Source organism: Corapipo altera, unplaced genomic scaffold (assembly GCF_003945725.1).
Source record: "Corapipo altera isolate COAL_440 unplaced genomic scaffold, ASM394572v1 48b, whole genome shotgun sequence".
Classification (NCBI taxonomy): Eukaryota; Metazoa; Chordata; class Aves; order Passeriformes; family Pipridae; genus Corapipo; species Corapipo altera.
In genome coordinates, this window is record NW_020884884.1 from 7,634,040 (window position 1) to 7,706,128 (window position 72,089).

The window sequence follows — 72,089 nt, forward strand, 5'->3', positions numbered from 1 at the left end:
CAACAACTGACCACCTGTTGCTCTCACTGCTCACTAGGACTGTTTTCATCTGCAGGTGGGATCTTCTAGCTCTGAAAAATCTTTATCCCAGAGCATTTTGTTTTGTGAAAAGTATATGATTATATAATATTTCATTAACTCTATGAAAGAGGAAAAAAATCACTTGTACCAGGTATGTTTGAAAAATACATCTTGTGGAGAAAGTGCAACTGATAATGTTAGATTTCTTGTAGCATCTGAATTAATGGGGTGAGTAAAACATTATTTGTAAAGTAAATTAGTTATTATAAAGATATCTCAAATGACATATATTTCACTACTACTTTCATGTATTTTGTCTGTGCAGCAACAGGAAAAGAACTTAAAATAGTTCGCTCATCATGTGAAATTAGAATTCCAGTGCAGTGCTCACCGGCCTTTGAGCTACTTGATGTACAGAGGTGTTTAAGAACCAAGTGTGAGCCACGCTTCCTATAGATCTCCAAGATAAACTGTGTGCTACGTAGTGTTTGTGCACTTATTACAGTGGTGCATAGAAAGGCTAAATCTGAACTAGGAAACTCAACAGGTTCTGCTCATAACCTTGAGCATTCTCTTGCAGATACCCAATACTGTTTTAATTGTTAGCATGTTTCCTGGTGTGATTTTGATCTGTGCCAACTGACAGTCTCCTAGGAAGTCCTTGGGCAATCTCCAAAGAACAGCATAGGTTGGGCAACACCCACCAGAGAGTAAGACATGGCACATATTTAGGGTAGGGAGAAGGGTTAGCTATATGGAAGGCTAACTGTGTCCTGCCGCTTGCTCCCAATGCCTTTGATGGTCTTGAGGTTCCTTTAGTAGAATAGACAAAACACTTCAGATTTTTCACTGTAAAATCACTGTATTTAAAGCTGGATAGCTTTCAAGTATAAACTTCCCTCTCAGTTGTCCTTATCTTCTTTGAGGCCAGCTCTGTACCAGAGACATCTGCCAGCACAGCTCTGTCAGTCTGCATAAAAATAGGTATTATTCCTGACTACCACAACAGTCCCAGCTGAACTGTCCAGTGGAGACATGGTTGCTCTGTCAAATTATTCTTTAATGCTATAGCTGGTTTAGTTTTATCAAAGCCTTGAAAGCGTTCAAAGCTGTGCCAATAATGTATTTGACAATGCCACGTTCCTGTGCTGACAGAACGCTGCAGCTCAGGATGCAGCCTTAGAGCATGATCTAAAGGCTAAAGTGATAGAACTGGTGTGCAAAGTAGTTTGCATGTGAGCTCTGTTGACCACTATCCACCCCCTGGCAGATTCTAAAAGCAAGCATTCATCACCCCTGTAAGCTCTCTGTGTAGGTTTTTGCATGCTTATTTCTTCCATACAAGCAGGAGCATGTTGTATATTGACTCTATTGCTGGAGTGAAACCCTGTTTCAACTTTTTTCCAATTCAAATGTGTAAACTTTACTAACTGAAAATATAGCTCTCAGTCAAAAGGAAAAGCAACTGCAGTTAAGTATTTTTTTTATTTTATTTTATTTTTTCAATGTCATGCCAAAAAGATCTGTAAAGACCTGTGCAGGAGAGGAACTGTAAAGTTTCCCCTTTAATCATTAATAGGAACCGGGTTTTTTTGGTGGCTGGTATGCTGCTGAAAACTGGAAGAGCAAATTTATTTTTGCACTCTGCAGACCAAAGTCAATTCTGGATTAAGGAGACTGAAATTCCACTGACAATTATAGGAATGGAGTCCCTGTGTAGAAGCATTTTTATTCTAGCCACAGAAGAAATGCCCAAACCTTAGCATGAATGCAGGGATGTCTTACTTCGGAAAGTCAGTGTCTCCTTTGTTGAAGTTGATTCATCTAAGCACTCTTCTTTACCAGAGGTCATAAGTAAATCTTCCTTGTTGCCTATGAAATAAAGGACTTAGAAGGACTTAGTGCTGATTGGGTTATTGCACCATCTCACTGTGTGCACCTACTCCATTGTGCCAGACACTAGCCTGTGGATTTTTACTCATAAAAGTGGGTACTCAGACTGGGATTTAAAGCTGAATAATTAGCGACCCTGTTGTAGTCATGCCCAGGGGGTAGAAAGCTTGGAAATTGTGTATGTGATTTGATGATAAAACATGTCGAGAATGTACTGTTTGTGTAGGTCTGTGGATACGGAAGAAGGTGCTAGCTGTGATTCATAAGTTATTTATCTTTCTCTACTCCTGGAGTCTCACAATCACTAATTGCTGATTATTATTATTATAGTCTGACAAAAGACTTTTTTTTTCCCCCCTGAAACAACCTTCATAGACCAGACAGGTGCCTGAAACTGTTTTGCATCCTCACATGAACTGCTTAACTGCATCATACCTCACAGTAAAAGCATTGCATTTGTAGTTCACTGGCATTTGACAGGGAAGAAGCTGGATCTCAGAGTAGAGAAGCTTCTATCAGTGACTTCAGCTGACAGCAGGACTAGAAAGGCTTCCCTGTAAGTTGCCCTGTTTCAAACAGCAACCTTGTAGTGAAAGTATTTCTTAGCTCCCATGCTATTCTACTCTTGAGTAATGCCCTCTGTTCCCTAACCCCTATAGAAAGACACCCAGTGAAGTGAAACTACAGTAGCTCTTCACAACTAGAAGGTTTTCATATATTAGAAAAATATTCTGCTGCCTCTCTGGAGAGTTTTTAGACACCATAAAGCATCTAGAGCATGGTCTGTTGAAAGTACAAGACAGTATAGATTACAAAAAGGGTAACAGACTTTTCTTTCCTCGTGGGTTCCTTTCCTCAAATTTGCACACCCTGTCTTCCTACCTGAGGCTGGGTCTAAGGAGGTTCAGGAACCTCATGAGAGACTTCAGGAAGGGATCCACCTCATCTGAATCTGAATTGACACCCCTCCCAAGTGCTCACAGGAGAGCTGAATCAATTGTAAACACGAATAGCCTTTTCTTGGAAGGAAGTGAGTGGGGGAAGTAATATGACATGGGGTAGGATGGAGTATATTTAATTTTGATGTCCAGGACTGAGACAGGATGGGACAACAGCTGATACCTAAGCCAGTTGTTTCACTGCTAGCATTTAGTAATTTAAAAAAAAAAAAAAGAAACAAGCTGCCAGTGCTTGTCTTGTCTTGGGACTTTTGGGTGGCGATAGGAGGAGGCATATTTATAAAAACAAGGTATTCTGAGACAAGCAAGGAGAGTGTTCTAGCCCATCTCATAAACTAAGCTTGTCATAGTTTTATTTCCCCAGATTCTGGAGTATTTGGATCTAGATTATCTGTCTTGCTAAGCTTTTGTCTTTAGTATTCTGGATTTGTGAAAGGATGGTAGATAGAGTCTGGTTAAACTGCTGGGTGAAGCAGTGGCATATAATACAGTAACAAAAACGTACTAGCATTTCTTGTGAGTTTGTTTTGGAGGAAGCATCATCATGGACAAAGACTTTGCAAATGAGATTTCCCATTTTCTTAAGGCTGTCTGCCCTTTATGCATGTTTTCTTCTTTGGATGATAGCACTATTGAGGTATCTCTGGGAGTAGAGGTGACAGGATAGATTAGAAAGCTCTGGGCAATTTTAATTTTAGGATTAAGTTCCCTCCTTTTAGTATGGATAAAGAATGGTACAAAAATAAAGCAAAATATTAAGTTTTCTATATAACTTGCTCGAAGTTTCTGCTTTTGTATTCTGACTGATGAATATTTATACAGACCATAGAATCAAAGTGTAGATTGTTATACATGCTATATATATATAAAATACATGAACGTCACTCTCCTAAATGGGTTCTTTACATCTGCAGTATGGTAAAACACAATAAATGCAAATGTGAAGTATGCTTCTTGAGTCTGTGAAAGCAAACAGAGCCTAGAGAGATCTCAAAAGATGTGTGCAGATGAACTTAGACCTTACTGTACCTACTCTTTTATCGTGTTGCTTTTCTTTGACATAAGCCAAAAATAACATAACATTTCCCATGAGTCTGAAAGCATAAATTTCTGATGGAGTTATGATTCATTCATTACCATAGTTAAATGGCAGGAAAGGCTGTCTGAGCACCACATGTTGAGTTTGTTTTCCATACACACATACATATGTTCGTATATTCCCTGTATAAAGGCACATTTGTAAATGCATGTGGAGAGTGCATGCACACACATGCACCTACAGCAGCTGATGTAATGCTTGCTTTGGCAGTGGACAGAGACAGGATAATGGAATGATAATCCAAGTTTGCTTTTATTCTAAGTTTCTAGTTATTAGCATACATCTAGTAGAACTTAAGTACTCTATAAAAGCAGTATATATATATATATTATATATATATATATATTATATATATATGAAAATGTTGGGATCTGGAGGAACCAACTCAATAAATTCCTTTTGCTTCACCTTCAATTAGTAACACTAACAGGGATCCCGCCACAAGGTCCCAAGGGACAAGTGCACTGCAGGATTGCTGCTAATGGCAGCACTTATATGCAACCAATGAACATAAAGGTTATAAGGCTGGCATAAGTCAGAAATAATGATGCAAAGTTGTTTCCCGGACCAAGATCTCCAGCTGTACTCTGCACAGACTACTAAAAGTGGCCACAGGAAGAAAATATAGCTTGGGTTAGAAGAGTAATCAATATGCATAGACTTATTTTTAAACCAGTGAAGTTATTTAATCATTGTACTCACAGGTGAAAACTCATTTCACTTAGTCAGGTGAAAAATGGTTGAGATGTGTGAGGCTTGAGAGAAGGGAAAACAAGCTTGAAGACTGAAGAATGCTAACTAGAAGTCCCTTTCTGTGGCTCACTCTTCACAGCTGGACTGCATTTTCCATAACATACTATGCCCATAAGATTTTCATCGTCAGCTACTTATGATTCAGTTAAAGGGAAGACTCTGGAGGTCACTGGAGGTGAAATCTAGTATGGAGCCAGCCCATGGAGGACAAAAGAAAGACATTCAATCCATAGCTTTCTATGAATCATTATAGCATCTCAATCATGGGCAAATTACTTTTGAACTGACCCTGAATAAATTGTTGCTTCTCTACAGAAGAAATATCTTGACTCCAATTCACCTAAAGCTGCAAAAGTTGTTAAAATTTTCTATGTGGACAGTAAAAAATATAATATTTCCTGTAAATAATAGAGCCTTTAAATGAAAAACTGCCTCTTGGATACTGGTACTTTCCACCTATTCTATCTAATTCTTTCTACATGGCATATTTAAAATGCTGAATATTACTGTAGCTAATTAAAAGGATATATAAAATTGCAAAGAATCTACCAAATATGTTTAAGAGATTTTTTTCTTCTTTTAGTTGGCCATACTGTTCTAACCTTTTCTAGGTCTTTGCTGCTGTTCTCCCCAAAAGGTACTACCTGTTTGCTTGGGTGCATTTTTACCATGATAGACATGAGAATAAAGGCACAAAACCTAATATGTATGCTTATAAGAATTGCTTTTTTTCCAGATGTCTTTGCTATGCTACCTGTAGACCAAGCTAAGTATCATTTATTTACAATATTGAGCACTTATAAATAGAAATACTCAGAAAATGAAGTGAGGTTGCTCATGTGATTGACAGCCACAAAAAGAGGTAAAAATAACACTTTTAGCTATTCATTTTTTTTCTCCTTCTATCAACTGAAATATTAGTGCAAATCTTGAATGTTTTTGCTTGTTTTCATCCTTGAAGTGTGAGGTTAATTCCTTGAGCCAATGTAAGCTTTTTTTTAAAATGGTCCAATTTAATTAAGCCTTTTGTTTCTCTATTTTTAGAGAGCTTACAAAATGTGTAGCTTCTTGTAGTTTTAATATTTATTTTTTTAAAGACCACCTCTGGCATCAAATCTCTGCTTTAAAAAAGTTCAATTGTTATGGTTTGGCAAACTTCAAACAGGTCTGTTTGGAAAAAATAGGGGTTTTTTTTGTTTTGTTTTTTTTTGATAAGGAAATAAGCTGAAGTAAGATGAATATAAATAAATTTGTATATAAAAATAGAGCTATTGTTGGTCTATGTCTGGATAGTACTCTTTTGGGCATATAATCTCTCTGACCAGTTTTTAATGGCTCATACATTTGGACAACCCCAGGCTGAAAGGGAGATAGATTCCAGGTTCCCACTTCCCAGGGTAATGCTTCAACCACCAAGTTATTACGTTAAATAAGGCTTATAGTTCCAAATGTCACTTAAAAGGCTCTCCTTGAGCCTTTGAAAAACAAGGCATTCTTCAGTGAAGTGGCATACCAGGCTGATCTCAAACTGGGAAAGATAACCTTGCTTGTAGCAAAGACTGATGGGCAGAAACCATGTGAGGGGTAAATAACTGGGGCAATACCTTGCATTTAGTATTTTCTCTTGGGCAATTTCGAGTAGTTGTATGCTGAACATGCTTATGTCAGTTATGTCTCCTTGTGCAAAAGCTGCTTTAGCTTCTGTACTGAGGCTCCTAACTCTTATTAACTGTATAGAAATCTGAGACACCTCCAATCTCTGGATGCTACAGGGAGGTAGGCAATATACCATTTTATTTTAGTTGCATCTGTCTACAAATGACTTTGGAACATGCATTCATCTGATTTGTGCTCTTTGCTTTCAAGAAAATCATACCTGTGATGAAGCATTTGAAGGGTCAATCTCACAGTTTAGCAGTGAAGATATTAAACTGGAACAATTTTAACTACTGTCTTTAATTTTCAATCTTAAAATTATTTCCTTGTAAAAGTTCTCTTTTATGGAATCTGAATATACATCTGTCTTTACAAATGTATATTTACATAATGAGCAATATTTTCACATAGAAAGGAAGAGAGAGGGAAAAAAAAATATTGTCCTATTTAAAATATACCTGTCATATTAGAAACATGTACATCAAGAAACTGATATTAATTTCAGAGTCTTCAAAAAAAGGCTCAGTAGATTACATCCATTACTGCCCATGGCCCTGATTCAACTTTTATATAAGTCAATAGGTGTCCTGGCTGTTTCCTCCCATGACTGTTTGGATCAGGGCCAAGGCAAACAAGAACAGTCAGGGGGAGATTCTACAAATAGTGAAATTTAAAAGACAGGAAAAAAAAAAGAAAGAAAAAAAAAAGGCAGCATATGGTAAGTACTATTAAAAATGCCCTACATGAGTATAGCATAAACTAAACAATGTTTTTGTGCCTGCAATTTATTTAAAGGATATCAAAATTTCTGGGTTTTCAAACTGAAATTGGTAGGGTGGAGTTAAAGCTAAATGGCTCCTGCAAACCCTTTTTCTCCCTTCTCTGAGCAAGGCTTGGTAAGTGAATCCTGCCTGTCAGTGCCACAGGTATAGGGAGGGGGCTGCAGGGACTGTGCTGCCTGCTGGAATATCACCTTCCCTGGTCCCACCAAAACCCAGCTCCCTGTCAGGGAGACTGGTGAGAAGGGGGGAAGAAAAGTCAACCAGTTTCTTCAGAGGTGCTTTGTGTAAGGGCCTCTAGTCCCCACGCACAGGCTTGCACAAAAGGGCTCAGAAAGGAGGGTGACCTTCTGATCCCCAGTGATGGACAAAAAATAAATGAGAAGTAGCCCCGAGGCAGTTCCCTTGTAGGTGTGAAGCAATCCTCCCGCCTGTCCTCGCTGGGGTTTGTTTGTAGATAGCCTTATTTGTTTGTATTGTCAAGAAACAGTGATTCCTAGATTATTTCTTAAGTGTCTAGAGAAAAAAAGATCAAATGCTGCCAAGTGCACACGTGATAGATAAATGAGAGTATAACACCAGAATCCTCCTTTGTCATGGAAATTGTGTTGGTTTCCTGTTAAGTAAATGAAAAGCAGATGTTAAAAAACATAGGTTGTGTGGATACTGCTGTTCTGGGACAGCTTGGATTATAAAATAGTGAATACTTGGGGGAAGTAGGGTGGGTTTAATTTCACTTTAAAAAAAATGAAAAATAAATAGAGCTGCCATTCAGATGTTACTAGAGTGTAGCAGCTTCAGCCGGTTGCTTAGATAGGAAATTCTAATAAGGATCCTCTCTAGAAGAGAGTGCTCACAGCAATACTACAACTGCTGGGCTTTTTCTGTTGTATAAACTGCTACTTTTTGCCACAAACAAAAACTTGGGTGGGTCAGAGCTTTTTCATTTGGGTTTTGGTTGGTTGGTTGGTTGGTTTTGGGTTGCTTTTTTTTACCCCCATTGGATTCCCTCTAGCTGGCAGCCAATCTTGACTATCCCATGCCAGCTTCTTGAGAAACTAATCTGTCGTGACTTTCCTTATAATGTCATTTCAAGGTAGAAGGCAAAGAGAGGGAAGGGGTTAAAGCTTGCAAGAAGGGAAAGGCAGACTACTGCTTTCATATTGCCTCTGTCAAGGAAAGGCTCCTATCAAAGAAGAGAAACCCACTTTCTGAGCATTTCTTCTCACCCTCTGTAGGAGTGTTGTGTCTATTGAGGAGAGAGCAAAAGAGCAAAGGCAATTAAGTGATAGGGAGGGTGTTATGGAAAAAGGCAGCTAGGAAATATGTGATTGTTTATAACACTGCTTGCTTGGATAGTTTCCTGGAACATGCGTCTCTCTTCTCTGGGGGTATGAAATACATAAGATTTAGGGTATGCCAACCACAGTAGAAAAGGCCTGATTTTTTTTTTTCTCTTTATTTTTTAGATGACTCTCCTGGTTCTTGGTTAGTATGCAGTCTTTTTAATGACCTGTTGCTGCAGTGCTGCTTCCTGTTTGTGCAGTATGTTGACATATTGGAAGTTTGAAAGACTGCCCTGTCTTGCCTGTGATTGATATCAAATACATATACATATTATACAGATATATGTACGTATAGAGGCTTTTAACAGGAAATCGACAGAGTTGAGGCAGACTTCACCTTTAGCCATGGGAGCAGCCCTCTGGGTAGGTAGAAAAATTCCTCAAGAGTGTAATTCCCTCCAGGGATGCCTCCCCCACAGATGGTAAGGGTGATTTGCAGTAGCAGGGAGTGACAGCAGGATGGGCAGAAAGGAAGGTCAGTGCCTTCCTGCAGCCCACTGCTCATCAATAGCATCAGTGCTGCTCTGCTTTTGAAGCAACGCTGGATCTAGCTGTGCTGTTCCAGGTTGTACTGCGTGAATTTACCTTGGCCATCATATTGTGACTGTTCCTAGTCCACGTTACGCAAGGGAAACGAGTATCACAGCCAGTTGCTGAGGAATCCCAGGCAAGGCGTGCATCTACACTTGCTGGAGAGTTTAACTGATACTCCTTTTTAAGCAGTTAAATCTATTAGGACTGAATGTTCCTGAGATCAAGGCGGAGGATGTGAAATACAGTCATATTTCACAATAATCAACATTTTCAAGAGTTTTCAAAAGTTGAAAATACTCTTTTTTTTTTTTTTGTATGTGACAAATTCTCAGCTGTTGTTTTTGTGTATCTTCAAGTGTCCTCCAGCTTTGCCTCTGTATTTTCCCATTTGCATTTTTCTCCCTCTGTAGTTAACAATAGTTGCAGGGGTGTGTGAATGCTTATGCAAGTTTTATATATATAAAAATCTAACACTAACAATCTGGCTGCAGTCTCAGTAGGTTTTTAAGAACAAAAGTTAGGACAGCTCACTCTAACAGTTTTGCTGAAGTTGCTTCAATTCATAGGAAGATGGTATGAGTTTGGTAGATAGGTGAGAGAAAGATTTTAACACCAACTCTGCCATGAAGTTCAACGCAAACTTCATCTACCCTGGAAAATATATATTTTTTCCCTGTATGCACATGGATTAACATGTGCTTCCTTTTAATTCTGCTTCTTTTCTTTCTCATTCATCAAATGTCAGCAGGCCATGCAGTCAGGACAGGCAAGCACCAGATTCCTGTATGCAATTAAAAGGTCACATCCTTTTGCAGTTGTTGCTCTCCCTGAGGTTAGAAGTGGAACAACAAGTTATGAAATGTTCAGGACTTTATTTTTTGAATGATTATCCAGCAATATTTATCTGAATCAGCCAGTGCAAAAGTGTATTGTAAAAGAAAATATCCTTGCAGTGTGTTTCCTCATTAGTTACACTTGAAACAAAGTTACTTAATGTTTTGCATTGGGACCTTGTTGTTTCCACATCCATCACAGGTAGAAATCGGAAAACGAGATTTATGAAAATGTGTTGGCTGTTATTACTTGTGCAATCTGGTGACTGAGTGAAATGACATTGACGGTATATGGACTAAATGACCAGAGAATCCAAAATGATTCAAGGAATTAGATTATTTTTTTCATTGTAAATGGCATCAGAAGAAGCTCTTGGTGATGGTTACTTCAGAGAAGAAAGCTGGAGGGGCTCGGGAGTTGTTTTCACGTGCTGAGGACTGTCTTTTCACATCATATTTGGGACAACAAAATACTCCTCCCTATGGTAATGCCAACTCAGTGCTGTAGCTGTAACTCACCAGAGCATTCCATTTGTCATGTTTCATCACTCCAAACTTCTTCAAGAGAAGGTTTTTTTCTTTTTTAATGTCACTAGCTCATTTCACACAGACAACCACTAACCTCAGCCATGAGCCTTTGGACACAGGAAGAGAAGGTGGGTTTTCCCACAGGTTCTCATCAGTGGTGTTTTTTGGTGGGCTGAAGGATTCATGAGCAAGGAGCTTAGCCTCTCTTCCAGGGAGCTGATGGCTGTTTTGGTCTTCCCTTCACTGATTTATCAGTGCACTGAATTGCTGATTCTGAGGAGGGAAGATTATAAAACACTATATCCCCCAAATATGACATTCTACCAGACATAAATTCTATTATAGTATTTTTAACACCCACTAATACCTTGGGGTTTTTAAGTGCTGCTGTAGGAATGTTTACCTACAGAAAAATTACTTGTATTAGAGAAACATTTTGCTTCTGATTGAATAAAGTTACTGGGAAAATTTTCTTTTTTTGTTGTTGTTTTTTGTTTGTTGTTTTTTTTTTTTTTTTACCTTAAAGAAAATAACAGAAGTAAACATTTTTTTTTTTTTTTGGGGGGGGGGAGGGGGAGGGAGAGGGGTGTTGAGGATGGATTAAATCTAATTTTAAATGATTTCCCATTGGTTATGTGCTTTGCCTGCCCCCGAGGGAGCCGGGGCGGGGGCGCCCCGTTCCCCCCGGCCGGGACCGGGGGCGGTGGGTCCTGGCGGTGCAAACGGAGCCTCTCCTGCCGTACCCATCGAGAGCCCGGGCGGCCCTGACCGCTCCCGAGCCTGCTGCTGGACGCCTTGGCAAGAAGGTGGCGCTGGCAGCCCGGGATTGGGATTTCGCCGATCGCGGCGGGTGACTCCGCATCCACAGAGTTACCTTCAAACAACTTCTGCGGGCTGCATCAAGTGGAAAAACAACTTCCCTGCAGCTGTTTTATGTTGTTTGGGGTTTCGTGGTTTGCTGTGTTTTTAGTTTTTTCGTGTTCCGATTTTTTTTTTTTTTATTAATGCTTGGCACTTAGAAATCCCACTCTCCTGCAAACAGGGTCCTCTCTTCTCCCGTGAAACTTAGCCTCAACTAGTCCACCTCGTACACCACCTTCTTTGTATGCCAACGTTACCAAGCTTCGGGAAGCTCTTTGCTTACAAAGGTCTTCTTTGTAAGGAGGGTGCCTGGCGGTGGGGATGACCTCTGTGAGCAGTTTTTGTGTCCTTCACCTTCTTGTTGGGATGGAGGACACTGTGCCGTTGCGGGGGACGTCCTGCTGTCAGCATGGAGGAGGCTGTAGTTTTGTTGCCTTAAATGCTCAGAGTGTAACTGAGTTTTTTGTTTGTTGGCTTGATTTGGGGATTTGTGCCCACCTCTTTCTTGTTTGTGTTTAATTCCATGAGTTAGGTACAACTTTATCAAGGTGAGGTGTCCCCTCTTCTCCAGGCTGCCTATGAATGAGAGCTGGATTCACTTTAACCTTAAACTTCAAGACATAAAAATTCATTGTGCTTTTTTCTCACAACACCTTTGATGTTTAACCAATCATTTTGGTGAGTACATAGTGGGGCAAATGATTGCTGTTATTTTCAGCAAACTTTAGGTTTGTGGGCATCATGTATATATAAAATACATGCTCCAGTTTACAAGGTGTTCTAGTGTGCCAAGTATTTCTCCATCTAAGACCGTTTGCATACTTTGCCACATTGGCTGACTACAGTTTTTACGTATCATAAAATAAAGGTTAGGATATGAAAAGATTAAGTCTATATTATCACTGGCTGTGCAAATGGCCTGTGTGTACATAATGTTTGTGGTTTCTTTTTCTAGACAGAGTTTTTCTATTATTAATTTAACTGTGACATTAAAAATTCAAGTTCTTAACTCCGATGGGTTTTTTAATGGAGGGATTAATTTAATAATAAAGTACTATCCTGGTCACAAATTTGTCTATATTAATTTCCTTTCTACAGGAAGAGGGAGGGACAGGAGAGCAGGGAGAAGGCAGTGTGTGTGAACTCAAGGCTGCATTTGGCAATTCATCTGAGCACTTCCTGCCAGCACAACGTAAACCCCAGTATGCAATTTGTACAGAACGGGTAGATGATTTTCTTCATAAGCTTGGAGTACAAAGGGCACTTCATGATGCCATCTAATTGCTTAATCCCCAAGGAGTTCTTCAGGCATTTATTTAACACTAATTGCATGTGTAAATGTTCTTAATTTATAGCGTGTGAAAGTTGTGATGAATGCACACAACAGAGGATGTCAAAGTGACACTTCATGGAAAGATGCAGTTAAGGCAGTGCTAAGTTACTTCTAAATAGGATTAATCATTTATTAAAGTTCAAAGCTCATCAGAGCTCAGGGACAAGCGTATGATGACTTGTTATTGTTCAAAAGTAACTAGTGGAGTGGAGTCATGTCTCTCAAAATTTCTATGATATAACTTAGTACATTACAGTAAACGATGAACTTAAAGACTTAAAAAGCTAAACAGGGCAAGCGATTCAGTTCAAGGCAAAGAGCTTGGCTTGGCAACCGTTGCACAAAGCCTGCTTGGGCTGTTAATTAGTGCTTGCATTGTGATAGAGCTCTGCAGTCCCAGGCACTGTACAGAGCTGTAGGCAAGGGGTGGGGGTGCTGGGGGTGTTCCTGCCCTAGAGCTTGCATAACTTCAGCTCACAAGATGTGGGAACAAGTCAGTCCTGCAGGGCACAATACATCCATAGAGTCTCAGGACAGGTAGGTGGCATTCTCTGGAAAGGAACCTGCAGCCCTGATGCCCAGAGTACTGTTAGGTCTTTCCCAATGGCGGAGTTAAAACCTTGATCTTCCTCTTGATCTTGAATTTTACTGTAGATATACGCACAGGAACATAAACAACAGCTGGCACTTGAGTTTTTAGTAAAAACTCTTGAATGCTAGGTTCTCTCTGTGCTGGATGTCACAGGGAGGGCAAAGTAGCTCAGGAAATCATAAAATGAAGAAAATTATACTTTTTACGACACTGTTATATACTCTAGAACCATAATTGCCCGCAACCCCTACTTTGTCCTACACAGTACACAAGCACACAGAAGTGACTTTGAAAGGGGGAAAACCTGTTGTTTTACAGTATCTATTGACAGGGGTAGAGTTCACGAGACCCGGGTTCAGCCAGGCGCCCCACCCACCTCAAGCACAAACAACCCTTAGTCACATACCTTTACACTGTGAGAGATGTATGAGCCCTGGTATTTCTGTATTTCTCTCTGGTTCTTCAGTCAATGCTGATGCTTATACCTGTATCTGAGTACTTTCAGAGAGGGAGTAATTGGCACAGGGAAGTAGAGTGTTCATCTAGAAAGGTAATCCAGCTAGAATGTGTCAGAAAGAGTGGGAAAGATGAAGGTTTAGGTGTGAATTTTCTTGTCTGTCTGTGAAAGGTCTTGAGTTTTTATCAGCTACAGAAATAATAACGATTGAATTTGAGACTGGGGACTTAAAATATTCATTCACTTTTTTTCTGAAAATTAGATAAGTGTATTCATGCCCTTTGTGAACCTGTATAAATTTTGTATAGTTTCATATCTTCAAGTTCAGTCTTGATTGTCCTCAGAATTACAAGGATTAGCATGTGATCACCTCTTCTTCAGCTGTGCAGGGCTGTGAAGGTTTTATTTTCAGACATGGTAGAAAAAAAATTGAAGTATCTAATTTGTCAGACTTCCATGGTAAAGACCAGAGCTGCATAAAGAGCTAAGCATCCTGTCACATTATGTCTCAGTGTTTCCTGCATAGTAGAATCCATAATATAAAGTTCAGTGCCTTTGGCATAGACAGAATTGTATGTGTCAGAATGAGAATGACAATACCGAGGAACGGGGGGGAGAGAGTCGTCTCTGGGTCCTGGCAGGCCATGATAAAGACAGGGATGTGTTTCAAATTTAGCCCCACTTCTGTACTTAAAACTGAACACTAGAGTGTTTTTTCAGCCATCTTAAAGAAGGAGCATGTGAAAATGGAGAGAAGAAGAGTTAATCATATCTAAATGCCAAAACCAGAAGTTAACATGTATGTGAATTCTGGTCCAGGATTCAAGCCAGGTCTTTTGTTAGGTTAAATGGTTTCATCATCCCTATGTGAAACTGCTGAAGAGAGCTGGAGGAAGTTTATGCATGATGAGAAAAACCTAACTTCTCTTGCATCTATCCTAATTATGATTAGAGTCCATTGATTCAAACATATGCTTTTGGTCTCTAGGGGAAAAGTGTTCGTGATTAAAAAAACTCCTTCTCATAGTTTAATTTGCTCTGTCTTCCTCAGATGAGACCAAAAACTGAAAGGAGTGTGAATGACTCAAGCAATTTAATTTAAAATAAAACAGAATGGCCACAAATCTCTACCTTTCCCTTATACTGAGCTGCACTGGAAGGCTTTGGTACTCTGTGCAGGGTTAGTCTCCTTGCTCGTTGCTTATGTTTTGACAGGATTGGTGTGTCCTGAGCTTGCAAGTCTCCACAGCTTCCAGAGTAAGGAGACTGCAGAGGGAGAAGCCCACATCTTGCATAAAGTTCTCCACAGCCTGTGCTTCAGAAGCCCCCATATGTGTTAAATGGCAAAGGTACGAGCCTGCTCTTCCTGTGAGGTAGGACCTGCAAGTGGAAGGATGACATGGTGAATTGGTGGGGCTGGCTGTGAACAGGAGGACACAGGGTATCTTCTGGACAAACCTGCTGTTGTGGGAGAAAACTGAAAGGCCAGACAGCCCTTGGATGTCTTCAGACTAGGCCAGATAAAGAGAAACAACTCTGATCTTGCCAGCAGGCAGAGTGGTACCAGGACACATTTAAGTAATGTCTACTTGGGTGCTGTTTTAAAACTGATTAAATTGTACCTGAACCCTAACGGAGACCAGTTTCTCCCTTTCATTTCAAAAGTTCAACCATTTGAACAGACCCAGCTTGTGCTGGGCTGTCTGTTCCATTGCACAGCAGAGGTGTGCACAGCACCTTTTGCTCCTGTCTGTGTCTGCCAAGGTATGTGATCCATCAGTAAAAAACAGGGAGGTACAGTGGTATCTTTGGAGGGAGAGGCACTTTCTCTTCTGATGGGATGCTGCTGAGCACATTGAAGGGGATCATAGGGACTGGAGAGCTAGCTCTGGCTTGGAGGCAGCTGAGAGGAACAAGGAGCAGATAGGTCTTGGAGTAGATGGGAGGACCCAGAGGAGACTGGGAACTGCTGCCACTCACAGTGTAACTGGACTATGCCTAACCAAGTGCCACTGCCCTAATGTCCCACCTGCATGGACACAGCTGTTGAAGGAAGAGCTACATGTAAAATCTTCCCTCTTCTGTCCTGTCTGATCTATTTATCTGGAAGGGGTTATGCTTAAATAGTTAACATCCTAGACTTCATTATTTTATTTTATTTTTTAGTTCAGTTTTCAGTCTTTTTCAGTAAACAATCTCCAAGAGAAAGCACAGATAGAGCTAGCTTCAAAACTAGCTGGCCCAGTGTCTCACCATAAAGTACTATAAGAGCAAATGTGAGATGCCTCTTTGTACTCTCTTTAAAAACCCCTCACCCCAAACTGTGAGTTTGTGCAAAACCAAGCCTTTTGTACCCAGAAACCTATAAAAATGAAACTTACAAATAAAATAAAAATTGACTGTAAAAGTAAGATACCCTTAGTAAGGCCAAAAACATCCCTCCTCTGGAGAGTTTATAATCTGAGCATTGTGAAGAACTGAAATCTGCCATTAGCAATATAAGCAGACTGACTTTCATTTCAGTGCCTTATTAAGGACTATTCTTATTGACTGGACTAGGGTTATGCCTGAGGTAAAATATTATTCCAGATAAGAAAGAATATACAAAGTCATGCCATTAATGGTTTCTAAAATTTCATCATTACAGTGCGTATGCTTAAAGTTACCCCACCAACACCCTTTAAATGTCCCCAGTAAAATGTGATTTAAACTTTTAAGGTTCCCTAAATAAGCATCTAAATGGATCTATAATAAAGAACTTTAAAAACAAGGAGTTAAGAGAAAATGTTATTTAGCATTGATTTTACCCCCGGAGGACAAGGTTCTGAAGTGGACCTAGTTTTTACAAGACAGTTGCTGTGGATTTTCATGGAGTTTTGATAAGCTAACTTTTAAGCAGCTGGCTCTTAAAATTCCTTTGTACCGTACAGGTGTGTACGTTTATCCTGGAGGGAAGATGGACAAGAAGGACAATTACAGGATTTCTCTTTTCTCCTTTTATTTTCCCCTCCCTTGCCACTCCTGCTTTTGCCCAAGAGGAAAAAGCATCGCATTTCAGGTCCTAGGAAGTCACACTTGCCCTGTTTGTTCTCTGATATAGGCCTATAAACAGAGACATTCAGTCTGTAAACAAGTCAAGCTTACAAAGTGACTGAAAGATAACAGTCCCCCATCTAGCAGTGGGAGAGCAGGGAGGGAGCAGGGGGAGGGATGATAGAGAGGCTGCCATAAAAACAGGAAGGTCTCTGTTGGTCCTCTTGAAGTTAGTGGTTAAAAACATCAAAGTGTGGTGTGTGCTTTTTTCAACCAGACTGCTGTGTCACTTTATAATTCTTCATAAAACAGCCATCCAGTCACTAACATACTGCAACTGTTAGTGTGAGCTGTGCTTTGATTTAGAGGAACTGTATCCTGCTCCAGGCGTGTTAAGCTAAGGAATCTCTTGTAGGTTTACTTGGCGTGCTGTGTACCATTGAAGAAACTGTAACTTTTCAGAGCTGCTAATTTCAAGCTGTTCAGGATTTTTTCCTTTCATTAAAAAAAAACCAACTCATAAATAAATTGCACACCCCTTCTCTCCCGCTTCCCAAATTCAAATACTTTTCCCAGGCTCTGAAGCCTTCAGAATTTCCTACACTGAAATTTTAACTGGAAAACAAGATGGCAATGGAAAGGAAGGAAAAGCAACTATACCATATGTATCAAAGAAAAATGTACATATTCTCAGCTTGGTTCTAAGAAATATAAATTATTCAGCAGCTGCTTCAACAGAGAGATATTTTACAAATTTGAAGCCAGCAGAGTACATCAATTTTCTTAGATGGGGGAAGGTATTTTCTTCTCCAAAAATAAGAGACTCAGAAATTGTATGTAGCTCATCTGCCCTTGGATAAGCAGACAAATAATTATAGGTGAGGAGTAAAGAAAGGTGGGACCCTTTAAAGTGGGAAGAGCAGCAGCACTGGTTTGGGAGGGGAATAGTGACCTTGCCTGTAAACAGTGTTAGAAACTTCTCTGCAATGTGCTACACAGACAAGTTACTCTGGTTTACTGTTGCTCAAAAAGCTGACTTACACTGAACAGCATTTGGGTTTAGCATAGGAAGAAGAAAGGAGTAACAATTCCTTAGGTGAAGAGAGCAGTCAGACCAGAGCCAGCCTTTAGCCTGTACTGGAGCGTCCTGGTTTGAGGTTGGAGGCTAGATTTTTAATAGTTTTCCTCCAAGGGAATAGCTGCTGCAAGATTTTCCACTCCTGTAGGGATTAGTTGTGTAGGAGGTGCTGCTGCAGTTGGGAGGAGGAGTGAAGGCAAGTGTTCTAGATGGGGGAAATGATTGGTGCTGATGTACTCTGTTACCAGATATGATAGGTAAAATTTCACGTCTGAATGATGACTTAAATTTCCTCCAGCTGTGAATCAGGATTTTAGCCTTGATCCTTCACTACTGATCAAAGCTGGCAAGCACTCTCAGCAGTGGTTAAGCTGCAGTAGAGATTTTAGATGGAGGTCAGCAGTGCAGAGCTCATTCAGGGGACATATATTCCATGGGTTTCCATATACAGACGGAATTTGAACAGACTACCAGTTACCTCCTCAAACTGAGACACCTGCAAAGTTCTTTTCTCTGGCATATCTTAATGATACGCAGTCCAGTACTTAAATGGATAACTAGTGATTTCTGAAGTTATGTTCCTCCTTGTAGTTTTTAACAACAGAAAAAAATAAATAAAAGGCAATTTAAACCTACAGATCACTTCAGGTGAATCTGTATTTCTATAAGGTGCTGATGCTTGCTTCCAAAATGTATATTCATTTTATGTTATCAGCTGTTCGTATGTTATCAGCTGTACTAAAGGTGTCTGCTCCAAATAATATCACCAAGAGTAGAGCTACAGTCACAGAATCACAGAATATGCTGAGTTGGAAGGGACCCATAAGGGCCATTGAGTCCAACCCTCAGCCCTGCACGGGATCATCCCCAAAAGTCACACCATGTGCCTGAGAGTATCACCCAAACACTCCTTGAACTCTGGCAGACTTGGTGCTGTGACCGCTTCCCTGGTGTCCCTGTTCCAGCAGCCAACCACCCTCTGGGTGAAGAACCTTTTCTAATATCCAACCTAAACCTCCCCTGGCACAACTTCAGGCCATTCCCTTGTGTCCCGTCACTGGTCACTGCAGAGAAGAGATCAGCGCCTGCCCCTCCTTTTCCCCTCAAAAAGAAGTTCCTCTCCAGGCTGAACAGACCAAGCGACCTCAGCTGCTCCTTGTATGGCATCCCCTCTTCATTGCGCTCCTTTGGACACTCTCTAATAGCTCCTTGTCTTATATTGCAGTGACCAAAACTGCACACAATATTCAAGGTGTGGCTGCACTAGTGCAGAGCAGAGTGGGACAATCACCTCCCTCAACGTGAATACAGCTTTAGTCTTTAGCATAGAATAAATCAAAAGACCTGCAAAATTATTAGGTAAAATCACTTATGAGTGGTAGTATACTGAAAGAGCTGCAATCATCCTCTGTCTAAGCTTCCATTCATATCATCTTAAATTGAGACTTTTAACTGATGGGAAATGTGTCTAAGTGCTATACAGGTGCATGTGTGTGCACCCACACAGACAAACGTGTTAAAAAAAAAGGTAAGTAAATGAAGATTAAAGAGCTTTCCTTTTAGGGACCTTCGAAAGGCTTAAGTATTGGTTCTTCAAGAAAGCGGATTTAATGTCTACCTACTACACACCGTGGGTTGAATACAGTTCCCCAGAGTTCTCCCTTAGAGTCCCTTACAACTTTTGCAAGAATGTCACAGTCTTGGTTACATCCCAATTGATGTAAAGGTTGACTAGTGTAACAGAAAGAAGAACTTATCATCACTGGCTAGTCCAGTGTCAGAAACTCTTTGTGAGAGATCATGGAAACTACTTGAGTACAAGTCTAATTTTTGAACGCATACACATATTTATGTTTTAGAAACTTACTCAAGACACATCACTGCCCAAAGGAGCTAGTGGAAGATGAGAACTAAGGTTGCCTGGCAATTTAGAGATTTTATTTTGTTTTGTTTTTTTTTCCCATAGAGGTTTACTGGCAGCGTGAAAAACTGGAGTGAATAATGAAACAAAGTATTGCAAGCACCTATCAGATAAAAGTCACAGTTACTTCAAAGATATTGGTGCATCTTTCTGTTTGCTTTTCATGCACATTCATATGCATGACATTGTGTTTGGAAGACCATCCATGACAGAGAAATTCCAGAATGCTTACATGAATAAATATGAGCAAATGTTCATCAGATGTTCATACCGCAAGTGGTTTACTCAGTTCTCTTGTATGATTTTCAAAGCTTGTTGTTCATTTGGAGCAGACAAAGCACAGAATTAATTTGAGGATTTGGTTTTTGTAATAAACCTCTAGATAATGTTTGCAAGGATTCTTTTTTTGGACATACACCTTCTAAAATATATTAATGGGATACATTCATAGAAATATAAGTAGCAAATGCACTGAATTTCATTTAAGTACCTCCATGAATAAAAAAGTCTGTTTTCTACTGGTGGTTCATACCTATGTTCGACGAGAAGTAGCTCTGAATATTTAAAGCTAACTTGAGTATATTGGATGCCTCAGAAACCTGCCATATTTTAGGTAGCTGGGAGCCAAGAATCCAATTTTCTTTTTCTATATGTAAACTTGGGGGAGGATTGTTGTTTTTGTTTTGCTTTTTAAATTATTCTGAGGAAGATCAACACTTCAGAATTCAAGAAGGGTTTGGATAATGCTCTCAGGTATGTGATGTGATTCTTGGAGACTCTCCTGTGCAGGGCCAGGAGTTGAACTCAATGATTCTTGTGGGTGCCTTCCAACTCAGGATATTTTATGATTCTATGAACAGTCATGAAAGTTTTCTTCAGGAAGAACAATTAATTCTAAGCTTAGGTGGTGCTAAACTTATAGGTATTGTGTAAATCTTACCTGCTGCAGTTTCTGTAGAAATGTGGATGCCAGCAAAACTATTGAAGTTAATAGGGGCCTTTCTAGTAATTTATTGGACTGCACATATATTATTGACAGAGCACTGTTTATTTCAATGTATTATATACTCAGATTCTTGTGTCTTCTCACCTCTGAACAGGTGCATTTGCGTGCACTGCAAGTCTGCAGTGCTTTGAGACAAGGCACAGTTGCTACCAGGCTTGCACAGAAATCCACTGACTTTAACTAAGCTAAGGGAATTCCAGCACAAATTTGCATGTGTAAAACTAATCCATTCTAATTCCAGTATCTGGAAAATCTGTGGCACGTGAGTTGTTGGATAAAAGCAAGATCCCACATGTGATTATTCAGGAAAAAATATCGTGGGTGAAGGAAAAGTTTTGATACTCCAATAAACTAATTTCTTACTTAGAAACCTGCATCAGAAAGCACATTTTTCTTCATTGCTGTCATATATCGAAAATACATATGTAGGTATTTTATTGTTATTATTTTTATACTTAGCATCCAATAAATAAGAAAATTATTTATTAATTTAAGAAACTGATGGGTTAGCATGTTTTTCTTGTTTATGAGTACCGTCTGTAAGAAAGCACAAAATAATAACAACAGTGTCACTTCAGAAAGGTGAGCTGACTTCTCAGCAGGCATAGAGGAGAACAGAGAGGGCTGTATGGCTAGGCAGAACAGAGCTTTGTCTTGATAACTCAAAATGACTAGATCATGCCTGGTAGCTGGTCCTGGAAACCTGACCCTTGTCACAGGCTGACTACATCAATTTGCAATAGATTGATGATGTATAGACTGTGGTGCCCCAGGGGAGACCCAAGAAAGGTCTGAGAAACACTGTATTGTTAATCCATACCCCTCATTAGCTTCTGCTGTGCTGGATTTCAACTAGCTGGCAAGGCTAGAGAAGTTGGAGGGAGAATGTGGTGTTGCCTGGTGCTATTATTGTTAGTTGCCTTTTGAATGAAAGGATGTTTTAAAATACCTTTTCTCCAAAGTTTAATACATGAAAACTGGCAGGATTCTTTATTTTCCTCTCTACCCCTCTTGTCAAGTGCCTGGAATTCCTAGATTTTCTTTGTATATTGATTTAGTGCTCTCCCCTCAACAGCCCAAGCTTTATCTCTTCCTGATAACAGTCTCTCTCTATCCTATTCTAAGCAGTGGCAGGCAAATTATATGCACTGTAATCAATTTACATTTAACTACCATTCATCATCTCTCATGTTGCTGAAGGAGACTGTAGCCCTGCCTTCACTGTTTCTTTATGTACTTCAGGACTTGTTGCTTAACCATTTGTGCTCAGGGTAGTGCAAGGTTTTGATTTGAAGAAGGCTGTAGTTTTAAACATGGTTTCCATCAAACAGTAACATCTTTGTCAAACTTCAACAGAATTAACCTTAACTGCCAAGGAAGTTTTGACTGCCATCATAAAAATGTTTGATTAGTGTTAATAATTTATTAAATTGGTTTGTCCTGACACTGCCAGCATGTTGGAAATCTCTCAAGCATTAAAACATTAACAGAGGCTGTAATACAATGCTCCTTCTGTTCCACATTTTATTTCAAGACCACATTCTTATGAGCCTGGTTCTGTGGTGTTCCAATATGCTCTCATTAAGACTGCATTAAAAGATGAAATATGACAAATATTAAAAAGCATGGGAATATAGAGTAGAGCATGGTGGGTGTACTTTTGTGGGTAACTCTGCTGCGATTAAATTTTTGTAAAGCAAACCTGTTTTTGCAATATGGGGAAATAAAATTACCAGGCGAATATTCAACTGAAACAGACCCAATATGCTTGATTGCTTTGTCCAACCTCCTAAAATACATAAGCTTAGTTAGAATTTCTACTAAAATGGGAAAGCTGATATTGGGCCTGCTTATGCTGAAGCATACTGTTCAAGTACATAAGAAACAAAGTCCTATTTGAGAAAAGTATTAACACCTCGAGAATAGATTGATCAAATTTTTATTTGATAGTTTACATCTGCATTTAAATTGGCAGTGGTAGGAGCTCTCCTGTGTTCTACCAGAAACAGCTGTTTTGGTTCATGTGGCCTCAGGAATTGCATGTAACATATTTTGTATAAAAAGCCATTTAAACAATAACAAGAGTTTGCTTTACTTTCCAATTGGATGGAAGATAGTTGAAATGGAGGCTCAGTTTATCCTTTGCAATTTGCTGATAATATCAGTAAAATTAAGTAAGCAATTATTTTTTCCTCTATTTAGTACCCATGTAGGAGCTCCACCATTGTCTCGAATGTGTAGACTGATGTTGCACACTGCATAAGTTAAGCACAGAGATATTAACAAGTGAAGGGAAAACCTTCATTTCTGTATCCCAGTTATGAATATATATTGAGAACAGTTTCAATACCTACCTTTGAAATTTAATCCAAGGCTTTTGAACTTCAGGAGTGAACTGTTCATAACAGCTCAATTTTTCTCATTTTGGTACTTGAAAAGCTATGATGGGTACATTAATGAAAAGTGTGTTTTATTTTATGAGAGGAAGTAATCTAAGCTAGTCATACCTATATGTCCTAAACTCCATGTGTTTTCAAATGAAGAGAAAACTCTTTAGGTAAGATTTGCTAGTTTTTGTAATTTATCATTTCCAACTACTCAGCTGTGTGGAGTACAGACCTGATATAATTGACCTTCAATCAGAGGACAGTGAGTTCAATGGTAGCACAACTTGGCCCTTCTTCCAATTAGTCTCCGCTGATGTCTCCTTTCTGTTAGGTGCAGAAAAACTTTATGGAAATGATTACCATAGATCAACCTTTTTTCAGCTTTCTAAACTTAAGAATGTCATTCTTATGAAACTAAAAACATTGTAAATGCTAATTTGTTTTAGTATGTACTATGCCTTGTAAGATGTATGCACTATGCCTTGGCAAGAACTGTATAGCAACAGTACATCAAAATGTAGAAAATAATCAGTTGTTTCAACATCAGAAAGTCATAATCCATCAACTCAATAAATTCCCAAAAGATGTGTCAAATACATGTTTAAGGAACAGACTGAGTGCAAATGTTAAAATTGTGTCTCTTCAACTGTTAGGAATAGTTACATTTGCTTTTTTTTATGCTGTTGTTTGTCTTTGTTTCCTAACTATTTGCTGTGTTAATAACGAAAATTGTTGAATGTTCTGAAACCTCAACAGTTCTACATTTATTAATTACAACACGAAGATAAGCAGAGCAAGTGACTACTGTGCTATGTGAGATATTTTAATATGAAGCTTCAAATGGCTCCAGTTCTTGGCCGCAGTGGGATAAACTAAGACAAGCACTCCTAGTAAGTGCCAAGAAATTTCCATCTTATTAAGAGCATCCTCAGTTCCTCCTGACAGTATGCTTGCTAAGTGTAAATGATCTACAAGTTTTCCCAAATTTTAAACCAAAGGTTGTATATATCCTGCACAGGAAAGTGGCATCTGATGTTCATGGTTAATGCATTTTATTCATGGTTAATACATTTCCATACAAGTTTTTTTTTCCATAGTAAAAAAAGGTTGGAAAATTTTGAATTAAGTCCATAAACTAATTATTTTCCATTCCAGCATTGTTTCTTTTCTAACAGAACTCCTGACTCAGTGATTTTGTAAATGGCCTGCAGTTACATGACCCTGATTGTGGTCTAATGAGGGTTAGAGGGTGCCTCTTAGACGATGTTGGAAAATTAAAGATACTTCTTTTCCTCTAGCTTTTAAAACTAATTGTTCTCTGATTTTATATGAGAACAAACGTTATATATATGTTGAAATCCGTTTCCCTCAATGGCACTATTTTCCTGTCCACAACTTTGATGTACTGCACGTACTTAGAAAAAGGCAATGTTTGGTGAACATGGTCCTAGTTGTTTAACAGTGAATTCAAGTACGGTAGTATGAATGAACTGAAATTCAACAGAGGAGGAGAATTTCTGTTCTGTTCAAAAGAAAAAGGTGTATTTTTCATCTCCAGTTATTTGTATCCGTCTTTTACCCATGTTTCCATCATTTGAGGACAGTACAGTTATTGAATAAATGGATCACAAATATCTCTGACTCACTTCTCTGCTTATGTACTATGACTTGATACTTGAATTGATATTGCCTTTTACCTGTATATTTAGTCTTAATATATGTGTATTTGGTGACTTTGTTTACCTGTCTGTTGCACAGGGTAATTCCATGGAAGGTCTCTAAAATAATGTATAAGCAAGATTGCGTAGTTTTCTTTTTTCACTGCCTTTCACCTACAGCTACAAAATCACATTATTTTAACACTTCTGACCAGCCACAATGCTAACAAAAGGAACTGCTGGCCAAACATCTGATAGTTCAAAGCAATGTGTTAGAATATTACTTTTGTATAGTTAACTTTTCCCAACATTGACCTGGAAAATTAGAGAGGTCAGGATTCATGTTCTTCGACTAAGATATGTAATCTCCAGATCTCTGCAACAGAAAAAATCCTGATAGTAATCCTGTATGCAGCTCTGACACATTTTTGTCTAGGGGAGGGATTCTTCAGTTATTACATTAATAGCTGTGTATTGTATAGCTATTGAAAATATTTGTATGACACTGGAGTCCAAGAGCATACTGGATGAAAAAAAAAACAGCCCCCCAAAAATGCAACAAACCAACCCTTAGAAATGGAAATAGAAGATGAAATTTGACTAACTCAAAACTGTCTAAATTTTTAACTGCTATCTAGCCTCATCGAGAAACAGATAAAAGTACTAGGCAGAACAATCCAATACGCAAACCACAATCTTGCAGAAGACTAAGCAAGAGCTTGTGAAGGATAAGATGGCTCAAGACTGCTCATGAGGTGATAAATAAATGACAGTGTAGAAGAAAAAATATTGACAGGAGTAGCCTATATTTAAATAATAAATGAGTAATGAAAACCAATATTAGATATTAGTTTCAAAGATAGTTTTGAAAATCAGAACAGCGGACAACACGAAATGTGATGACATCTGAAAATAAGAAAGCCAGGCTGAAGAAATAAGATACAGGAATACACTAAGTGTAGATCTTGTTGTCTGTGACTAGGAAGTAAAAGTCGTGCTTTGTGTGTTGTGCCGCTTGTTTTGTTTCCTAGTGTATTAAGGTTAGTATTCCAACCTATTATAGGTCTGGATCCATATCTCTTCATATCTCTCTAGGTTTATGTCTTTCTAGATGTGAATTTAACTGCATGATAGGTACAAAGTCACCAGACAAGGTGGTTGCAAAGTAATAACAATGTCTGCATAAGTCATGGTTCCCAAGCCACTCAGGAGTTTAACATTTCTAAATGCAAACATTGGATGTTTTATTACTCACAGAGCCTTCAAATTGTTTGTGTCAGCCTTTTGTGGTTATGTGGCATCTTTTTTTTTTTTCTACCTGTCCTCATTAATAAGTTTTACATTAAGAGCTAGGCAGGAAAAATAGAAATGTAGCTGCTGAATATTTTCTTACCCATATCTAAGCAAATTCTCCAGAGAATTTAGTTTTTCTTTTAAACTGTGATTCAACTTTTTCTTGAAAATGGAATCAGAAAGAGCCATGGCAGAAAAGGATTCACAATTTTATCCTGTTTCTGTATAAAGAGTTGTGCCTGACAGCTGGTGTGGCACAGTCTTGTGTTACATAAGTACATAATGTGTAGAGTTCAGGAATGAAAGCTGTTCCACCGTTTAGCTACAATTATTTAAGTTGCACTGGTATTGTATGGGCATATTTATCAGGAAAAGATGAACTTTGTTCCTTTCTAGTAAAGATGTTATCTTTATTAGAAGATTCCTCAGAGCTGTGGTGCAGTTTTATATGTACCTGTGGTGTCCTTTTATATGCAGCTGCATTTGACTGGTTACAAAGCTCTGTAGCATCACCAAACAATTAATTTTGTTACTTGTTTTGATTTGGGTTTTGGTATTTGTTTGGTATTTGGTTTTGGTTTTTTTATTTATTAAAAAAAGACTGTACTACCTTTCCTTTCTCCCTTTTACTACATCTCACAACTGTGAATGACTTCCTGGTACCCCAGTTAGAGGAAATTTCTTCAGAGATATAACATCAGTTGATTTATGCATTTCTTTCTGGTATAATAAAGATAGGGAGGCTTTCAGCATAATTACTTAACTAACCAAATATTTATTTTAGATATGTTGTAGGTTCTATTGCTCTATGGCACATTAGACAAAGTATATATTGTGAGAGTGGCTGGAACCTTGCGGCTGCTTTTATCCCAGCCCCAGTCAGACTTTTATCAAAAACCACTCCATGGAGGCGAGACTTATCACTCCCATGGGAAATGACAGAAAATTTTTTTGTTATTGCTCTGGCAGGAGTCTAATGGAGGGTAGATTTTTACTGGTACAGGTGTTGACAGCACTGCATCCTGCATCCTTTCTGGAGCAGCTGATTGCACTACAGAACACTTCTTACTGGATTAACTCTGTTATGAGCCCTGGGGTGACTGATTTGCCTCACTTTTGTATTACAGCATTGTGTTACTTAAAGGAAAACAATGCTTAATAAGCAGTGAGATTGCAGCCACATCCTCTCTCCCAGTGGAGCATGAGCCCAAGGACAGGAGCAGGTCTGCAGGCTAGGCAGACCAGCCCATGGAGGAAGGTTTCTGCAGCTTCCTCTGGTTTGCCTCTTTGTAGGGTTCTGGGGGGTACACCAAATTGTGAAAAGACTTAAGAGCAATATTGTTCTCCCACACAGACACCTTTAAGTGGAAAGACGCACACTGCAAACTTTGGAGCACCATAGATATCTTAATTAACACCAATAACGTATTTGAATTGATCAATCCTTGTGTTTCAGAGCACTTTGGAAAAAATATCACATAGTATTTTCTGCCTTGGATTGAAAGGCACAAGCAGGAAAACAGACTTGCTGCAGAATTACAGGGCAAGTGGGAGAACTGGGATGAACTCTCTGTCTCCTGAGCTTTGTGGCACTTTCAGTAGTATCCCAGCACAATAAAAATGATACAGCCGTTCCCACTGGCTTTGCTTAGGTTGCTTAAAGTTATGTAAAGCAAGTACATAAATACATTTTTTTTTTGTTTAGATGTTGCCACCACAGGCATACCATTAGAATCCAGTTATTAACACTTCTGAAAAAGAAACATGATATTATTTTGCTTATGTGCAAGAGAATTTTCCTCCTCTGGCAACATGCTCAGAAGTGGGTGGGGGTGGGAAAAGGATTAACGGGGTGGGGGAGGTAAAATGTATTTTAACTGAAGAAAGCATGGAGAGTTATAGTCTCAAAGAAAGAAATAAACATTGTAATCATAAACAAATGTAACCTTGAGAACAGAAGACAGGAATTTTATTGTATTTACATAGGACACTTGAGCAACAATGAAGGATTTGTTCTCTTACGTTAGTCAGAACACACTGGCAGGAGGGCCCTTTCAGTGGCCATTGCTTCCAGATAGCGTGTGTCTAGGAATGTACAGACATGGGCAAAGAGAAGGCTTGCTTTGAGGGGAGATTGGAGAATCTCTTCACTATAAGGCCTGAGCATGAATTTTCTCAACAACACTGGAAACCAAAACAGCATTGAGGCTTGCTCTGCGTTTCAGATTTATATAAATGCTTACATTTACACTCTGCAGTTATCTGTATGAGGTATTTTGGTATACAAGCCAAAGCCACTTCTGCAGATCTATGCAAACTGATGAGATAAACTAACTGTACAGCTCGACATGAGACCATGCCCTGTTCTTGTCAGGTGTCTGCTTTCAGTGCTACCAGCTTAGATTCCTTCAGGTTCCTTACACAGATCCTATGAGACTATGTTTCTAAACTGAATCTCAGTGAGAGATGGGAAATTATGTTTCTTGTAAAAGAAGCTACCCTGGAGGGAGACTTTTATTGTGTGCTTATGGACACAATCTGAACAGCACAACAGGCGGACAGTGCTGCATAAGGATGTGGGAAAAGCCTTGGCCCTCTAAGAGTCACCAGCTGTTCAACTACGCAAAATCAACAGTATATTTGCAAGGAAGTACTTGCTCTTTTTATTTCTCTTTCTATTCATGGTATGTTAGCCATATTTTCAGGTTATTTGATAACTTGAGTGCTGATGAGTTCATACTGTAATAGGACAGAGCTACTTTCCTATGGGATTCTCAGTCCTATGTATTTAGAAAGGCAAAGAGTGGCAAAAAGGTGATGTTATTTTCCTTTTTATGGGGGAGAAGCAAGATAGAGGAAAACAAAATATCTTGACCAAGGTCCTTTAGGGCATTCATGAAGAACTGGGAATTAGAGCAAAATCTCCAAGTCCAGTGAAGTGCCTATTTAATGTGTTGTTTGTATGTGCTTTAAGAGTATCTTCTAACTCTTCACTTGTTTGTTTAGAATCCAAACTAATTCTAAACAAAACCCTTGTTTTGTCAAGATCAAATTGCAAATGCTGGATGCAAACATAACATGAAGTGCAGATCCTGTTTGGGTTTTCATTTGTTTGCTTGTTTTTAATTCTTGCCCTAGGAAGCTTTTAGGGATGTTAAAAACAAAAGCACACGCACACAAAAAAATAAAACCAACTCAGAGTTGTTATACTCTAGTGCAAGCATAAAGACAGTGGTCTCTGTTCTACCAATACAAGTGAAAAAATACAAGGCCTGCATGTTCCTTTTCATGTAAAATGTTTCCTCTGAAGAAATATCCATGAAGGAACAGTTCCCATTTGAGACAATAAAACTATAGAATGTTTTTGTGCATTGCCAGAATGCACAACACATTCTGAAGCAATTCTTCAACCCAGTAATGCTTTTTAATAACCTATTGGTGTATAGGACCCAGAAAGAAGCATCTTAAAGGCGATACTTTGTTCGTTGTTCATGCTGTTAAGATCAGACCCTGTTTCTTGTGAAACACTTTTCTAAGAGAGCAGCCTTGCAGTAGCTCTCTCTGTCAGGGAATAACTCAGCCTGGAAGGGGTCTCTGGAGGCAGCCTGGTCCAACAGCCATGTTTAGAGCAGGTCAAAATTTGAAATTAGATCCAACTACAAAGATAACTTGGGCTGCTCAGGGCTGTGTCCAACTGGGTTTTAAACATCTCCAAGAATGGAGAGTACTTGTCCCTGGGCACCTGTGACCACTCTCATGGGGAAAAAAAATTCCTAATATCTAACTGGAATTTCCTTGGCTGCAGCCTGTGTCTATTGCCTCTTTCACTGTGCAGCTTCAAAAGTTTATCACTGTCTTCTTTAAAAGCACCTGCTACATAGATGAAGAAAATCATATCTCACTTCACCTTCTCTTCTTGAGACTTGACAAACTCAGTTCTCTCAGCCTCTCACCTTATGCTGTACGGTCCAAATGCCACCAAGTCAGCAGACTGGTCACTTTATACAAAGCAAAAACTCAAATTAATTTGCCCTGGATATGTCTTGGCTTTCAAGATATCAGTGAAGGCCAGTCACATGGGGTAAGCTATTTCCATGTTTGAAGGGAAATGTGTTGGCACAAACACAAGATACCTTGTCACTAATGTAATTTTTGGCAGGTGTCTTCACTAGGAGAAGTTTGTTAGGTGCCAAAAGCAAAGCATAGTCTAACTTATATTTCTCACATGTGGCCTCACAAGCAGCCCTGTGTTCAAATTTCCAGTCAGCCTATGTTACCTTAGCTTTTCTCCTGCCACATGGCAATGCATATCTGAGAATAAAATTCAGCAAACTGTTTGGAAAACAGCAAAAGAAATAATTTTTGAGTACTCCGGTAACTTCTGAATGTAATTTCAATTTAGTTCTCTGAATGACCAATTACATATTCCCTTTATTCCAAAATATTCAGAAGTGTTTGGGAAAAGGAAGTATAGGGTTTGAATTAGTTTTCAGAGTGATTCTTCACTGATTTCCTAGATAAAATTGATTTCAGCTTATAAAAATCCATTCTGGACCTTGTCTGTCACTAACTTTTATCTCCTTTGCTCCATTGTAACCTGTCTTCATTGTAAACAAGGTTTCAAAGATGTTGTGATGACAGATTGAATGTCCAAACAGAGAAAACAAAACCTAATTATGTAGGAAGTTTGCTTTGGGGGTTTTTTTAGGTGGATTTTTTTTTTCCCTCACAGTGTCAAATGGACCTTTACGTGAATGAATTTAATTGTTGTAAAAAGTTTTTTTTCTATATACCCTGCTGGGTATCTTGGTTATCTTTCTCTAGTTTGTGCTTTCATGCCAGGCAAGTGTAGGGAAGCACTTTCTCAAGCAATTTGCTGACATTAGGCTGACTTAGATGTGAATGGATGAAGGTGTTTTGTATTCTGTGCATGTATCTCTGAAGCTATGAGTGGCCAACAGACTGTCATTAATATGTATATAGAGCATCTCCAAACTCACTTGTGCCCCATTTGCAATCACCATTAACACACTTGCTTAAAATTGCCATTAGGGAAAAGGACGATGATGTGTTTCTCTTGCTGGTTATCTTGGCACCTGTGATTTGTTTTCTCCCTTCACCAAAGTTCATCTTCTAGTTTTGGACATAATGCTTGTTCTGGAGTGCTTTATCACTTTATTATATCCTTCTATTTCCATACTAGTCAAGAGTCCTAGAGGTCAGGATCAGGTCATGAATCTGCTAGTTGTATCTCCTTACTTGATTGCTATCTGCACACATTTTGCCTTTCCTTTTCCATTTTTCAAATCATTCATTAAACGAGAATTATTTACAAGAAGAATACTTCAAGGATACTTCAGATACCTGTTTCTCTGTGGGAACTATTTCCGCACCGAAGCACCCAATAGATGTTTTTCAGTCAGTTATGAACATACCCTCTGATGTTTACATTTAAGCCATTTCTTTCATTAATTTTGATAAAGTTGTGCACTACATGTCAAAAGTCTTATTTAAGTTGAAAGATATCTACTGCTCTCCTGTTGTCTACTGAACATACTAACCCATCAAAGAAGGAAATTGGACTGACTTGTGTTTCTTTCTAGCTCTTTTTATCACTCTTATATTCCAGAGGTTGAAAATTGCTTGCTTTAGCATTTGCTCCTAGAACCTTTCCAGGACTTGAGTGTTTTGTGATTTCATCAATCATTCTGTGAATCGTTCTACCTCTTTTCTTTTTATCACTGTCCTCTGTACACTTTCAAAGGTTATTTCCTATGGTTTAAAGATCACTTTGATTAGTTCCTGAGTTAGCTGAGACTAGATTTTATGAAGTCTTGCTTATTTGGAGATATTTGGAGATATGTCTTGTCTAAATAATCTGTCTGTCTTCTGTCCTCTGGTCAGCATTTATTTTCTTTGGCATCTACAGAGTAAGAAAAGTATTCTTTTAATAAGAATTGATTTTTCAAGCTATTTTGTAGGTCTAAAATGCAGACTATCAAACAAGTAATATTCATTACTCTAAAAATGGTGGTATTTATCCTATTTTTAGAATAACTGCTGAAATGACTTGCCTGACACTTCAAAGCCAGTCAATGGTAAAGGAATAGCACTCAGAAATTACTGACTCTTTCTTATGATATTCAGCACTCAGATACTTCATCATGGGTCAGGACTCAGTTGTGCCAAGCTCCATGCAAGCAGGATGATCCTGTCCCATAGTAAGTCATGGTGAAAACGTATGACAAGAGGCAGGTAATATGGACAGACAAACAGGAAACACTACAAGAAAACCCAGAGAACAACAGTAGTAAAATAAGTGGCAAAAAAGAACTTGGCCCTAAATTCTCTCAACAGTTCCTAAAAGAACATTCTGCGAGTGTGCAAGATCAGCCCTTCTTTGGTGATTCTGACTCTTTTTGAGATGAGAAAGAGCAAATTCATGCTGTAGAAACTGCAGTTACTGAGTTTTACTGATTGCAATTTTCCTTCAAGCACCCCTACAAACAAAGTGACCATCTTAGACTGTCCTTGGCCTCATTGCACACAATTTACAAGCAGGGAATCCCATCAACATTCAAAAAGAACTAGAAATATAGTATTTATTCTTGGATATTGTGAAAGGACTCAGATGGAAATGTAATATTAATAGGACATCTCAAGTGTCTGTATATAATTCAGCATTCAGAATCACAAGCAGACCTAAAAGCAAGCTCACATGGCTAACACCCGCTCTGCATTTCTGCAGGCTGTTGTGTTAGCTTTGTACATTCTTGTATTTTCATCATGCTTATTTTAATTCGCATTCAGGATTCATCCATCTAAAAGGAATATATTGAGCTTGTACATGAACAGTGGATACATCCAAATCTTACTCTTCAGCCTCTATTTTGTGTCATGTGTGTTTAAATCATTCTGTCCTGTTTTGGAAGTGTGTAACACAGATGAATGCAGAGTAAATGAGAACCCAAATACTTTATTGTTATCTTGATGGGGTAAAGAAAAAATTTGTTTTCCTTCAAACTGGCAGTTAAAATCTTTACCAAATTGTGGGACTTTTTTTGTTTGTTTTTGATTGTATGGTGGTCTGTTATTGTTTTGTCCATTTGTGGTATACAGAAGTAAATCTAGGAAAGTGTGAGACGGACTTAAGGAGCCATCCTACCTTTTGTAATTTTGTACTGTTTATGAGGACATGGGATATAGCAGTATCTGTTTGAATTAAGGAGAAAGAGATACGAAGATGAAGACTGCTAATGAAAAGACTCTAATTGCTAGGAACACATATTAAGATATCTTAATACACAGTTACTCGTTACTTTAGGGGTGTGTGTATACAGGCTAGTGATGTCTAGCCAGCATGTATGTACATAGAGCATTGCATTGTGCTATGATCTTTCTAACATCTGAATATCTGGAAGGGAACTCACAGATAAATTAATGATGTAACTGGTTACATGCTGATTGGTTTCCAAAGTAAAATCTCAGATTATATGATTCAAAGTAGTGTTCATATTTTAAAGAAAATCTCCATTACACAAATATGTGCAAAATGGACAGTTTTAGACAAGTAGAAAAGCTGTGCATTTATACTGGTGGATGATTTGTTGCCATGGGTGCTACATGCATGGCTTATGCAGTATACTTTTATATTATAGTTTTGTGGAACTCCTATATTATGTGTTGATCAGTTGAATTTCAAACTGATCATGACACTTTCACACTGTGAAAGTAGGCAGAAGATTTCACATAAGGGCTTCTATGGCTTGTGCATTTCCTTTTAGATAGCAACTATACTGATTTACTGGCATCGGATGTTTCCAGAGTGGTACCCAAGCCTGCAAATAAAATATGTAGAATATCTATCATGTACATTAGAAGCCCAGATTTGGAAACTTGTATAACGCAGTGTTTGGCAACACCATCTTTGAACTCGATTAACAGATTATTTGGTTGGTAACAATTCCCAACAAGTCCCTCTCTTAAACCAAAAAGTGCAGACTTAAACCTTCAGCCCTGAAGTTCCCTACTGTGCTTGTGAAAGCTATGGCCAGCACACATGCACATGACTAACCTTACTCATGTGAGCCATCCCATTTAGATATGCACATGTGAAGCTGCAGTGCCATAACATAAATGATCAAAGAAGTAATCCAAATCCCCAATTCTTACTTTCATTCAAGCACACACATAATCCTTAGCATCCCAAGTAGTGTTTTAATTAGCCATTGAAAGCAGTAAGTGTTAGGCTCTGAAACTGATTATACATCTCAAAATCATTTGAGTTAATTAAATAATTTGTTTTCTATTCATGTTGCTTTGTCTCATTCTCTCCTTTCATTAATTTTAACCCACAAAGAAATTCACTAAAATCACCCTCGGTGTAAGTGCATTCTCACAGACTTTGCTCTAATTCCCACAGAATGTTGGATATTATTTTCAACCTAGAACTAATTAATAGTGTATGTTCTTTATTGAAATCAGAGTATTTCTGTATACTACATATTAATGCAGATATTTGTTGTGTGCTGTCATTTTCAGAATATTATTCTTATCCATGTCTGTGTCTATGTCTTTAATTTTAGGAGGCATTACATTACACTAGAGACTCCTCTGACAGAAAAGAAACCATATTTTTCTCCCTTTTTTTTTTTCTTTCTACTATATTTGTCCTATTAAAACTCTGTATGTGTACTGGTTTAAAAACTGTGTGGGATAGGAAACAGGAGCACAGTATTCAAAAAGAGATATGTCAAAACTACTAGTGATGCCCTTAGTAAAGGGTACAGAAGTGGAATTAAAAGACTTTACAAGATCAGGTGTGAGTCCCAAGTGATATAGTATTATTGGGAAGGTGGCTGCTGCCAATAGCTGTGCTTCTATCACTAGCACAAGATTTTCAGGTCAACAGAAGACACAAGCACATGTTTAAATTCTTTTCTCATTTAAGGTGGAAAAAGACTACGTTGTAGAAGCCCTGCTTTGTACAAGATGGCTCAGTTACTTACATGATGAACATTATACATTTGCTAAATTGTCTTACTGGTACAATGCTCAAAACTACAACGGAACAAAAAAGTCAAACAAAAATATCCAAGCAGAAGTAGATAAGTGTATAAGCCTAAAATACATCTGGAATAGCTGTGATAGCAGCAGCTCACTTACAGTCATGATGCTGCATGGACAGCTAGGCCTGCCAGTCACAGGGATGAATACCTGCCAGAGAGAAGGGCTGCCTGTTTCACTGGGCTAGAGGAGTGACCCTCTGAGTTAGCATTGTTATAGCTGGGTTGCTGAAGACAGAGGTACATCAAGATTTTGGTATGGCCAGAATGAAGTATCTGAAACTAGATTTAAAGTTCAAATACCACTTACTGTTCTCAACTCTCTTCAATGGCCATCTCCTACAACTTTAACGTTCTTCAAATCTGCACTTTGAAGTGAAGACATGAGAAGGACCACTTGTGATGGTGAGGGAGGCTGTTGGATAATTTAATTTTAAATGCAGTTTTGTGGTAAGGGCTAGCTTTTTTCCCTTTCTGACATCTGAGAGACATCATGCGATTCAGTGCTTTTAGCAACTCATTTATTTAGTTATTGGGATGGAATTGTAGTTGGAAGTCTTATTTCATATGAATCATTCTTCGTTGGTACTATTTAGCAGGGGGAATACTGCTTTGTGGTTTTATCCTCAGTCATTGACGTTGAATAGATGTGTCCAGAATGATGAAAGAGGTTCTGATAAAATGGGCATGGATCCTCCATAAAACTTCATTTTCAGTGGGAGAATCTTGTGGATGGGTATCAATTGTGAACAGAATTATTTAAAATAGCTAAACATAACAGTTAAGGCTACATAATTGACTAGAATATATTTAAAGGTAAGCAAATCATATGCTGAGATTATGAATGCACAGGTGTTACACGATTTTTATGTGAAAGCAAATACTACTTCTCTGACAACTGCAGTATACCCAACCCAGAATTCAGCAAGAGTTTCTGCTCTTAATCGTCTGGGACTGGAGATGAGCCTGCAACTCCCTCAGTTAACTCAGACACAGATAGTTACTTTTGAAAATTAAATTATCTTCTCTGTTGGAATGCCTCAGCATTTGGATACTAACTTGAACACAGTTTTAAAAATCTGAGGTTTGCTATTTTCTCTTGATTTTTCGTCTGTCAGGTAAAAATAAAAGTAGACCACTCTCCCATCTGAGTGTCAAGTCTATAAAATGAAAAAATAGGATAACAAAATCAAAGTTACCTGATTCTATTTGAGTTGTGCCTGAAGCAGTATGAACAACTACTTGAGGGACACCTGGGTTCTCCACTGATCTATTGACTTCAGGCAAGTTGCATCGCCCCTCAGTTCTTCAGTTCATAAACCAGAGATAACACTGAAGGCCTTCTTTTGTCTCATGCTTTCAGACCTGCTGATGAAAGGAGCTTCACAGAAATAATAACCCTATTCACTGAGAATTTAATATGTTATTTTTGAACTTATTTTCCATGTTAGTGCAAATGGATTCAGGAGTTCTGGAACCAGGAAGACCAATGTGTGCTCTAGGCTACTCCAGCTCTTCAAGTGAAACTTGTCCTGAAAATCAGATGCTTGTAAGTCTCTCTCAAAAAAGGATTCTGAATGTCTGATGTGTTATCTCCTTATTCTGATTCACACTCTCTTGTTTTGGGTTGGTTGCCTCATTTTGTTTTCTCCCCTTCCCCACAAATCTTGCAGAAACTCAGTCTTTGAACTCTTCATTCCTGTCAAATAAGGCTGACATTGACCTATAGGATCAGAAGTTGTTATGGGGGTGGGATGGGTGGACAGAAAGTCTTGTGTAGCATGATTGTGTAAGTCTCATTTCTTTGGGAAACCAGGGCAAAAGTCATGCCTGCCTTCATTCCTTTTGCTTTGAAAACCATAGAATGGACTTGCCAAAATAGCGTCTCCAAACTCAAAGCTATCTTTATCCTTAGCAAATGGGATGGAATGCTAGCCAAAAAGTGAAAGAATAAGATTTACACATATGGGACTGCGTTGTGCATGAATATAACATGTGAGAAACAAATTACAATCTTCATCACTGCATAGTCTGATTCAGTAAAACTGCTTGCTACAGAGGAAATGGATGGAAGTTATATACAGGACTTCTGGTTCCACGTGGCATTGAGCTATCCAGAGAAGACAAAAGTTAGCCTCAAAAGGAGTTACAGAAAGGAGAGGAATAATCTGGTTTTCTTGTTCATGGTAACAAAGTCAAACCTTAACATCAAGAAAGAGGGATGATAGAGGGAACCTTTCTAATTTAAAGGTTGAATGGATTAGGCAGGACCTCTGTCATTTAATGGTTTTACAAGAAGATTATGCAAGTACCTGTTAGGAATTGTGTAAGAATACCTGGTGACTACAAGGCCTCCTAAGTTCCATTTGAACCACTTTTTCTATCATTGTTCTGTAAAGTACAAGTTGCCTTGTGAAACACAGATATGCAATGATGTAAATAAGCCCTCTGTGTACTAAGCTGCTAAGTTTTGTCTGGCTGGAGACTGACAGAGCTGAAAGTTTGGCTTGTGTAAAACAAACATGCTAATAGAAATACTGTCCCAAATGAGTCATTCAGCCCTCAGAGGAGGGAGAACCAAAGCTTTTGAAAATAGTCACAACTTGCCAATAGCATCAGGACTCAGAAGCACTTTCAGCAACAATATGAGCACAACTCATAGAATGGTAGCACAGTAAACACCACATAACACTACTGTCTTGCTAAAGGCTACAAATACTTTTACCTCACCTGGGCAGCTCCCAGGCAGAAAGAAGCTTCTCATCCTTGGCTTCAGTCATGGAGACTGGAAGCTGATGCCATGCATAGTGAAGAAGTATCATCCTTGTCATGTCCACAGTTAGAGAAAGATAAGGTATTGTCCAGCAGGGAAATGAGTCGCTGTTTGTTACAAGCTTGGATGACAGAATTTGACAAGTGCTGTTGCATCTAAGGTCCAGATCCCAAACCCTTACTCATCCATGCAGTCCTTATTTAATCTGCCCTGGAGTCAGGGGCTTGTTCAGCCACGTAATAGTTTCCTGAGATACTCTCAGAAAACACTACCAGCACTACCCAGTGGCTCTGGATCTAGCAGCAGAATTTGTGCATAGTGCTGAATTTTGGCTATACAGAAATTCACTGCTGCTGGGTTGTTGCTTTTTTTTCTTCCCATTCATGCTGCTTTATACTTTTGCATGTGTTTTAATGGACAGTTATGGATAAATGTCTAAACTGTAAGTTTTGCATAGAAATGCTTGAAAAGAAAGTCTTTACCTCAACAATATTTCATTTTCTAAAAAAAAAAAAAAAAAATCTATCAAAAGGTTTTTATCAGAAAGCTGTAAAACAAAAGAAAATATTAATGCTGTTATGGTGTTCTATTACACCTTCTATAATACTTTCTAGTTTAACTAAGTTTACTGAGAAACGACTCTAGTTTTCCAGTCAGCACAAGTACCAGGCTTACAAAAACACTTTCAGTCTGCAGGAAAAACAGCATAAAGGGTTGCTTATGGAGAAATACTAACTTGTCACATTAAACTTACTGAACCGGGAGAGAAAAGAAACCCCGACAAATCCACAAATGGTGATGCTTGCTGTCTGCCTTGAACTCACCAAGTATGACGAACAGTGACACTGCTGTCTTAATGTATTGCTGACAGAGCTGCTGTACTCATTAACCTTTGATGAAACAAGATGTCACTTTGTTCACATCAAATGCTCCTTGATGCCAGTGCTCAGAGACTGTTTTTGTTGCTGATGCAGACATCAGCTATTGTTGAAAACATTCTCTCTCCCTTCCAACATTTCACTGCCCATGAGGATTTGTAGGTGCTGATCATTATCAATCTGCAAATGGAGTCTGAAGCCAAGAGTACGTGTTTAATTTCTATAGCTTTTAATTAATTTTTATTAAAAATCTTTATTTTAAATGTAATTCAGGTATACTTAAACCTCTGAAAATGTTACATTCTTGATGTGCTACAAGATGCTGCCAGGAATTCAAGGGTACATTTGACTGATTCACTCAACTTTTTTTGAGGCTATTGCAACTACTAAAGAAATATTTACAGCTTACAGATACATAGTAGAAGCACGTTGTAGGTATTGAGTTCTGTAATATTCTGGTCAGCATCATGACTAAACAGTGGTGTAGCCTGGATTAGAACTGACTGCTCCTAGTTCCTGATCTGTTCTCTACCCTTTTATCAGCATTGCCTTCTATTATCGGCATTGCCTCCTATTATCAGCATTAGGAGCCAATCTTGCTGTACTGTGTACAGTAAATATCATGTTGTCTAGCAAGGAAATCCTGACTGACTGTCTCTAATCTGGGAATAATTTTTGTTTAGTCTTTACTTTGCACGATAAGTACATTAATATTGCTATGAGTTAAATGAAAGCAAAACAAGAAGAAAGGGGGAAAATTTTGCTTTCCTTGCTGAACTCACAAACTTTCAGTACTGAAACCCTGAGATCAGAGGTGTATGTTCTCACAGTTGCTTTTGTGTGTGTTATTTGAATGAACAAAAAAATATTTATAGATGACCTCTTTCCACTTTATAGTCCTCAGTATCTTTTTCTTGCACTAGGAGACTTCACAGTTTTTGCATTTGATTTGTTTGACTTCATTTTTTTTCACAATTAGGTATGCAACCATTGCAGCTGTCATGCAAATATGGGAAGCAGTTGAAAGTAAGAGTGGGGATTCTTCTAATTTGCAGTTATGCAGAAGAGGAGTGTCTGATCAGAGCTTGATGCTGGAATTCTACCTGAAGGTCATGTCATGCCTCAGGAGGTGATGAGCTTTCAAAGTTTTGCGGAATAAAATAGCTATAGAAGAAGTGTTTTTGAAGAAAAATATGTAAAGGAAGTAAGATTAAAAAAACGGCAAGTTGTTTAGGGCATAGGAGCCTTTTCAGACTCTTGCAGTGAGAGGAGGCAGCAAAGGTGAATGTTAAAGGCAGAAAGTGTAAGTAAATGAGATGCAGGCAGAAGCTTTCTCATGGGAAATGTAGGAAATATTAGTTTGCTTAACACTGGGGTGCATCTGTCCCTTATTGAGTGATGAAAGCCCAGGAGATTAACCATCCGCACTGGTCCAGTTTTACAAGATGAACATGTGAAATTCACAGAATAGCAAACTTACGTGAAATGTGACCGTGCCACTAAAGAGCAACACAATGGAAAGTGCATCTGAGAACACATGGAATACGATCAAGCATAGCTGATACAGTGTCCTTGAAAGGTGGTAGTAAATACACTCATTTAAAGACTTTCACCTGTTGCTTTAAATCATTCATCCCCCATGGCATGTCTGCCAGCACTGACCCCTGGCTCAGAGTGAGAAACATCAAAGAGAGAAGGGGGCAGATCAAGTCTCAGGTAGGCGTTGCACCCTTGTTATGGATAAAAGAAGTGACAGTAAGTTATAAAACAGGTGGAATTAGGATATTGCAAGCCTGATATGAGTGACCCAACAAATAGTAGGACGGTACTACATGTTTATGCAAAACCATATAAAAGGTGTTTCAGAAGATTTTTTTTTTATGTTATCTCGAAGATATGTGAAAATATGTCCTCTACACTTTGCTTGCTTTTTTAAAGCTCTGCTTGCTTAAATTTTTTTTAAATATTTTTTTAATCCAAGAAGGTTTTACAGTCTCTGACACTACCTGTAATCACAAAAACAAATAAGATTCTTAGTTCAGTTTTTTACCAATCAGGTAAATTTTTCTGAGATACATCACCATGCCATGCCACATCTTTGCTGCCAGGATGCTTACGGTCAAGTATTTACTGTCAGGCACAGTTTTCTGCTGAAATGGCTGTTTTCTCTGGAAATATACACATGCTACTTCCCTTCTATAAATGTTCTTCATTTGCTTTTAGGTACAACATGTACAGACTGGTTTTAAAACAGCAGAAATTGCTCCCTGGAAATGAACTGTAGTTAAAATGGAAGACAAGCTCATTTACAATCAGAGCCAACAAGTCTGCAAACATACACTCTGGGTATCTAATATCAGGCCAATTTCAGTAATGTTCATTTGACTATGTACTGTATAATCTGTAGTTATTGTACCAGAAAAAGTCTTTTATGAAAGTTTATCACTTCTAATCACTGAATCTGAACATAAAATACTTTTTGAACAAGAATAAAAACACTTTCACAAATCCTCTTGAGAAAAAACAATTTGTAGGGTGTTTTTCTGAACTAAGGAAACTTTAGGAGTTAAACACATTCATGATAATGCTTATAACACGAGTCTGATGCCAACTTCAGGTCTTTCAGTATGGTCTCAGACATTACTGACTTTGGAGAATGTTACTTGTCATCCTAACACAGGGCTCAAAGAAGTCTGTGCTTTCACAACAGTAACTATGATTGCAAAACCAGAACCACACCGAAGTCCCCACTGTAACAGGTGTCTGCCCTCTATGCTTATATATCCTTACATCCTGTCTGCCTTACTGACAAAACTCCTGCTGCAACCCTTTGAACTTTTCATGCATTAGTGTCCTCAGGGTTAAAATTCTGTTCAGCAGAGATTTGTTGTTTTTTGGGGTGGATTTGTAGTATTACAGTAGTGATTGTCTTTTAAAGTTGGTAATTATTTTAATTTTTTTAAGGTTTACTTTGGTTGGTTGCTGTTTACTTTTCTGGTGGTAAAGGAAGGGGAAGGGGAAAAGGCTTTGTTGTCTCCTCTGAGTGGCCAGAGCCTGCCTGTGAACTCCTTTGAAAAGTGACTTCAGTGAATCACACATGCTTTCTCTAGTGTTTCTATGTACTTTCTCTTGGGTTTTGTGATCCAATATGTATCACAAGAGTTCAGATTTCATAGTGCCCTTGAGCAGAGTGTGTTTCTAAGAAAAACAGCAGCCTGATGGCTGCACTGAAATGCAACACTACATAGTTGCACTGACATGAGGAAGCTGGATGAATTCCAGTGTCACATGGGCCTCGTGGAGAAATGGTAGTCTCTGCTGGGAGAGAAGGAGGAGGGACATTTTCTGGAAGCTGGAAGTGTGTGATGTTCACATTCAGCTCCAGAGACAGTCAGTTATGGTAATCATTTCTTTGGCCAGATGCTCATCTGATAGGAAGCAGCAATGTTTTCCATAAAGTTAGAAGTAAAAAACCACCATATTTTTAAAATGCCACTGCTACCTCTGCATCCAAAGACTTTAGACCACTCCGTTGGAAGATGTCGTTCAGTGACAGAAGAGGAATCTTCTTTCATGCTTTAGAACTCTTACCATTTTCAAACAGCTTGATTTTGGTCTTTCCCACGGTGATGCGAGTCAAGAGTCCTTCCCAAATTAATTTCCTTACCCATTTTAATTATTCTATCCTAGCTCAGTATAAAGAAGTCTTTGCAGTGAGGAACAGCGTATAGGAATGCTCAATGGTATCTTTGTCGGTGGATGCTGTGGGAGAAGTTCCGGTACACCTCTGGTTTACACATATGAAGGTTGAAAGGTCTTCTGTCCTGACAAAGAGAAACATGATCTTGAAATAAACACAACGTTCAGTATGATGTTAGCTTTTACTAATTTTTTTTCCACCAGCTTAGGGAGAGGTGCAATTTGTCATTGCTTCTTCCTCACGCTTCAGCCACCACTACCATAGTTGTCAGAGAGGACAGGAGGAGTGGACAAAGATATAAGGGGCAGGGGAGAAATTGGGTACCTAAAATAGAAGCACAAGTTCCAAGCCCATTCTCAGATCCCAGGGCACTGATTTGGACTGCTTTCCATACTGTAGACAGAGCTGTTGTAAGCTGCAAGTTTCACCTACATCCAAAACTATATTTGAAATGCCATCCTGTAATTTTTCATCCTCTCTTTTCACATCACTGCTGATTATCACCGATATTGGCTTGGAAAAGGAGATGGTCTCCTACATAACCATGCAACCACCACACTGTCCAAACATCTCCAGGGCAACCTTTCTTCCTGCCGTGCCCTGCACATTTTTGCAATGACTGCTTTTGTAGTACAGGCGAGTTTCAGGGCTTAATGGGTTGGTGCTCACAGATCCAAACTCTTGGCAGGAACAGTGAGGTTAATTACTTTCTATTAAGGTGAAGTCCTGGCTCACAGAGACTTTTCCTGGTGACTTCAACACAGCTTGGATTTCACTCTTCAAAAACCAGTGACTGTGCAACAAAAGAATGTGTCCTGCCAATTTGTGAACCTTTGATTTCAGTTGCTGTTGCCCTACTTAGCGCTCTGTGCTGGCTTAACAGTGTCTGGCAGCAGTGTGCTGATCCTACCCACCTCCTGGGCTTGGCTTCACCCATCCTGTAACTAATAAGTAATGTACTATTTTATTTACTGACTAGTCTAATCTCTCTATACTGGACACTTTTGTCTGTTGTAGGAACTTCATATTTTATTTTGGAAACTTGGCTAGTGGCAATCTAACCACAAAGGCTAGGAATAGGAGTAGCAGCATATGTGCACTTTAGAGAACAGTTTGACAAAATTGCAACAAATCACAGAAATTCTGCATATCTCAGATATGCAAGGCAGGCTTATTTTTTAAGGCTCTTACTGGTCCTGTGCATCTCAAAGATATCATGAGAGTAATTTTAAGTATTTGAAGTATCCAGTACATAGCTAGTTATGTTTTATTTGTTTTGGGGGTGAAGGAGAAAAGACTAACTTTTTTTAGGTTTTTTGTGAAGGTTTCTGAAAGATACATTTTTCCTCTTTGATAAATTATCAAACATTCTTGACCTCGTGGTTAATAATTTTGTTCAAGTTTACAAAGAACAGTTAAGACCATTCAAGTAAATATTCTCATTGACTTTAAGGAGGTTGATTACTAGCAGTAATCATGTGCAGAAGAGTTTTTTGTACTGGCTCTCAGTTAAATTTAAAATTCAGCAAAAGTCAACTGGAAAGTTTTCCAGAGTAGGGAGGGAATATAAAGCTGAGGACAGTCCTGAGGACCAGGCCCATGTTCAATAGTTCTACTCACTGAATATAAACAGCTGAAGGTTTCTGGATAAGCCAAGACAAATACTTTTCTTCTGTAGTTTTTTCTTTGCCAGCCAAATCTAATTTTTAGTAATTCATATGATAAATGCTGCTAAAGCGACATGGAAATGGAATATATCTGAAAATGATACATCACTTCAGAGTGTAGTTGGTATAGTCTGCTTCTCACTGTAATATGTACTTAATACATATCTAGTCCCAAGTTCTGCTCAGCTTGCTCCAGGGTTTTTTATTTTTATTTGTATTATATAGGGACAATTGAGGTACTATATTCTTTCCATAAATTTTTTCCTTTCACAGCGCAAGGCTGGAATGGAAATATGAGAGGGAAAATGTGCTTCACCAATGCCTGAAAAAGAAAAGTATGCAAAGTTAAAGCTTTCAAGTTAAAGAGCACAAAGTTTAAAGTTCAAAAATCAGATAGCTTCCTCTGATATTTAGATATCTGGGCCAAATTTTCAAATGCATATTTTTTCTTTAAAAAACAAAATCAACAGCAAACAAACAAATACCCCCCTCCCCCAAAAAAACCCAAACGGCAACAAAATAAACCTGAAACCAAACCAAAAGTAGTGGAAGCATAGTCTCCACAAATGTCTTTTTAATGCCCTCTTTTATTACCTTACTGAGAAGGACCTCTTCTTCCCTGGTCTTTTTACTTCTACTGACAAGTAATCTTAGCCTGCTAATCCTGACCCTTAAACTCTGCTACATAATAATTAACTTTCAGTGTCTCATGACTCTGATTTTTATGTATTAAATGGATGCCTTGTTATCCACTCAGTACTACATAAGACACTGGTTTGACAAAGAATGAAATCCAGTGCTTGGGAGAAAGCTTTATTCCTCTATAAGACAAATAAACCCTATTTCTAGGACTTAAGTGACATTAGAGGTTTGTTGATATTGAGAAATTTAATCTGCCAAATGCTTCAAAAAATACTTTCCAGCTGAATTCACAGACTTGCACTAAATCTCCACTGGTTTAGATTGTAAGGATTTTCTTCTAGTTTAACTTAATGGATTTAAAAAAATGTATCCCCTAAACCGTTGTAATTTTTATTTTGGGATATGAGTCAGCTGGCAGGTAATCCTTGCAAGATCTGTTTGTAAGGTGATGATTTTCCACAGAAGAATGATGAGCCTGTTTATGAAACAGAAAACTTTGAAATCAGCAAAGCTCTCTTCCAGAGGGAAGCTGAATTACTCACAGGAAAGAGGAACTTTCTTGCACTTGTAACCAAATTCATCATGTTTAATACTGGAATTACTTAAAGATTCAAAATCAAAACTTCTGTGACAAGCAGAGCAGGGAGGATAGGATCTTAATTTTCTTTAAGTATATGCTTCAAATACAAACTTTTTTTCCAAACAAGCTGGTTTGTTGTTATTTTTCCAGGTTTTGATGACAACAAACAAGAATCAGATATTTAATATCTTGTTTCCATGAGAAATAACAAGTTATCTTTAGAACAGCAGATGTTATTTCTTCAGATGAGAAAGGTACACTTTAATTCACTTTTGCTAAACAGACTTTTGGCTTTATTGGCAGGTTGTCAGGAAAATTAAGTGAAAATGACAGAGCGTTGCCAAAGTGCAAAAGGCTTGGATTTAAAAACATGTCCACTAGAAATCCATTTCAAGTCATCAGTCTGGAAGTTTTTCCATGGCTTTGGTTAAAGTGAAAAGGAGAGAACAGGGCCTAAAATTCAGAAAAGTTCTCTCATTCACTGCTTAAATTATAGGGAAAGCTGTCTGTATCCATTTATTACAAAATATTGACAAATCTTGTCAAATGCACCCCTTCTAAAGGGCTTGAAAAGAAAGAAGGGCCTCTTGAAAAGCCATGATCTAGCTGTGGATGCTGAAAATTGAGGCTTTCATTGGTGGAGTCAATGAACAATCCTGAGGGTTGTCTGGGGAGAAGGGCAATCAAGTTTATCATTTGATTCCAAGAAGGTCCAAAGGCAACCAGGACGTGAGGGGATCCTTCTGAGGGCCCACAGGAGCAGCTGGCAACCATCAAAGAACAGCAGAGCCTGGTGGGACCAATATGGGCTAAGCCTACTTCTCTTTGAAAATGAAGTTGTTGCTTTTCGGGGAAAAGCAAGAACAACTCAGGTGTTTGCTACAGACAAGGAACAGAGTAAAGAAATAATCTGAGCCCTGGGCAGGCTGGGAGATGGTGAAATGCTGCCTAGCTCCAGGTTTGCAGGGAAGAGATATATATGGGCAAAACACTGAGTGCTGTGGAATACAACTGGTATGGTAGAGGTGGCCACCAGCCAAAGACAGGGATGGGCTGTCAGAAGGGTCATTAACTTCTGGATTCACCGCCTGCTTAGGCGAATCCAGGGCTTGAATTGAAAGGCAATTGCATTGTTGCAAATCTTAAAGGAGTGGGTTAAATGGCTGTAGGACAAAAAGGACAGGGAGTTGTCCTTTCTGCTGTTCCCCAGTAGGTGCTCTCCCTGCCCATCTCACTCTGGTGGAGTGCTCACTTGTGAGTGTTCCACTCTTGAGGAAGGCAGAGTTGCCCAGGGCCTTAAAATTTCAGATATTCGAGCAGGTCTCTCTTGTCTCAAGCCAGTACATTCTCCTGAGAAAAGAAAATGAAGTTAGTCTCTTGCTCTTTTCTTTACCTCTGTGACTGAGACCCCTTTTGATAAATGCTTCAGACACTTGTGTCTCTTCAAGAAGGTGAATGCCCACGACTTAGCTATTTTGATTTAAATTGAGCTGGGTTTCAAAGAACCATGGCATTTGTAAGCGTGATTGCTACTTAAATGTGCTGTCCCTTAGCCAGCAAACAATGCACATAACAGCAGCTTAATTCTTGGCAAAAACGGGGGTCTGTATTGTTGGTTTGTTTGGGTTTTCTTTTTAACTGTAACCTTATTTAAAAGAAGAGTAGGATGTATGGCAGCGACGTACAGGAATTGTCTTAGAAATCTGAGAATAAATTCCAGCTCTGCTAAATTCTCTGTTTCTGGAGTGATATGAGCAAAAGACAATGTGGATGAAAAAAATTGTGTATAAAACCTGTATATCAAAATCTAAAAATAAAATGGGGCCACTAAACAGCAATAATGAGCCCTTTTTTTCCCAGTTTGTATGAAATCACAAGAAGACTGGTATTGCTTTATATCTTTTGCCACTGCAAGCTTTTGCCAAAATGCTGGAAGTGTAATATAATCCCCCATAATTACATGTTTTGAGAGATAGAGCATTCCTTAGCTGTTTATATGGATTAAAACTGACTTAAAATGCTAGAAGGCATTCCAGTCATAATGGTAAACTAATTAGCAATTAATACTGTGCTATGGTTTAAGAGTCATTTTTCTGTTATGCTTTGCCACTAAAATACAAATATTCAAGTATGCTATGAGTGATTTCATGGAGTTTTATCTCTTTAATGCAATAAATTCTTTGTTCATTTACAAACAGAAGAAAAGTGTCACAGAATAGCATTTAAAGGAAAGTAGTGCTGGGAGCAGCACTAATTTCACAAAAAGTCATTACTTATTTGCAGACTTGTATTTATCTGTGGCAATAATTGACAAAAGGGTAGGATCAGACCTTTTTTCAGATTTTAATTGCCGCTATAAAAGCTTTTTACCTCTCTGTTAAGGTGTTGGAGTCCTGGAATGGCTAGACAGACCATAAAACAATACTTCACAGGTTTGTCCTTATATAGATCTATTCTGGCACCTCTTCTTTCTAATGATAGGTTAATGTGTTTAGTTTATATCAGCTGCCAAGTATGAGTACTTCTCTGAACTGTTTCCAAATTGAATAAGTCTAAACTAAGATATAAGACCATTTTTTCCCATTTACTTCAATAAGCTTTGGATCAGATCCCTATTGAATCTTCAAAGTTGAATTAAAAATCCTGTGTAATCATACCTTCTTGTATACCTTGAGCTGGTTCCAGCCCTAGGACTGGTCTATGTAGAGATTTCTGATAGTGTAGAACACAAAGTGAACCTGGTGAGATTCTTTGAATTTGTTAACGCATCCAAGTAAGTTGTTGTTGATTTCTAGAGAATGAAATCTAATGCTATGTTTTCATGGGGTGATTTTTTAGAGTTTCATTTCTTTTATATAATAAATTTACCATTCTTTTCTGTTATATTCAAATGACAAAAAAAATGGAGTTTATGGGCACGTATGGTAACTCTCTGACTCAAAATACCGATAGTCACTGTGCATCCAGTCTGGTTTATTAGTAAAGGTGATCCAACCATAAGGAGGAAGGCCAGACGTTTGAAATAAAACCTTTATAAATATGGTTTCTCCGTGCTCTGTTTGCAGATATGACTTGGAAGACTGGTAGAAACAAATGAAAGAGAAATTTCTTTCCAAGCCCTGGCAGTCAGCTTAAGTTACAAGTGCCTGTTTATAAAACATTGTTGGTTAAAGTTCTTAGGTGTTTAATAGAAACCTTGCATAGACAGTATCTTTTTCATAAGTGCCCATCTACTTAATGGGTTCTTATCAGAGAACAATTCTGTCCTTGCAAGTTTTGCTTGATATTTTTTTAGCACCTTGGCTGGAGTTCTTGCACACCAGCCAACCCTCCATAGATCCTGAAAAGATTCCTCAAAAGGGGAGTATCTCTCTAAGCAGGTCACAGAAACCCTGCCGAAAACATCCAGTGTAAGAATTTGGGATCTGGAGACTTTAGGAGGACAGGAAAGGAGAGGAGTGGGATGGGAGAGTGCACAGGTGTTGTCTTCAAAGGTCTGTTGTAAATGAACTTTGGCTTTCCAAGAAAAACACACAGACATGTTATTCCCAGTTAATGTCATTCAAGATATTCCTAATGAAAGGCAAAACTGTTCACATTTAAATCTTTTCCATATTTCATTATAAATTTGAAAGTGGTCCAAGTTTTATGAGAAATGGGGAGGAGAACTACTAATGTACACAAATTTTTTTTAGTTGGAAATTTGCCAGTTTGGAGTGTCCCCTCAAAAACATGAAAAATGCACATCTCTGAAATAAAAGTAGTTTTTGTCCCCCCATCCCCACTTAGTAGACAGGAAAACATGGCGATCATGAAACCACATCACTGAACAGTAAAGGATTAGCCCATAAATATATAACTTTATCACTGCGCAGCATTCAAGCCCTGAGAATTGTATAGCAAGCTGTACTCTGCAAGAGGTTTCTGTGAGGTTTGCACAAATCCATGGTGCTGCTGCTTCAATCTGCCCCTTTCTGCTCCCTTGCTGAGGAAGTGGTGTCAATGGTTCTGTGGGTCTTGAGCCACCTCCCTGCCTGCCCCTCCCACACTACAAAGCCCAGAGCAATGGGCACTGCAAGAACCCTCATGGCTTGTGGGGGCAAACTGGGGAAACAAGTGGTGTAACTGCCATGTTAATTCATCAGTGGCTGTGATGGCACTGCTGTGGTTCCAGAAGTGCTGTGGCCAGCTGCAGAGGACCCCCAGTGTTGCTCTCCAAGCTGAGGAGGTTCCTGCATAAAATTTCTCCCTTCTTCCAGCCTACTGACCAGCTTTTGGGCAGAGATTGGATGGAATTCAGAGGAAATACCAGCAGACCTCAATTGCTCCAGTGGTCCATGTACTGGCTTGGAAGTCATGGAAACAAAGGAGTCATGGCTCCTTTGTTCTTCAGCCTCTTGGCTCCTGTGTGTGTGCTTGAATGTATATTCATCTTGGGCTTTATCTGTCTTATTTGCTCACGTTTTAAAAGCTAAGATCTTAGAGGTATTTTGGCAGTTAGACAATTTTAAGTGTTTAAGGATGCCTGAGTTCCCTGAGGCAAGGATCTCACTGAAGGCTGCCTACATGGCACAGTGCAGAGCTGTGTAGGTAACCTAAGCTTGTGCCTGGGGAGCTTGCTCGTTGGTTAATCAAGCCAGTGCACACTATTTCTCATCATGGCTGGTTAGGCCAAACTGTGGGCCGAAACTGTGCCTACACCTCTCCCATTCTGCTTGAGTGTCTTTTGCAGGACTGCACTGTGCTACACAGACCTTCCAGCAGAATACCTTATTCAGTAAGTCTCTCATCTAGTTTAAGGGGTGGTTCTGTTATACGAGTAATAAAAAACATTTTGGTACAACACACTTGTAGTGAGTCACTAGAAATTCTATCGTGGGACCATAACAGGTAATAGCATACTTTCTATTCAAGTTCTTAAACTTGATTAAGAACCACCAAAAATTAAATTGAATCAAACAAGCATTCACTCTGCTTGTCAGTCTGAGGCAGTGTAACATGTCTCTGATTTCTAACCAGGATTTAAAGTTTTGTCCTCAATTAGGTTATCTAATTTGCTTCATTTAAACACCAGAGGAAAATGAAAAGCAGGTGTTTTCTTCAAACACCTATTGTTATGCGCTTTTTTTTCTATTTTGAGTTATAGTCACAGCATTTTTAAATAATGAACCAGGACCTCCTCTTTGTTTTCAGCAAACTCGAACGTGAAATAAAGGACTAGAGGACTGGAATGAAGCTGATTCTCCTAGCGGTTACTGTCATAGTAGATAAAGCTCTCCCATAAATAGGAAAGGGAAAGGAAAGGCAGCTCCAAACCTTTATTTATCATCAGTGTGTCCTGGTGGTACTTGTAATTTCCTGTGACTACTATGACTAATTAAAAAAGTTTCCGGAATAAAGGAGCAGAAGCAGAGCTCTGGCCTGAGAGCACAGCAATAGCATCCCAGATAAATATAAATTCCTTTCACAATGTTATGGAGCTCTCCCAGTACAGAACTGTGTAAAATTTAAGGAAAACCATACCATCACTTGGCTGAATAGTGATTTGTTTCCCGGTTCAGCCAGGGTGACAGGTATCTATTTTGCACTTTACTCAAATGCTGTGTTAATCTTTTATGAAGGTCAGTGGTTCCTCACAGGCTGGAAAACCCAAAAATACAAATCTGAGACTATCAGAAACCAGCCAATGTAAATAGTTTTGAAATTATTCAGAGTTTGAAATTACCATGTTTGTGCAATTATATAGTTATCATAATCAAAACTGTAGGTACCTTTTGATTAAAGAAAGAAGTGGATTTATTCAGTGCATTCATTTGAAACATAAAAGCTCAGAGCTTGATTTGGAGAGCCTTAACAAAGCACCAAAGAGTCCCGAAACTGGAATCAGTATGGAGCATTCTGTTACTGAGTGAAGAGGGAGTTTATGGAATAGTCTTTTTCAGATTGTTCCAGAAGAAGAGTGAGTATTCATGCTCTAGGAAGTATTTTCTGGGAATTTCTGCAGTCTGAGGAATTCTTAGTCATTCCTAACATTTGATTATTATGACTTTTTACGTTGATTTTCCACTAGCAAAGGGTAAATTTAATAGAGGTCAGCGGTTTCATGCATTTTAGTAAAGGATGTTTATTAAAGCCTTACCCAAAATTCTATGAGATAGAAATCTTTCGAGATTAGATACTTGGAAAACTGTTGCTTAAGCTGCAGGAAATTGGGTGTGATCATTTCATAATGAACCAATTTGATCGCTGGCTATCTCTTTGTAATTCAAGCAAAAACCTGCCAGAAGATTTACCAAATGCCGCTCTAGATGTTGATCTCAGTTCCGTGATATAATTCACTCCACTGATTTCAGTTGAAGTACAGCAGTAGTGGGACCGTCACTTCTTTGTGAAAGGACTTTTACTGGGCTGTACAGCTAACACCATTGCAGAGATCTTTAGGGACTGGGAGTAGCACTTGTAGCTGATGAAATTCTACTTGCCTTACTAACATCACAGTCATGGTATTAAAATGGAGGTTTTCTCAGCCTGCTGTGGTTTGAAACACTAGCTTTAATTTCACAGCAGTTGACCTTGATCGTGCAAGACAATAAGCAGCAACACCGTGGAAAAGTCCCAGAATACAATTCGCTTTAAAAGAAGCAAAACAAATCTGATCCACTGGTAATCTTAGAAGGTATTTAATCTAGCAGGAGAGACGACGGCTTCAACAGGAGTGTTTAAAAACTTCTACTCATATGCCAGTCCTAATAATTTTCAAGTACAAATAAGCACTCAAATCATTAAATTCCCAAATAACTCCCCACTACCCTTGAAAAACCTTAACTTTTAAGTGGCCTTTGCCTATAGATAAATACTGAATATGTTTGGGCTATGAAGCTTGCGTTCTTCCAGACTAGATTCATATACGCACATTTTTCAGCACAGCATATGCATGAATAAGCACCAGGAAGGCTATGTAAATACCACATTTCTATTCCACTCCTCTTTAAAGCACATTCCATGCTTGTGAAAGCTGATGAGCTGGTGAGTAAGAAAGGCAATACAGTTCTGTAGCCTTATATTCTGCTTTATAATAGCAGTGCAAACATTTTTTCCCCACCTGGTCTCATTAGTATGGGTGAATGAAAGGGGAACTTTTCTACAGCTGATAGTCTCATTCTTATGCCTGTGCCGCCATTAGCACACAGTGCCAGCATTTGAGTAATATTATTCGGGGGAAGGGGAAATGGGCTTGCTTGCTTTTTCCCTCTGTCTGTGTGTGCACAAACAAGCCAGTGGCTGACAAGCCAGCACACTGAGGTTCTCATTTAGCAAACCTTCCTCTGTGTATGCTTCAGCCTGCCCATGCTGGTGAGGCTGTTCAGAACGTGCTTAACTGTAATCAGATGTTCAAATTCAAAAGGATTTGAACATCTGCTTCTCATTAAGTGCATGCTTAAGAGCTTTGCTGAATCAGGGCCTTAGCCATTAGGAAATAAACAGAGACCACCAACTTATTTTACATATACTCTTGAAAAGTGTTCGGATAGATAGTAATGACTTTCAGTCAGTACTGCCCAAAGTTGTCTTTGAACTGCTGACCCAGAGGTGAAAGGCTTATATCCTATTACCAATCCCTGGGGCAAACCAGTCTTACTTGTTTTCAAATATTAATGAATTAAGTCAAGTCAAAAATGGAGCCCCATTGATTGCCTTTTCCCCATATTTTTCCTGTGTCAGCGTCAGTAACTGATGCTGTTGTAGAAAATCTTTGGGAATCTGTGCTGCCCAGACTTCTCTGGTTTAAATCACTTGTACTGTAAGCAGTCTCAATAACAAAACAGTTACTTAGTTTCTAAAAATATTTAGAAATGGACCTTTTCGCAAATGTTGATAGCAACGATTCATCAAGGAAAACCTACTTATGTGTAGGGTCTAATGAATTATTTAGGTATCTATTCTTCTTGCATTATGCAGACATAACTCTCACTGACACTAACAGGAGATTCATATGCATGCCAGGAGCAGGGAAAATCCTTGGATAGTATTTAGACAATATTCCTTGAAGGATTGGTGTGGGAAGGGGTGCAGCAAGAAAAAAAATCATCAATGCAAACATGAATTTGTCATTTTTCTGCAGAGGATATACGTATTTATATTTTTAAAAGACAGTGGAGACCCTTGACTAACAAATATTTAAAATTCTATTTGCATCCTTAAAGCAGAGCTTAGATGAAGGCCACACACAGACCTCCAGTTAAAAGTGCAGGCATATTAGTAATGAAGAAAAGCAAATGCTCCTGGTGAGTGCTGTTTTGAAATCTTTGGGTTTAATCTTGGGTGTTGGACTTTTGGGAAGCTTTTTTTTTCCTACAAAAGGAGGCTTACTGAACCACAACTACTATCTGAAATCAAGGGTGTGTTTCTTCATCATTGGATATAGGATGTACATTTGATCCAATGCTTCAGGTGTTGAGTGGCACTAGTCAGATATTGTGAAGGCCCATTTCTGGTAGGATTTTTTCAGCTCTGTGTGATACATGCGCAGTGGTGTCCAGTGCACATAAGGACCTATGTGACCTAGAACAAGTCAACAGACCAGGGACATCTGGAGCCTAGACCTTGACATGACTGCAGATGCAGAAAAGATTCAGGTGCTATGGCAAAAAAATGCAGATAAACCATCCCAACATATCAGAGAGCCATCATTCCAGTGGTCCTATATCAGAGGAAATTCATTCCAGTTTCGTAGAAGTGGCTGTTAAAAATCACAATAATATCAAAATTACGTAGTCCATTCCCTGACTCTGCTGTTTCTCTCTGGAGCTATCCTGTCCTGTGTGGCTCCTTCAACTGCTTTAGATGTGGGTCCAAAAACCCTCAACTTAGTTTCATCACTGTTCTCCATTCCTAAAAATGGTTCTTTTGGCAGCAGGGAAGAACAGCTCTCAAAATAAGCCTGCCTGTTCTTTTGGTTTTATTTGCTTTTCCCTAAGTATGTGTTCTGCCACCAGTTGAGCAGGGACTGAGAGGGGAGGGGGATAAAAACTCTTATTCTAGCTGAGATTTTTGGGGTCCGTATTTGTTGTAATTTCTGCCCCTTGAAACTGAAGTCCTCTGCCCCTCTGTATATTTCTGGTGTTTGGTATTTCTGAGCCCTTCCTGTAAGCTACATTGCGGGCAGGTTAATTCAGTTTATGGGAGAAACTGTGATGCCATTAGTAAATGCTTCTGGCAAATGGCAGCAAGTAATCTGCAACCCTGAGAAAGTTATTATGGCCTTTTTCCCTGCTGCACACCTGGCAGGAGGACAACATGCCAGGAATCATCACCCTGAGCTGTTCCTGGGTTTCCTGGCTCTTGCAAGGAGTCTGGCCCTTGCTAACCTTAGGGATTCTGTGTAACGTGATGAAGCGCACAACTTCCAGACAGAAGAAACTAATTTAAGAGGGTAGTATTTCTTTACTGTAAACACTTTCCATCAGTTCTGGAAAACCACAAAATAATGATAATGCAAAGTTAATGGAAATAAAAACTCATTAGAAATTGCATTCTAACATAAGAGCAGAACAGTGACACTTCATAGGAGAAAAAAAATGTAAAAAGAGTAAGCTGTATATCCAGTGAAATATAAATTGGATTACTAAAACATTTTAATTATCAAAGATTGAATCAGCGATTCACAAAAGCTATATTGAAAATTTATTATCTTATCTTGACAGCATATCATTTGTGGTGGGGAAAATTACCAAACTAAGAGCAGAGGATAAGGGCTTACCTATAGGCAAATGTTTCTAGGAATTCAAGTTTTTTATCCTGTAGAGACTGCAGTTTACTTTAGCTTAACTGATTTTCCAAAAACATTTGAAAGGTTGATAAATTCCCCTACCAGTTATTTTATCATATTTTATATACTGCTGAAGGTATTTACTGCTTTCTCCAATGTTGGGGTTTTTTTAGTTTGACATGAAAGAACACAAAATAAATGTTATTGCTTAAAAAAAGGCCTTTCTAATAATGACTGAGAAACCTTTTTATGAAATGTTAGTTTGGTTGCGCTGGATCACTTGATCCAGTCCTGGGTTGTGACTTATATTTACTTTAACCAAGGTGTCTTTTCAGTATAGTTCAGAGAAAAATGAGCAAGCACATGGGAGGGCAAAAAATTTAAAAATCAATGATAGAAAGCTGGTTTTGGATTGTTTTATGGAAAACAACATCTCTATGAGCAAGGTGATATTTTTGTTGAAATGTTTTAGGATTTGGTTACAAATAACAAAAAACTCTCCTCTTCTCCCTTCCCCCCAAACCAACTTGTTTTCATTTTTGTCAAACAGAGAAAAAACTCCTCTTTTTTTCAAAGCTAAACATAATTTTACATTGTCCTTTGTATGAACAGGTGTTTATTCCCATTTATTGCCCACTACCAATTTCAGTCTTCATGGTACTTTATTAAAAAAGAAATGTTGCAGAATAACTAAATTAGAGACTCAAAGTATTCCAGCTTGCTGTACAGTTATGCCCTGCTCTTTCCTGAGACTGATGGTTCCAAAACAGAGGCAAATACAAAAGGAAGAAATACTGATATTTCAAAAGGTCTGAGGGAGCAATTTGACTGGACCAGACTGTGGTGGCTCTAAAAATTCTTCTTCAGGCAGAGACACGACAGTGCCAGGTAGAACAGCCCATTAGCCCAGTCATTAATGGATAGAAGACATACATTTAGCTGTCAGTGAAGGTAAGGGAGGTCATTTGTAATCAAAATGGGTTGTTTTTTCAAGGCTTAGGGTTGACATCAACCTAGGGCAGCACCTACTTGTGTGCATAAATATTGGTGCCCTCTAACTACGTGAAAAAATCATTATATTACAAAGAAACAGGGAAGAGGGATAGGGCTAATTAATTTCAGTCAGTCCTGATCAAAGACACCTGTGTATCTTTTCAAGTTTTCCTGTCAGACAGCTGCCTGATGGGCAGGGGATGCTCTGCTGTCAGACCTTGTGCTGCTCTCAAGATCCCATGCTCTTCTCTACAAGGCAGCATGCTGGGAGCATGTTGGGGGCAGAAGGAAGGCAAGTGGTCATCCAAGGCACCCACAAAGCTCCACAGACCTGTGAGGGCATGGCATCCTTTTGTGCTACACCTGGCTATTGCCAGGAGAGAAGAGCCACAGCCCCTGTTGGTAGGGGCACTCTCCCCTTGACCACCACCCAGTTTTTCTTTGCAGAAGGAATCCGAATGCACATCACTGAATTTGGTCTGAGAGGGCTTTTTTTTTTTTTTTTTCCCAGGGTGAGGGGTTTACTCAAACCTGCTTTCTGGCTGGGGTTTTCAATGGTTTGGTCTATGTTTCCTTAACAAAGATATATGCTGGGATTAAAGGATCTTGAGTTAACCTCCCTGGCTTATTTAAAATGCACTCTTTGTAAAATACACATCAAAAGTGTCATGAACTCTCTTTCACTCTGGGTGGCATGGAGGGTGGAGAAATGTTATAAACAAAGTAATACAGGGTAAATTGTAATCTAAGAGGCAGCCTTTTTTCTCCTATAGGAGGCAGCTGAACCACAAATGCAATCCCTAGCTGCAGAGCTGTTCTATGGAGGATAATGTCCTATTATTATCATCGCTTCATTGTTACGCTGCTTCAAATCAGTATTTTGTACTCTTCTGGGAAAACAGGTCAGGCATAAATATACTTTATATGCAGCTGAGGTTTGCTTCAGAGAGAGGAAGTTGCAGGTGGCTCACAGGTTGGCAAGTACTCTGCATTTAACACTGCTCAGCTTCTGTAGTTTGGCCTTTGGGGTTAAGGATTCACAAACATCTATTTACCTTATGGCAGTTCCCAAGACACTCCCTTGCATACCAGCCACTGGTTGTCCTTTCCTCCACTTGTCAAATAACAGATTTGGAACAAATTGTGTAGAATTACAAGTGGCACAAATGCAATGCATAATTTTCTACCTAGCTACCAGAAGAAAACGATAATTATGTTTTTATTTGAAATCATACAGTGGAGGTGGCTACACTTCTTATAGTTCTAGTGTTACTTAGGCTATGACCATAATAACACTTTAGACTTCTTGTTCAGAAATGTGGTTTAATCTTTTTTTCTTTTTTTTCTTTTTCTAGAGAAAATTATAGCCTAAGTAGCAGGAGGCAAGTAAACACCTTACTTTACACATTGACACTTTCATTACAACAGGACAGAGAGCAACCTTGCACATCCTGAAAAATATATTTGTATAATAGAATCAAAGTCTATGTAGCATGGAAAAGGTTTCAAACTAAGGGGTAGGGAATTAGTCCCGTAACAATAACAGAATTTGTGTTTAAATATCCTTTGGTTGACCATGCACTAAAAAGTACTTCTTGCCATGAATTCAAATGGCAGTGTTTGCATATTGAATACTCAGCAGTATTTTAGGGAAAGAATGGGTACAATATGGTAACTGCAGCTGTGAGAGGCCAGGATATGAGCTGTCACTTGGCCCAGCTAGCCCTTATGGCAAAGATGTCAAACTGCGCTGCCTCTCGCCCTTTACACATGTCACTCACTCTACCTACTGTTGCTGTTTATTTGTTGCAATTTTGGTCAGAGCTTTGGGACCTTCATCCCACCTGCTCCTTTTCTTAGTGCATCTGATATGCTGTTGCATCTGTGTCCATGTAATTTGTTCCTGTCTGTTAAGTGCTGCTCTCCAGTCATAGGCGCAGCTTACCAGCCAAGAAGTTGCTGGTGAGAGCAGAAGCCATATGGAATTGAACTCATTTGTTTTTCTACTTCATAATAACATTTACTTCATAACACTTTCTGCAGCCTGATGTTGACATGGCCCTTATGCTGGGATGAGCTGGGATGGCTGCTAGGGTGGAATTGTCAGAATAGAAAACGGTTTTGTTCTCTACTGAATGGCTGACAAAATCATTCCAATTGCAGAGAAAGAAATTAAATGAGGGATGGAAAAGACATTCTATTTGAAGTACTGAAGGGAAATGATCATATGGGTAGGGGGAGCCCCAACCCAAAGTATTGTACATCCCCCTCCACCATACACACATACAGCATGCTCTGAAGTTAATATTGAGCAAAGAAGGGTGTAAGATGCTGCTATAAGGATGCTGTTTGAGGACCTCAGCACCAAACTTGCACATGGGATTATCAAGACTTATTTTCTCCCATGAGGTCACCACCCTTGCTGTGAAATGATGTTTTAAATTGAGAGGTTGATGATTCCCTGCAGCTTCCTGTGCGACCTTGTTGTCAATCTGAGCTATATGCTTTTTTATAATTTTTTGCATCCATCTCACCTTTTTAAGGCCCGAATATTTCTTCCATCTTAGAAATAGGTTTTCTCTTTACTCTATAACTTTATCTTGGCAGGGATGTTGCACAACGCCATGTAATTCTTTGTAACTCTGTAAGGTCACAATTTAATGAGTAAATGCACTGACTCCTTTGCCATCTGAGGGTGATGAACACCTGCATTAGGAGGGTACTGAATTCTTTCAAATTATTCTTGAATAGACTTGTGAATAGAAATATCTCCTGCATCTCAAGACATGTGAAAACAATAGTCCCACAGAGTCAAAGGCACTGTATTATGAAATTTAAACGTGTTTTGCTTACATGGGTCTTAGAATAAATCCTTTCTTTCTTTCAGCTGTGAAATCTTTCTTTCAATCCTTCAAATAACCCGTCTGAAAGAAATCATTCCAGCAGAGCCATTACAATTAATTCTATTATGCAAACCTGTAGTTTCAGATTTTCATTAAACTGACAAATGGTTCCTCAGAGTAATTTTCTAAATTACAAAATATATCTTGGCTGTTTTAAAATGCCCGTTATCACACACTATCCTGTAACATAGGACTATATTAGAGGGGTGAAATTTAGTCCTCAGCCAGGATTTTTTAAGGAGCTATATTAAATGCTAATGTCCAATACCAATTTTAAATTACTTAGGATACAAGGGAGTTGATTGGTATATAAGATTTTGGGGGGAAATTTCCATCTTTATTGGGGCATTAAGAAAATATTAGTTTGGAACAAAAAAAAAAAAAAAAGAAGTGGCACAAATTGCTAGGTAACATTAATGTTATTAAAAATAGGTTTTGTACCAGTATTTTCTGGCAGTCCTAAGCACATCTTTTCCATACAGTGAAGTTCCTGATTTGCCTGGGCTATTGCTAAAGAAAACTCACCACTATGACTCTTAGCGGAACCCCAAAAGCATTATATGGGCAGGCATGGGAATTTAACTGAATAGTCTCCTAAAGAAATCAATAATCAGATCATTTCAAAAGAACTATTCAACAAAAACTTGGATAAAATAACAGATTACTTACAACATTGGTTTAAAGCATTTATACTGATAATTAAGAATAACAGACAAAGAGTATTAAGTAAAGGAGAGCAAACATCTAGCCAGTCATTAAAAGAATGGAATTTTTCTAATCCTCTTACAAAGATGCTGTTTTGGGTCAAAGTCCCTTTCTGCGTAGAGCAGCCACACCACATTTTTTAAGTCAATGAAGAGCTGAGAGCCGTAGCCCAGACCCTCAAAACTGCTTTAAACAGACAACTCCCACTGAGAGACAAGCATTTAAATTAATCTGGATACTGGGTCTATGAGATGAATAAAGAGAGTTTAGTTCACACTGTATTGCATGGCAAATAATTATGTAGCCAAATTAATTTGATATACCAGAAATTTACTAATGCTTTATTGGTGGGAAGTGTCCACATTCTGTATCACACATGTTTTATCTCAGGGTTAAGAAATTCTGAGAACTGCTTTTTATTAAGTTAAACTAAAAGATTTTAAATCATACAGAGCCACATTTATAAACAACATCTGGTCTTTACATTTACTCTCTTTTTTATTCACTAATGACTGTTTGTTCCTGGGAAAAGAGGATATGTGATTGTTTCTATCTGCCTCAAAAGTAACTTTGAATCTGGAAAGAAAAAAAAAAAGTAAGATTCACATTTTTATTTCTTAAGTACCTGTGAATCCCATGAAAGCCTCATGATCTACTTGTGCTATTCCGATCATTAGTAAGTGCTCTTGATTGCAGCTGTCTTCTTTTGAGTCCTTTTGACCCCTTGTAGGATCTGTGAGGCAGTAAGGTCCAGTAGAAGATACTTCAATACTAATTGCAAATCTTATTCAATTAGGCCTCCTTGGAAGACATTGTTTAATGAGTTGGAAGGACCTCAAATTCTACTTCTAGCCTATCAAACCCAATAACAGCTCCCTAAGATGCATAATTAACCTTCCCCTTGGCATTTCTTCCACATGTCCTTCTTGCCTTCATGTCACCTTGGTTGAATTCTCTGTCCAAAATGTCTTTATCACCCTGTTTATTGCTCAAGCCCAAAGGGAGAAGTATCTTCTTCTATGAGGCCTGTAAGCCTGACTGTAGCAGCCAGTGTAGTGAAGTAACTGAATAGATGGCACTCTGCCTGTTTTCTCAATATCTCGTGTTCTTGCTGTTGCGAGGGCAGCCAAGTCCAGCAATGAACAGCAAAGTCCAAATATGCCTGTCTGTAAGCTGTGTACAACGTAAATGACTAGGAGGTGGTATGGTCTGCTGTTCTGAGAAATTCAAGGGTCATAAGCTGTTACAGAGTACAGTGGCCAGTAGTGCTTTTCCTTCTGGTGTATAAGCAATTAAGCAAACTCACATCAGAGAGGGGGCTCAGAAGTCTGGAGAGCACAAGGCTAGTGTTTTCAAAACCACTGTCTTGTTATACCACTGTTTTGGTATAGCCTTAGCCTTTGGTGTTCAGAGGTGGTGTGGATTGCTCAAAATCATCTGCAATACAAGAATAATTCACAAGTTCTTAGCAAATGAACAGATACAGGGGTAGATTAATAAGAAAGTTATATGGAAGTCTCATATTGGATTTTTCTCTTCAGTAACATATAGTGTGTATATACAGACTGGTGTTGGACCTTGCTGGATCCCCTTATCATGAGAAATGGAGTTGAGTAGGTCCACAGAAACTGAAGCAAGGCTCAGTTTACTGCAGTTAGCACAATTAGAATTGTAAAAATACTCCCAGCTCCCCATTTAATTCAGTATTTTTGCTGTAAAAAGATGATGGGTAATTTTTTTTTTCTCAAGAACTTTTTCCTCTCTAAAAATTATACCCTATGGAATAAACAAGCGGTGGAACCTTTTAGTATAAGAAATGGGAGAGAAAGGAGTGAGTTGATTCTTCCTTATTTTACTCGCCACAATTACATAGGACTTTTGTGAGCTAAATCCTGTCCTGTAGCATATTACATCTCTAGGAAAATAAAACGGAAAAGGAGGTTTTGATCCAGATAAAGCTACTTTGAGCCATAGCACCATAGTGGGCTGTGGCTTCAAATGACAAACTGCTCTGACAGATGGACTATACTACACCCTATAGGTACATAATTTTTCTCTATAAGTGGCTGCCTTTTGACCCTAAGTTCAGCACAATGAATGTATTAATGCCCCTGCATACTCAGCCTATTTTCTGAATTAGATTTTGTATTAAAATAGGAGCTATTTCTAGTAATTGTATTTTTATCTTTTCTTTCTCTTTCTTTTATTCAGATACTAGCTGACGCAACAGTGACTCAGGAGATAATTTAGGACTAGGTTAGTGGTGCTAAGTTTCCCACTTCACCCATCTCTGGTCTCTGCAGACCAGGTTACAGTACATCATCCATTGCACAACGTAGCAGGATAGCAGATTTCGGGTTGTGAATAATAATATGATTCAAGGTCTCTTGAACTCTTTGTAATTACTTCTATTAACAGATGACTTGGTGCTTAATTAGCAAGTCATTTGGAATCAGCTCAGACAGGTTACGTTTCATATTAGATAACTCTTCTGAGAGCTGCTTAGAAGGATAATTTTCTTCCTTAAAAAAAAAATAAGTCTACGGCATCTTTAAATCATGTAGTGATTGGCAGTTAGCTCTGAGGAGTCTGTGGAGACAATTGTAGTGCACAAAGTGCCACAGGCTGTGAAAATCCAAATTGTATTTTCTCATGAAGTGATAACTTTGATGTCATAATTATGATCATCTAAATAGCAGCGGACAGCAGGGACAAGCCAGGTTCCAGCTGTGTCTGCAAGCTGGTGCTGTTACATACCTACCAGCTGCACAGGAATGAAGCTTTACAAACACTTTCCATCACTGTTGCAAAGAACTTTCTACAAGGTCCTTCAGGTTCCCAAGTGAGATGGCTCCTGACGCTGTTCAAAAAAGATGCAAGTGTTAGCAAAGTGAACAACCAAATTAATTTCCTAGAGCCCTTAAAAATATTACTGAATCCAGTAATGTTTAGTAAAAGCTCAGTATCCTTAGGCATCTTCATTTTCTTGTCTCATGAATTTAACTCTCAGAGGTGTGAATTTAAGTTTTAATTTTTACTCTTTAGAGATGCTAGTGAATAATAAGGCATAATCTGAGAGTGATTTATTTTAAAATACCTGTAATTTTCACAATAAAATGTTCCGTTCAGAGTGAAGAGAAAAAATATCCCATTCACTCTCTGAACTACCTACACTAAGCCTCATAGCACTTGGGGATCCTCCTGTGAAAGTGTCTGGAGTCTCAGAGGATTACTGGAGTAGTTTGGGACTCATTAGAAATGTCCCCCTAGCTCAAGCATAGTTTATATGGTACTGGCCTTTAAACAGGAGGCTATCTGATTACACATACAGTTGGGTGTTCTGGAAAGCCCAGAGCAGACCCACTACCATCATCTGGCCCTAGCAGGGGGTGGGGAACAGTCTTCACTTTTGTGATTTGAACCTCTGAACTCAGTCAGTTATTAAAAAACTAAATTTTGCCAAATGGTGGAATTAAAATCTCAAAGTGGTAGAAGCCAAGTTTCTCTATACTAAGTAGACCTGCCAGAAAGATATGACTTGGAAAAATAGACTGGAAGGACATGCTGTTCTTAGGTTCTACTCTGGGTTTTTTGTGTTTGTTTTTTTTTTTTTTAACTTCTTTCTTTTTCAAGTGCAAACAATGCAGATTGTTTATATCATGCATATATAATACATATAAAGTTTATAGTCCCATATATAAAAGGTTAGTGTGGTATCATGGGAGTATTTTTGTACAGTTTTCATCATTACCAGTATATATCAAAAAATCGATTTCTTTTCATTTTCAAGTAGTAAGTCCAATGTGTATATGACATATTGGTCCTCCATCTAAACTCAACATGGGTGTTTGGTTGCCATGTGTTAGAGATGCTGCTTTGTGACTAGACCCTTATGTAGGGCAATATCTTAATCCTCTAAGAAGACTGGAAAGCACAGTTCAGCAAGTCTTTACTTGTTTATTGAATAAACAAGTCTTTACTTGTTTATTCAAATTTAAGTTAGGCTTTTAAAATGGTTTTAGTTAACTCCCAATGCTTTTAGATACTGTTTTATATCAGTAGATGCAGTTTAAGTTTAGAAAAGGTGCAAGCAGTCTTACCTGTTTAGTCAGTTCCTGTTATTGTGTCTTGACTTGGTTCCTCATTTCAGAGAGACGTTTCTACACCAGTAGTCAGAGTATTAATTGTTGAAGCAGTTGAGGCAATGGTTATATAGCCTAAAGAATGACTTAACTAAAGCTGCTATGATTCCAAGGCAAACAACTTCATTCCTAACATTCAGGTATTTGTACCTGGGGAGAAAAAGATGAAATTGTTTCAGATTTGGAATATCTTTGTATTCAGGTGCAAAAGAGAATTGAAAGAAAAAAGAATTATGTCTCCTCAAATCCCTCTCCCTGCAAAAATTCACAGACATGTTGCCTAGTGCATGTCAGATGCATCTCTGCTCCAACATCACAACTTTGTTCACACAACTTTGTTTGTCTCATTTTTCGGTTTGCTTTACTTTATATAATTTCTTGCTGAGAGGCCACCATTATAGGCCTGACCTAAATACTGGAGTTATGAAGAAGAAAAAAGTCACCCTGATGGAGAATAGATAGTGACAAAGACTTTATTCTCCTGTCCACACCATCAGCTGAGAGGGACCTACTATCAGCAGTAACTGAGCCTTGAATCACACGTTTTCAGCGCTGCAGGCGGGAGATGGTCTTGGGTTACAAAGCTAAGTCTCACATCAATTAAAGTCTGTGTGCACAGCAGCTGCATTCAGAAAGGTGGAAGAGATTTAATCTTCACCTTTCACCTTGGGTCAAAATACAAGGTTACCAAGACAGACTTATTAAAAATGGATTGTTTCTGCCAACTTAATGCTAAAGTTTTCAGTTATTACAAAAGCACTTAAATATTTGCTCTCTTTGTTAAAGAATCTTGCTATTAAATAGCAAGGAAGTAATAAAACTGTTGAAAGGAATGAATAAATGTTTATGCCAGACTTCTAAAATCTGTAGCAATTTTAGTCTTTCTTCTTGATAAAGACAAAGAATTATTCTCTACTGCATCTAGTTCGTGAGTAGGTGGGATATTCTGATCAAGTGTACATAGTCTTCCAGGACTCAACACTGAAGGTGTTCTTAGCTTGAATGTATATAGAGTGAGAGTGAGATTTTATTTCAGTACAAATAATTATTTAGGAAAAAAACCCTATATGAAGCACTGACTTCTAGGCTACATCTCAGAAATGTCCAGATTCGGCTCACCACTGAGCACCTTTCACTGTTTTTCAGAGGAAGCTGAATAAAGCCCAAAGGGGAACATGTTGCTGATCCCTGTTCCCAGGATGCACTAAAGATAAACAAGGTATGATTGATCAAATTGATATCTCACTGCCTTTTAGATGTTATTTGTTATTTGAATTTGAGGACAAACATCTCCACATGCAAATAAGCAAATCCTTACAGTCTTTGTGTTTCTCTGTGCATCTAAGTGAAGAAATTTCCCCAGAGGGATAAATACAGATATTTTTCTGTGGTTTGATACAGCCTGTTTTCCAAAGTTTCATGGAGAAATATTTAACTGCAAGAATATATATGTATTCTAGAGTCAAAATCTGTGGTCTATATGGGTAGGAATTTGCCACTGCTAAAATCAATGGAATCCTTGTCATTGACTTGGAAGGGTATGAATGAACTGCCTGTGAACAAGGAAAACTCCTACTGTCATTATTTTACAGAAATTTTGTCATTACAGGTTTTCATCATTAACCTCAGGTTGAGTAAAGCTGCCATAACAGAATAGGAAAAGCGAGGTGTGCTGGTAGCAACCCTTACTCCTTAAGGATAATGTTTGGAATGAGAACTCAGCCAAGAAAATTGAATTTAGGAGAGGAATTCTCACCTAATGTAGGAGTTAAACATGCAATTTGGTGTGTCTGTGCTGGGTTCTGTGTCACTCATACTGCGATCATGTCCCTTGGAAAAAGTGATACTGAATACACATTAGTCCTCTGTACAGAGAATGTGTACTTCATGACATGTGTGCATTGTTTGAGTTATAACTGAATATGACTTTTTAATATATTCCAGATATGTTAAGCAACAACTGAAGAAGTATGTGGAGCATGTTCTAGTTTTTGTTCTAAAACACATGTATTTCATTTATAATGTGGAAACCGTACAGTCATCACAATAGTTACACTCTGACATTTAACTTTTTTTATTAAAAAACAATACCTTTATTAAAATTGTAGCAGTACTTTTAATGAACTTTCTATTTAAATTATTATGAGTCTTGTTTAGGGTTTGACTGATACAGACTGATATTGGTCATCACTTGCACATTAAAAAAGGTTCTGCTCAGTGATTCCAAGTCTGGAATAAGTCATAGAGAGCTTAGATTCCTGGTGTCATATGATAACTTTAATTAAAAAAAAAAATAGAAATCTTGTTGAATATATGGTGTCTAAATTAGGTTTGAAAAAATGAACTAAATGTAACTGTCAGGGCACCTCAAAGGTTTCAATGCCCTAAATATATCTTTTGCCAATCAAAACTCACCATGTAGTCCCTGTGGCTGATGTCAACTCTCAGCATAATGTAAATGGAACAAGCTTTCCCAATTCACTGTTAACACAATGAGCAACCTCCATTCAGAAGGCCTCCTGCACTCCTGGCTTTGGCACAGCTCTGCCACACACTGCTCTGCATATGCTTCCTCTTGGCTTCACATGGGTACCAGGATCGCTTGCATGAACCCTTGTATAGGGCTATTTCCCAAGTCACCTGAAATAATATTGGCAGTGCAGAATACAAACACATCACTGTGTGCCACCTTATTAAACACAGATGTGGCTCTTCTGAGGGCCCTGTTATCTAGAGGTGCCTCACCTTCATTTGCTTGGGTACCAGTATCCTACAAAGGCATCTCTGTCATGCTGCCTTAATGTAGTGGTGGTAAAACTTAGGTAGGGGCTTTCTGTAGGGCAGAGGTGTTCCTCCAGTTCTGATCTTCTGGGGAGTTAAGGCTAGAAAACCAGATTATTTTTGTTTGTGCATGAAGTATATTAAGTGCTGAACTTTGGAAACCCTTAGTTATGTTGATAATACTTTGAAAAATTCACCCCAAAATTGAAAAATCTTTATATGTAACATTTGAAAATATAACCATTGCTACCTGTTAACCTATTAATCTAGGAAGCCAAGGCTATTGCATATCAGAATGTCAGAACTAGTGGCATAAATGCTCACAGCTGATGCCTTTCTGGGTTTGAGTGGGATTACCTTGGTTTAACTTTGTTTTTAAATGTCTCATCATCTGTGGTCAATGTTTTTTTTTGCTTCTGGTGAAGGGAATGAAAACTGGACTCATCTGATTGAATTTTTCCTTCATTACAATTTTTATACAAATTTGCTGATTTTCATTAATTCCACCGGAACTTTTCTGCTCCAGGATGCAATTTCTGCTGACAGAGATTTCAGTAGTCTTTCATTCACCAATGTTCCCTTGGCTGAGGGAAACTTAGTCAAGCCTTTAGCCCAAATCAGACAGATGAGAGCACTGACCACCAGGCTTTTAACTTGGACTGCATGGGCCTCCCCTGAGTTTTTCCTTTTTGCATAAAACTTTTAAAGAGCTTGTTTTCATCCCAACGGGGAACAGGAAAAGTTTTTGCTTGAAAGTTGAAAAAGTTTCATGGTACAGAAACACCATTTCATATCCATATGTAATCCAGAATTGAGTTTGTCAGTGCGGTTTGAATTCTGTCTTTGATCTCTAAAAGAGAAAGGTAGCCCATGAAAATACTGCTGAACTAAAAGAACATAAACAGACTTAAAGTACCACATTCTGATAGAGGGTAAAATGACATTCTGATGGAGTGTATCCCACCAGATCTAGGGCCCGGTAAATTTAACTGGGAGACTTCTAGTGCAGCAAAGGGACATTTTCAAAGCTCTGAAATTTGTTCTTTTGATCTAACCCTCTACCTGAATTTCTTTGCTGGATTTCCAGTCTTGTTATTCAGTCATTGGCATTTTGTTTCCCCTGAAGTATGGCAGGAAGGTTTGTTGGCAAAGAAATGTACACTTACAGCAGATTTCTCTGCAGAGATCTTTTAATTTGATGAACACCTCAGATTATCTTATTTGACTCTTGCTTAGTAATTGATTGGCAGAGAGATAAATAGCATTCTGCCTCTCCCTGAGTCCTGGAGAAGTGTTTGCCAAACATATTCTTTGCCTCACCTGTGAGGCAGCTTTGAGGGCTCATATCTTTTATAAAATTGAAGAGAGCTCAATTGCCTGGCTGTGCTCGGCATGCAGGGCTCTGGAGCAGAAGATTGCGGTGCTGCTGTAAAAGCTGGTGTAACCAGGGCATTTTCAGAGCATGTTGAAAAATTCTGATAAGCTCAAATGCCTCTCTCTGCTAATTCTTAATGAACCCTACAGGACAGGATGCACCAGTATGGAAAATAAATTCTATGTATCTTAACATGGATCTTTTACCACCAGAATGTAAGAAAAATATGGCATAATTATAACAAAAAAAACCAAACAAACAAAAAAAACAAACATAAGAGTACACACTGAATGTCCTACTAGCTCAGCAAGGAACAATGGGGATTTGAGTGACCTGAGATGGCTTAGTTGTTATCTGCCTTTGATTTATTCATGGAAAACTTCTTTTCCTCTCAGTGCACTACAAATAACCAGTCACCTAAAATATTAAATAATGAAATTCAAATGTACTGAGTTAATCACTGGAAAAGTGCTTCATCTGAAAACTCCACGGGGGATCACATTTCAGAACACAAGTGTCCTTGTACAGTATGCATTTCCTCTTTGGTTCACAGGTTTGCTCATGCAGAGATTTAGAGTAATATAGAATTACTGCCTGAAGCCATGCCTGGCTATCTTTTTCATTAATTACCTTCCATGGCTTTGGGACAGATTAACTGATAAATATATGAATCCATAGTGCAGTAACCTTTACTGATAGGCATGTAATCTCAGAATCTGCGAGAAACTTTTTTCTTTCTTCCTATACATTACTAATGTACTCTTGCTCTCTGAGTTTCCTGTCCATGCTGCTGTATTGTCTTTACTAAAAGATGCTGCTAAACTCTCAACTAGGACCTCTACAACAGTTCAAAAGGAAGATTGGTATGGCTTTTCAGAAAATATATTTGTTTCTCTTTTTTTTAATGTATTTTCATGAAAGATAATATCATTATCTATTCTGGGCGATATATAATTACTTCAGAGTAGTCTAAGATATGCAAATCAAACAACTGTTTTTCTGATGTTTTGGGGATTTTTTTTCATTTTTATCTTTCTTTAGCAAAATGTCTCAAGAACTGGTCATTCTGGAAGGCTAATCACACTGTCTTAAAAAAAAAAAAAGCTTCTGTTGCAGGTGGGTTTAATGAAGCTGCCCTTCAGCAAACTATCTGTTGCAGGTTATTTACCAGTGTACCACCTCCTTTGTTCAAAAATGGCTCCAATTTTTTAAAATTTTTAAATTCTCTGAGAAGCACTTCAGATACTCATTCTTTGCATGGAGAGCTGTTGTATTTTTTGCTTTAATTATGTCCTGTGGGTATTCTTACTGCATAATCTAGCTAGTGATGGGCTTGCTAGTTGGACAATATTGCTGAACGGCATCCTTGCTGGGATTGCTTGAAACTTCCCACATATAATCCCAAAAACTCTGCTTTAGTTCACAATAGCAAATCAAAAGAATCACTTGACCACAGCCTGAAGAAATCAAATAAAGTCAGATATTAGTATTATACAGCATATAAACAAAATTAAGTGAACTAATGTGTTTGCATACATGTTTCTAAGGCCTTTGTATTTGATGCATGTTATCAATTGTTAATATTACATGGTAAACCTGTCTATTTACCAGGAAGTTATCACAAGTGAACAAAACTTTTCACTGATGCCATTATAGCAGATCACTTTAGATCAATTCCCATTCACTGAATCAGATCTGAGTTAGAGAAAGCCAATTACACTTTGAAAGTTTTAAACATGAAATAGAACTATGGGAAGGGTAGAGCAATCAGAGCCTTGTTAATCTTCTTTGACACTGATATGGAATTTCCTTTGGTAGAAGATATCTAAAAAATTACCTAAAAGGCTATGTATGTCCCAAAAATGTGGTAGTAGCACTGCTATTCTCTAATTCCTCTAGGGTGAAGAGAGCCCTGTTTTGCATGTCCAAGCAAGTGAGTTTTATAGCAAACTCTATCTTGAGCCTGAGCACTCTTATTGCTAAGCATTCATAAAATTTATGCCTAGAGTAATTTTTCTTCCATCTGTTCATCTTGAATGGAGAACATTTGTTAAACAGGGTTTGGTGGAATATTCACAGTAAAATGCATGTCCACCCTGGTGTTAGGCTGGTTAACTAGTCTTTTTAAGCACAAAGCTGATATTGTTAGATGGCGCAGAGCTTGAACAAGTACAAATATGAGAGAGCATAGTTTCTTCTTTTCTTATAAACTTGAGTATTCTTTCCCATTGCTGTTCTAGAAAGAGTTAACTAACTACCAACTCAGAATAATTAGAAGTAGTTGAAGTCCACCTGTCAATTGCCTAAAGTGAGATTAAGTCCAGTCTTTGCAGTCTGATACTTTTTCAGATTCAAGAAGCCAGAGCCATGTAAACACTGAAAGTAATTACGTCTCTTTCTCCTCCTTTTCTTCCTTTTTCGTCCCCTTTTCTTTCTGATGTTAGTTATTATAGAAAAGAGTCAACTTGAGTTTCAGAGAGCCTGCCAAAAAGCCTCTGGCATTCCCTGGGGGATTGAGTTTTACATTCTTCAGCAAACAATGTCTGTGTCCAGAAATGCAAGAGGAAAACACTGTTTTTCTTTTTAATCTAATATCAGTGTCTAAGCTAACAGAGCTCTGATTTTTTTATTTTCAAGCCTGTGGAACATCTTGTGTTGATGTTAGCATGTGCCTTTTTAAGCTTCATTTGTTATCTTTAAGCAGCTGCTAAAGTGTAAACAAGTTGTTTTTCTCTTCTATGTTAAAAAAGGCTCTTTACTTATCCAAAAACTTCACTGCTATTGTGTTTATTGGGCTATGCTAGCAGCAGTGAAAAAAATATTGAAGGCAACAAATGTTCATTTTATTTCAAAGCCTTTCTAAAGTATAAATCATCTATGTTTCTTTTCAGCCTTCTCTTTTTCCTTGCTAGTAGAAAATTAAAGGAAATAGTAACATAAGAGGTTATCTGTGATTTTTTTTTCAAATACAGTAAAGAAGTGATTTTATATTTCTGACAGTGATTTTACATGTAAAACTCAAGTACAATCTAGAATTTCAAAAGTGATGTTGGTTGAGCATGTTAAAGGAGGTCTGATTTCTCAAAAAGCAGGAAGTACAAAACATTGTTCCTTTCAAGGTAAAGCAAATTAAAATCTGACCTTTTTGGATTATTTATATACAGAGTATATACAAATTTCCCTCTCTGTCTCTGCAGTACACCAGCTCTGTATTTCCCTGCCAGACCACAAAGACTTTCCAAAGATATGTTAAAAAAAAGGGGGGGAAAGGTGGAGGGGGTAGAGAAGAGTGATTTTAAACATTTTTCATACAGACAACAGCAGAAATGTGTGCATGTGCATTAGAGAAGGAGTGCAACAGGTGACTTTCAGGACTGAAACTGTTTACCAGCTCCATTGATGTGTATACCATCTCCAGCAAATATCCACCAGATATGATTACATCACTAAGACCACTCCTTGAATTTACAGGGTATATAAATCTTGTAATCCTCTTCAGACTCTCATAGGAAAACTTCACAACTCAGAAAAAAGTAGTGTTTCCATATTATTCCTTACAGCTTTCCAGATTTATTTTTTTAACTTGCTTTGATTCATTTTACTTTTTCAGCTTGAGTTCTGCTTGATATACAGTTTTAAAGTGATGATATTTGCTTGGAAGCCCATGATACACACCCAAGGATATGTACAAAGCTATATTTTAGGGCTGAACTGGAACTTAGGCATCTCCTTTAGTCAGCAGCGTATAAAGCGTGGCTCAAGAGTCTCCTGGCAACCAATGGCCAACAAGTGGCTTGCTCAGCCTGGTATTATTTAAAACCACCAAAGGACCCCACAGAGATATGTGCAAGCAATTTGTCCCCCATCCGGTCAGGAAAGGTTTTTTGAACAGAGGGTCTCTGTTTTTTGAACTCTGGGTCTGTTACATGAGATTTCTTCAGAAAATTATTTTTGCTCTCTACAGGTTTTTATTCCACACTCTCCACTGTCCAATCTGAGTATTTTCTGAAGGTCAATAAGCACTGATGTTGTCCACCACAGCTGTGTCCTGTCTGTGCTTATGTGGAGCATGTTCTGAAATGAATGGTTGTTCACA